This window comes from Dermacentor andersoni, chromosome 8 (assembly GCF_023375885.2).
Source record: "Dermacentor andersoni chromosome 8, qqDerAnde1_hic_scaffold, whole genome shotgun sequence".
NCBI classification, from domain to species: domain Eukaryota; kingdom Metazoa; phylum Arthropoda; class Arachnida; order Ixodida; family Ixodidae; genus Dermacentor; species Dermacentor andersoni.
In genome coordinates, this window is record NC_092821.1 from 95,394,372 (window position 1) to 95,466,460 (window position 72,089).

Consider the following 72,089-nt stretch of genomic DNA (forward strand, 5'->3'; position numbering starts at 1 on the left):
AATATTCTTCGCTGGAAGAGCGGAGCAAAATGTATGGGTGAGTTGGTGGTCATGTGACATGCGATGGCTACGGTTGTACAAGGCAACAGAAGATGATGAAATTTCAAGCTCGTGGATATCGAGCGTATACGCTGCAATTCTTCACCGTCCACGTTGAAAGCTGTTTTTGCATCAGCGATGCAGTTTTAATTCCTTCGATGCAACTCAACGTTCATTAAGTACTTGATGTGCTAAACTTATGTTGAAAGCTCAGCTGCGTAAGATAACTGCATAGTCTCTTGAGGTGAGTAATTCATCTACCCAGAGCTTAGATTCTAATAAAGAATAGAGCTCTATCATCCTTTATAGCATTTTCTCACAACCTCATCATGATGGTGTTCGACCTAAAGACTGAAGGACTGCAGTCCTCATGCTAGTACATAATGCGGCAGATAAACAGAATGCATTGAACTATCCGCCCCTATCTCTCCCATCATTACCGTGCAAAGTAATGGAACATCTAATATTTAATATGTTGTTAATTTTGTAGAGGATAAAACGTTCTGCTCTTTAACTTACCATGACTTCCGAAAGTTCTCCCGTTGTGCTATTGAACTACTTTCCTCCACTAACGACTTGCACTTCTATATGGACGGCGTTTCCTCAGCTGACTGCATATTTCTTGACATTGCTAAAACGTTCGGTAAAGTTAACCACTCATTGCTTTCTTATAAAATAAATGTTCTGAATATTCAATCTATATTTATTAAGTGGATTCATGCATTTCTTTCTTCCCCTGTTCAGTTCGTCAGTACTTATGACGCTAATTCCTCTACTGCACCAGTTGGCTATGGGGTTCCTCAAGGATCTGTACTTGTTGCCCTACTATTCTTAAATTATATAAATGACTTACTTACTGCTACTACTTCTAGAATTCGTTTATTTGCTGATGCCTATGTGATTTACCGTAAAAACACTAATGATTCCCATACCCACTCTTTCCAGGTCGATCTCTATAGCATACTTGATTGGTGCCATAATTGGAAAATTGAACTAAACATAAAAAGTGGACGTCTGTGAAGGTTACTCGTTCGACTACAACCACAACAGTCATCTCCTTCGGAGCCTAACATCCTACCGGTATCTCGGCGTCCATGTAACTAACACTATGTCCTCGAAATTACATACACAACCTATAGCAGCGAAAGCAAGCAAAACACTGCGTTACCGCCAAGGAAATTTTTTTATTGCTCAATCACCAGTAAAATCATCATTATACACCCCCAATGTGCGACTACAAATAGAACATGCTTCATCGGTATGGGTCTCTGGACAGGTCACACCAGCACTCATGTTGGAAAGCACGCAGAATCGTGCAACTCAATTTATGTTAGCTAACATCGTTCAGCTGGTGTCGCCCAAATGAAAACATCTTTAAACTCATCCCACTAGCTACCCGCCGTAAGCACATCTGCATTTGTATTCATAACATTTTCAGCCATAATTTTAATCTTCACTCCCAATGGATTCAACCAGCATGCTTCATTTCTCATTACCGTAATCACCAAGAAAAGTGCAAGTGTGTCCCATTTCATCAGTCACATATACACAATCATATTTTCCAAGAAGTTGCAAAATATGGAATTTCCTAGCCGCATCCCTGATTCTGTTGAATTTAGAAACGTCCATACAACGCTGATTGTCTAATTACTACTTTTGTGTTTCGTGCATTAACTGATTGTAGTACTCTGTTTTGGTTCTCCACCTAATGTTACTGTTTTATAATTGCATAATTAGGTTTTAAGAAAATTGTTAGCATTTTCATTATTTATCCTGTGTCTTTTTTCATCTTGTACAATATGCGGTGTCTGTTATTCATACAGTTGGTGAATTGCCCTTTCCCTCTGAAATGTGCCCTGTAACCTGAGGGCCACCTAAATAAATAAATAAATAAATAAATACACAAACAAACAAACAAACAAATAAATAAATAAATAGATAAATACATAAATAAATGCGAGCGGTCAATGGTCTTTGTACAGGCTGAAGTGACGCCTCTGTAGATAATGGCGAAATTGCTTTGGGACGAGGTAACATACAAAAATCTGTGAACAAAAAACATTGTAGCCCGTCAAATGACCAGGACGTTTCTCGAAAAAACTCCGGGCTTCAGGATTCCAGATTCAGGATTTATTGCGTAACTGCCGAAGAGCTGACTTCAAAGGTGTACCAGAAGCGTTCACCATATCACTTTTGGCTTTATCGTGCTTCGGATGAATTGAGACAGCTGCTTCGGCTGGTTGCGCATTTATGGCCACTAACTCTGCCTGTGCTGCGGTTGCCCAAGTCCTAGATCGTGACGAAAATTTCGTATGAGCCAGTTTGGGTTCCAGTGTTCCAAGCACCACAGCACAGGATGAGGCATAACGCTTGCAGGTATAAAGGTATAATGAACTGAAGAAATGTCCGAATTGTCAATTGCACTCTGGACGAGGTTTCTTTGCAACTGCTTTCACTTTAGTAGGCGAATGTTTGATACTATCTCTGTTCGCGTGAAGGCCAGGAAACTTCAAATGTTGTATGTGAAATTAATTTTTTATCCGCATGGTTAACAAGACCAAGTGCTTCAGATTGGTTGATGTCGAGCCGAATGTTTTACGCATGAGCTTCAGGTCGTGAGCTAGGCACCCGGACGTCGCCATTATAAACGAACACAAGCAGCTGCACATTAACGGCGACGTAAATAATCCTAGCCTCTTAGTCAAGTCCTGCATAACATCCTTCGTATAAGCGGTATGTTTTTCGTTCAGCCCAAACCACCGCACATAAGCGCACTTTTAAGCAAGAGCCATCGTGACAAAATGCGGCCGTTCTTCTGCTCACGGTTGTATGCCGCCAATGAGCAAGCGCAACGTCTATATGGAGCCCTGCAAATTTGGCGCCCACGAAAGCGCATGCAAGCATTCGGAGAGTTTTGCAAAATAAACACTTGAAGAAGCGGTGATGTAGACGCTGTGAGAGAGAAAGGAAGGCGAAAGGTTAATAGACTAAGAAAGAAGTCGTCGCCTCTGAGCGTACCTTGGATTTCTCTGTCCGGTATTGCACTGTCTTCGGGATCGGTGCACGTATGGGGAGTGCTTAAGCCCTGATTCGCCTCCGCCGCGGGTCAGCCCGGTATTGTGCTGTCTTCAGGATCGGTCCACGTATGGGGAGGGATTAGCGCCTTCTTTGCCTCCGCCGCGGGTCAGCCCGGTATTGCACTGTCTTCGGGATCGGTCCATGTAGGGAGAGTGCTCGACGCCTGCTTCGCCTTTGCCGCGTTTCGGCCCGGTATTGCACTGTCTTCGGGATCGGTCCACGTATGGTAGTGATTAACGCCTGCTTCGCCTCCGCGGCTGGTTAGCCCGGTATTGCACTGTGTTCGGCATCCGCCCACGTATTTTTGTGAACACACGGACACGATCCTGGGGGAACTCCCTCTAAAGCTTCGCTGTAAAAACGAAAATAATGTGTGCACATCAATGCAATTTACCACACTACAGCAACAGCCCGCATATGAAATAGCAGGGCAATGCAAGGATGTTGAGCACAGCCTGAATGAACAATGCTTCTCTCCCCCAGTGCTCAACGCCTTCTTCACACCGCCGTGGGTCGGCCCGGTATTGCACAGTCTTCGGTATCGGTCCGCCTATGGGGAGTGCTTAACACCTGCTTCGCCTCCGCCGCAGGTCGCGCTGACATTTGGCCATCTCCGAGATCGGCCCACGTATGGAGAGATTAGTGTCTACACACGGACACGATCTTAGGGGAACTAGTCCCTAACAGCTTCGCTGTAAAATTAGTTATGTCCATTTGTTTTAATAATATTAATAATTATTTAAGTAATTGACTAATTTTTGTTGATGACGACGACGACAAACGCGGGAACAGTGGCGCGGGCACGATAGCGCCAACCAGCGAGCTTTATATGACGATGCTGGAGCCAATCCCTATGATAGTTTTTGTGAACTCGGAGACACGATCCTGGGGGAACTAGCTCTTTTTCTTTTTGCCGAATTTCTTTTGCCGAACGGAGATGTTCAAGCACAGTTACTTTCCACTGGCCATTGAACTCTAGAATTCACTGCCTGGAAGCATCCGCTCTTTACCTATGCAAGAATTTTCGAAAGCAATTACATATACTTGATATTTATATTTTCTTGTGTGCCTGTATCTCGTTTTCTTGCTTTCCTTTTTTTTCACTACCCACTCCTGCAATAGCCTCACCGACGTTGCAGTATATATAAATAAATAAATAAATAAATAAATAAATAAATAAAGCTTCGCTGTAAAAAGGAAAACAATGTGTGAACATCAATGCAATTCAATAGACTAGAGCCACAGCCCGCATGACAAATAGCAGGGCAGTGTAAGGGTGTTGAGCACAGCCTCAACCATGGTTGGCGCCCCCACCAAAGTCGAACTAAGTGCAGTGAAGTTTGGTTTTCTAGTCACACCACAATGAGGGCCGTCGCATCAAAGACCTCGGATCGTTATCTCGCAACCTCAGAAGTTTATGATTAATACTAAGACCTCTTTCATGCAATATCGCTGTTATATATACACTGCTTTTTGTTTCATGCAATATCACCGCTATAAACATAGCCCTAAGAGGGCCAAGTTGCAACAGTTCTTGAAATTGTCTCCGTTTAGTGGAACTTATCTATCCTTCTGTGTGTGACGATCGGCTAGAGGCCCGGAAGTCATCAGGAGAAATTATTATTAACATATACGAAGGATATCTTATGAGTTTCTGAGGACCAAACAATTATGTCAAAATAAAATGCATATTTGAAAAGGTATTCTTTTTCTCTTCTATTCGTAGCGTATGCATAAAACACTTCACTTGCATCTCACGGCGTTCACCCAGACACTGTGACATGTACACGGAGTGTGCTCCGCAGGACAAAGGCTTTTTGATGTCGCTTGGCTCCCAGAAGAGTTCTTCATTTGAAATACGTACATTTTCTTGCAGCACTTTAATTCTTTCTTTTTTTATGTTGGTCGTGGAGAGCTATCGTTTCATTAGCAGCCAGCACTCCGGCAAGTTCCTCATTAGACAACCTAGCTATTAGAAATGGGTCCTTACATTAAGTTTGGGACGTATGTGTGTTCTGTTCCCGAGTTTTTTGCTTATCTGCTATTTTACATGATTTTGGATATAAACAACACTTTCTTTTTAATGAACTAGGAAGCGAGCAAATGACAGGCCGAACATTTGTTGGTCACACCCGTATGGAGTTCGTGGAAGCTCACGCGTTACGTTTGCATCAATCTTAAGATCTGTACGTGTGAACACTGCTTTTTTATTTCTCTATTTCCCGTTGCTGTTTGTATTTTATTTTTAGTCTCTGAACTTGGTACCTAATTCCCCATTCTGTGTTAGAACCTAGAGTGAAAGTACGTAGCACACTTTGTTGTATTGCAAATAAATCATTGGCCTTTGAAAAATACGTTCGTTAAGTCTGCATGAATATGTCTCCATGAATGCACAGCGTGTTTTCAGATTGCGTACACAGATGAAGTGGACATTTTGCTAAAGTATACTTCACGTGTTAGCAAAAGAACTTATGCCTTCACAAACTACGTATATATCGGGCAATCGATATAACGAAGGCACAGGCACTCGGCCAATGTACACGATACCTAAATTCAAATTCATCTGTCCTTCGAGATAATATGCCTGCATTCCATCTTGCCTGCTTGCAACCACTTCCTGGCACACTTTACTTTGCCTGCCATGCCACACAAAAGTGTCGTACCCGCTTACAACAGCGCGTCCAGTTAAATGCAGTCAGCACGTTTGCCTTTTTTTTTCTTTTTTTGGTAATTGAGATAACAGCACTTTGTGCGCAAATACAGGGAAATGCAAGCAATATTCAGCACCAAAAATCGCTTGCAATCTTGATAGCAGAAAGGGCTCATTGCGGTAGGGCAGATCGTACAAATGTAGCATAAAACACAATGGAGAAATCGCGGTCATTCAAGGTTAATTTTGCGTCGTAGCCATGTACTTGGAAGGCTGGGAATGGAGCCGCTGCCAGCTTCGATAAGACGGGAAAATCGCGCCTCGTTATACATTTTCTGACTACTGAATTGTTCTTTTGACGACAGTCGCCGCGGTAAACCGGTGGCTTTACCGCTTTTGCCCCACCTGTCGCAGCCTGGCGGAAGTGCACCAAAGCTTCTGTCATTCTTTGTGTGCGCTTTACATCACCCCTGGTGGTCACATTAATCCGGAGCTCTCCATTAATGCGTGCGTCGTATTCTACAGCAGGGTCGAGATCCCCTTGTTCCACAATATGAATTCCTGAACCATGCCTTGATTTTGTCCTCCCTTCCTTCTTTTGACATGAACGGCACTGGCGGTACGATCACGGTAGCTGGTCGCGAGGTCACATGCGCCTGGCAGGTAAAGAGGTGAAAACAAGCTAGCGTGTGCTAAGCAGTGAAACTTCCGACATTTGCAAAACAGTTACGGTAGGCTCACTATCGAACATGCTGGTGTGCCTTGCTGCTTCAAAATAAACATTGTATAAATAAAAGAACAGAACGGCATAAAAGAAGCGGCTCGAGACATGTTTCTTGTACTCACTAGAGCGATATCTGTCAGTCTTACGGACGCGGCATCCTTGTTGCGGCCAGCGGAAGTGAACAGGAATATTCGTCCGTTCAACAAACGTTCAGACGTGCTGGCAAAATCCCGCCGACTTATTCGACGTCTCAGAATAGTGTAGTCGTATTGCCGGTATAACGTCGAGGCAGCGCAACCTTGCAGCAAGTGCAGTTACCAAGATTTGCAGGTGTGCTTGTTGGTGACGGGTCATATTCGACTAACCCTTGTGAACGAGGACAAAAGTTTCTCATACAAAGTCAAGTTCCCGGTTAAACAACGACTGCAGCGAACAATCCACAGCATAGCGAATAAAGACAAAACATTGAAGAATACCATCCGCCCGGCGTAGCAGTTTGTTTTCGCGCAGCTGCCATGATCGGTTATCTTACCCCTTTTAGCCTTTTCGCCGCACATGAAAGCTGTTGAATGTGGTAGTTGTACACTACTACTTATATAAACAGATCTATACTATCATCAACCGCATAAGCATGGGCAGCAGTTACACTAACTATATGTATACCACTCACCGTTGTCGACGGTGACCAATCCACATAAAACGGCAGCCTCGGAAGCACAAATGAATGAGAAATAGCTGTGTGAGCCCTCCGTGTCCGCGTAGGGATGTGGTCTAGTGGTTAGTGTTTTCGGTAGTCAGGCGAAGTACCTGAGTACGATTAGCAGTGTGTACATGTTTTTGTATTTGTGTTTCCATGTTTGTGTAATGAGTATCACCAATTTTTTATTACCCGGTTATAACTTATATGTATGAAACCGCATGCGAAAGAACACTGGGCGACACCTGTCTATAAAAAAGTTTTCTTTTTCATGAAAAATGCGTATTGGAACGCATAATCTTGAGCCGGATGAGCCTTTTAGTAAGGCGGACAGATATGATCTCAAATACCGCACAATGGTTTCGCATTACGCGTGCCCTTTTCCAAGCCACTCATTTCTGCAACAGATAGGGCCATTTTATGTAGGAAGCATATGCACGAGCCGAATAAAATAGGCTGCATACGCAGTAGGCCGCCTCGAGAGAGCCGTTTACAGGCGAAAAAATTTTGGTCTACTTCACGAGTTATAATGCCTTGTTTTAAAGGTCTGTATTTACTAAAGGCGTACGAAAGAGACACACTCTTGGGATCGAATGACAATCAAAGAAATTGAAGTTTTCCAAAAGCAGTTGCAATTGGTGGTCATGGTAATATCTTATTCGGTCATAAGAATCATTTGATTCGCTTTTGCTAGATGAGATTTCGAAGGAAAAATGTCTTGCTCCGTGAAGACTGGCAGCAAAACCGTGAGTGTTTGGTGCGGTTGTCCATCACGGAGGGTTGCCGCGTTCAGGATACGATTTCCTCCGTGTGGATGCCAATGACGGGCCTTTCTGATAGTATGTGAAGTGTTCCCGACCAAACAGCGCACAACGGGGGAGCGACAATAATCTCCCGCCTCTGTTTGAGTTCATATTTGGCTGTGGTTAACGTCACTGGTGCAATGCGTTGCGGTGAATGACATGGCAGTCCTTGAGCAACCATGAGATATTTGAGGTTGTTGCATGTAGATTGAGTCCACACTGTGATGTGGCCAGCAATAGAAACTCACTAAGTGATGAGGCACAGGACTCTAGGGATAAACTTATGTTTTGAGGAACAACCAAAATTTATTGAAATCAGAAAACTTGAAGTTGCAGGTTTATTTTATTTATTCTGTGAACGAGTCATGCCAAAGAACACTTTGCAGTACGAAGACGAGACAGTCGATCGACTGCTGTAATGTTAGCTTTATTTCTCTGCTTTACTTGAAGGCGCGGTCTTATTAGCAGGTACGTAACAATTGACTCGGCTGGTAGTTGGCATACAGTATCCGTACATGCAATATCCCACTCTGCACTGCTGGGAGTTCAAGCTTCTCTCTGCAAAATCTTCTGCGAGCTGCATATAGAAATTAACAGAATCAACAAGCACTTCGTTAAATAATATATAAAAAAAACTATTTTACTCGCTGTACACATCGTAACGGTTTAAACTACTTGAGATTTCTTCCGTAATTTCTAAAAATGTTCCAATGGTCAGCTTTGCAAGAATAGAATATTTGCACGTCAAGAACTTTCTGAACAATGGATGCGCCATGACAGCTGTATTAAAATCTAGCTCGTGCTAATACAAGTGTAGCGTGTAGATAATCAAAGCAGTCTGTGCTCATTGTAAATATTATTCAAGTCTGTATTCGCATTATACCTGTTTTATTACAGCTTTTTTTCACAGTAGGAAGCTGTATAGTAATAAAGTAAAGTGCCTTTCTTATTGAGATTAGCCTCTGCATAGTTTTTTCCACACTTATCAACTGTCGCAGTGCCATCACGCAGTTCTCTAAATAACATACCTTACAGAATATGTAAATAAATTGTCGTGAACGTCATAATATAGCGTCTCTTATAGAAAGACTTTTCAGGATGTCAACTATAGAGAGCGGAAAGAAAAATGCACCTGGACTCGGGCGGATAAACGACCAATAGTTAATTGTTTATCCTGTGAACCGCCTATCTCGTTACATAAAATGAACGGCCCCTAATTACGGCGTAATCCTGCGGTTCTGAGAACTGGGCATGACGACATGCATGTGCAGTGTTGTCAATGACGAGAAGGACCGATGTGGGGTCTCTATTTATCACACAGAGAACAACAGTTCTTTACAGGAGGTTTCTATTCTGTCGCTGCATTGGCAAGAGTGGGCAATTCAAAAACGACAGACAAAGAGAGCGTTATGCGCATGGTAAATGTAATAGCCGGGCCTGATTAACCGGCAGAGCATTGTAGTCGATGTCAACGAGCACCTTCATTTAGCCAGGCCCGTGTTGTAGACTGATGCCAAGAAAAGCCGTGTAGATTAATACATGAAAGTAACTACATAAAGAAGAAGTCTGGCAATTTCGCAATAACACTATTCAAGAAATGAGAACAGAATTGTGCGTCTTTGTAGAATCGCAACCTAGAATCCCGCAAAGCAGCTTTATTTGAGTAGTCGCAGACAGAATCTAAGTTGCCTGTACATAAATAATCATATTTTGAAACGTTGTCCGTGTATAAATAGTATGTTTGAAATCTTGCTGTTTATTTCTAGACTTCGAGAACAGATCCTTCAGGGTCCCTTTAAGACTTTTTTTTTTTAAAAAGTGTACTGCAGTAATGCGTATTCACTTTGTCGTAGCGTTTGCCTCCATTTCGCCGTTTCTCATCTCAGGGGCATTTGTAGTTCTGCGTGGGCAAAAGTTCCATTCAGCGCCGCTTATAAAACGGCAACGTAAAGCTCCGCTGCGCTTCTATGCGTAATTCATTACAATGGCTGCAATGACCTTACTTACGTTGAACTTTCTCAGCATGTCTTCCATAACTTGACCCTTACATATGGCATACATAGAAAGGTGACTGGCACAGTTCAACTATTGCGCCTAATTAGGGTAGCATTGTGGATCAAACGACTAATAAAAATGAAGGTTAAAAATATCCGTAACATATATTTCAGCCGTAAACGGTAAAAAAGTGCGACGCATCGCAAATAGAACAATTTCCATTTTTGTTAAATTTAATCTTGCTGTAAGCCAGTGTTCCATCAGGTGATTAGGAAACATATATAACAACGGCCACGTGACTTCCTACAACACTCTCTTAAGAATCTTTTTTAAAGCTGTGTGCAATCCCTACACAATGAACTTCGCACACAGTTTTTCAGAGAAGTTGGTCTAATTTTACTAAGCTTGATGACGGCGCTATTTGTAGTTATGCATGGCAAACGGGCTAAATAGAGTGCCGCTCATAACACTGTCTTTTAGGAATAACCGCTTTATTTATAAGCCCAAAAGAAATGTAAATAATAGTTTTTGGGCCGATAGATTAAAGTCTAGTAGCAGGTTCAATATAGATGGTGCATACAGGTTATGCGTAAGGGAGAAAATACGAACAACACTGCAATGCAACATGTCTGCGAATATAAACTTTATGGGCTACTTAAAAACACACTGTGCCGAAATCTAACAACCACCAATTAACACTTGTTGAATTTGAATTTGAATTGTGTGTAAACGAGCAATTCACAACATAAATATAAATTTTAGAAAATCGAAGACAATTAAGTAAAGGAGAGAAAGAAAAAGAACAGACACGCAGCAGTAACACGAAATTTTACCATTCTGCTTTATCACAGAAGTAATACAATTAAAAACTCTGTTTGAAATCTCTAAAAACCTTAATTTCTATTGGTAGCTCATCCTAAACTATGCGTCGGCAAACTGAATAAACCGCTCACTGTACAAGTTGCTGCATTTTGGTAGGTTGAAATTGCAATTAGAAACTCGTCAAGTGATACAGCTCGGGATAAAGAAAGTATTCAATGGCAGTCGAGAATTACTTTGAATAATGCCGCTTATCGTAAAGCAGATGTTATGATTTCACAATGACATAAATCATAAGGTACCAAGCTGTTCAAAAAGGTTTGTACTTGAGTAGCATAACGGTTGGAGCTAATAATGCACAATGCGCGTTTTCGAAGACACAGTAAAGGCGATGACTATGTTATATATGTAAGTCCCTAATACGCAATGCAATAGGTAATGTCAGAGTGATAGTACAAAAGTATAAGTATAAGAATTGAAGTACAGTAGAGGAAACCTACGGTATGGTTTTCATCAGAGTAAAGGACTCAAGAACTAATTTCTTACATAGATCTTTACGTGGTCCATCCGATATAAATCACTGTTGAAAAAAACTATTAATTATTAGACAAAACACTAGCTCAATTAAACTGGCGTCCAGTGAAACAGAAATGAAACTGTAGTCAATTGCCATTTGTATCGAAAACACGGCATATTTTTTTTTGTTACGGTACACGTCAGTGGATTGTAAAACTGGCAGAAAGAGCTGACAACTCGGTTATTATACTGTTCTGCAGAGTTATAACCAATTTATTGTTAAATGTAAGAGCAACGTCATCTTCATACATCAGAATTTCTGTAATGTGCTGAGGAATGTCAATTATGTAAAGTCAAAGTAATAAAGGACCCCGTGCAGACAACTGTGGTACACCGCATGATATATATTCATATTCCCAAAGGAAATCATTAGTCACCACATATTGTATAGGAACTGATAAATAACTCAAAAATTATTTCAGTAAACTATCAGTGAAGCCATAGCCTTTTAATTAGCGCAGTGGTATGGTATGGCTAAATGTGTCGAATGCCTTCTTGATATCTAAAAGCAAGAAAATTAGATTTTCATTTTGGTGCATAGCAGAATTACCACGCTATGAAAATCCTAACACGGCTGTGGATGTTGATTTCTTTGAAGCACGAAAATGTTGTTCGAGAACAATAATAATGTTTTCGTCAACAAATTTGTTTGTTTGTTGGGCAACTAGTTTTTTCAAAAGGTGGGATTTCTCCTAATAATGCAATAGGCTTATAGCTATAGTTGGAACGACAGAAAGCTGAGCTAGTTGGTAAGGATTTGTAACGCAAAGAGGTAAGGCTTAGAGAGACGGACACTAGAGAAGAGAAGCGGGTAGCACGAACGCCGATTATCCACTCAAAGAAGCGCTGAGGCGAAAAAAGAAATGGGACACATAACTCATTCACATATGCTTTAGAAAGGTAGCACCACGTGTCAATTACTCGCTATTTTTCGTTTAATCTAGTTGTGTACCTCACAATCTTCCACTGTTGTCTTGTACCAGCTTTGCTTCGTGAGATAAGCCTAGTGAGCTATTCTTTCCTTCATTTTATCAACATTACAACATATTTATTCGTTTAATACCTAACTGGGCATGAGAGTATTTGTTGCCTTTGTCCTCTTTCCCATTTATTTATGCACCAGTCTTTTCTTTTTCGTATGCTAAGAATCTGTTGTGTCATCCACGGACATATGGATACATCATAATTGCGCTTTGAGTATGTGTGTGTACATTGTGCTAATATATTTTTAACATGCTTTACGAAATTCTGAACATCGGCGTTAACATCAACGTTTTGCAAGGCTGCAAAATCGGTACATTCAAGCAGTGATATCACGCTCGCATAGTCGGCGCAGATAAATAGATTCGGATAGATTCGGTACAGAGGTAACACATAAGCCCGCGGCAATGACATTAAAAATGCACGCTCATAAATTTAAGTCTTGATTGCACAGTATATTTCTAATGAAATCGCAGATTGACTGTTCATTCGAGGCGCAGTCATGACAGCATTTCTGTGGTTGAATGACTGAAGAATAAATACATAATAACTGCAATTATTACCCCATGAAATAATAGTAATATCGCCGGTGATAACAGGATAATTTTGTATTGTGAGCGGCAGCAAGATAGCCTCTATTTCAGCTATATATGAGCTCTTGGATAAACGGCAAATACCAACTATAAGAAGATGAGATTTGAACCTAACAGAAAGTGCGTCGATCGTGTTTGTGCTGTATTGTTGAACATTGCAGCAGCAGAAATCCAGGCCATTTCTGTTGATACAGCCCTTTCTGACTTCCATGGATTTTCCTTAAAGCACTTTCTAGGCTCAGCAAAGGTGCGCATTCATATATGTAGGAGAACTGCCAACAAAACCCAGGGCAGATATATATTATTCTGATAACTGCCACCGCGCGAAAAGCTATACTTAGGCAGTGAGATTACTTGATATCCTGGTATATGGGCGGATTCAGTTTCTTTTAGCCACATTTTCGTGACGCCAATAATGTTGTGAGAATTGTTCTGAGAGAAGTAACAGACAAGGTTATCAAATTTTTTGGACGCTTCTTACATAGAAAGGAAGGATTGAGATATCATAATTGCCATGTTTTGCTTGTTCAATTTGTAATATACTATAAGTTATGAGATTTGACGTAGTAGTTCTGCGGTAACCCGCAATGTGGAGAGAAGTTATGAATAAAGGGAAAATCAGACATCCACCCGTTCGTAGCAATTGCTACAAAGGAAACCCATACGGGTTCCTCGAAAGAAAAGCCTCAGAGTTGAAGAAAAATTCGTCTTGGTCCGGGACTCGAACCCGGGACCACCGCCTTTCCGGGGCAACCGCTCTACCATCTGAGCTAACCAGGCGGCTAGCAGATGGCAGGGCGAAGTGAATTTGAAATTTCCTTTGTAGCAATTGCTACGAACGGGTGGATGTCTGATTTTCCCTTTATTCATTACTTCTCTCCACCTTGCGGGTTTCCGCACAACTACTACGTCAAACACTTGCCTTTGCTTCGTGTTGTCGACAAATTTGACTTCGCCTTGCCAACTGCTAGCCGCCTGGTTAGCTCAGATGGTAGAGCGGCTGCCCCGGATAGGCGGTTGTCCCGGGTTCGAGTCCCGGACCAGGACGAATTTTTCTTCAGCTCTGAGGCTTTTCTTTCGAGGAACCCGTATGGGTTTCCTTTGTAGCAACTGCTACGAACGGGTGGATGGCTGATTTCCCTTTATTCAAGTTATGAGATTGGGCAGTTTTTGTCAGATCCCTTGCGCATGTCCTATGCCACACATTGATTTGGTCAGCCTTTCGCGACAGAAATTTACCGTTTGACAGCCAAGCGAAGCACTAGCTGTTTCCCTTTTTGACTTCCATGGACTTTCCTAGAAGCACTTTCTAGGCTCATCAAAGGTGCGCATTCATATATGTAGGAGAACTGTCATCAATGCCCAGGGCAGATATATTTATTCTGTATTTCTTTGCTGCCTTCAACACTCAGTGTCTCACTTTTAGCGATGCGATCATGACAGCGATGTTTGGCCTCTTCCTGTTTTTCGAGGGCACACGATGGACAACTTCTGTGTCTGAATTCCTGATTTGCGATGTCAACGAAACCAAATGATTTATATTATCGAAAAAGTAATTTTTTCTTTCGCAGAGGGGCGCCGTTTATTTCCGCATTGTACTTTGTATTGTATTGCTCTAGGTGTACTACATTTCTCCTTTGTCCTTTCAAGTCATTTACAAGGCCACTTTTCTTTCTTCTTATCTTCCCAATTTACGGCTCAAGCACAGACAATGTCTTGCCTTAGGGTCCCCATCTCACTCTGGAACTGCTCAAATTTCTTGTTCGAAACATTCATTTATGCCTTTACAGTTTCTAGTTCTCTTTCTCTAAGCCCTTTCAAATCCTTTTTCAGTTCTTCCTGTGCAACTGTAAACTAATCAGCAAGGTCGCTTAACAACTCTGCGGAGCACCTGGATATGTAATTTGTAGAAAAGGCCGCAATTAACCCACAGAACATAAACTGTGCTTTTAAATTACTTATGACGTGTATTTTAGTTTCGCCAATATAAGCAGTGGATTTTACAGTTCAGTATAACGCAGGAAGATGAAAAAAATAAAGGCTCAGCTAATATTTCCAATGTTTCTAATGAAACCAGGATCGCGAAATTTCACCACACACTACGCTTAACATTTCTTTTTCATTTTCACCGAAGTTGAACATGGTGATTTGTGCAATTCTTTGAGGACGCGGGATTCTTTTTCTACATAAGCGTTAAATTGCCAACTAACAAATAGCTCGTATGGTTCCTCAACCAAATAATATATTTTACTTGAACGAAATATAAGCAACGTGCCTTGCATAGCACACTAAGTAGACCGGAACAACCAACCGCACGCCTAGTATACCACGGTAAAATTGGGACAATAATATTCAGTATTTCTTTTTGTTGCGCTTATTTAACCTAGCTATTTGAAACGTTGGGTACAGGTAGTAGTTCGCATATTCTCCCATTATGGAATCTCTCCCGTTTTTGGTCTACCAAGGGAAGCTGGGAAACTTCGCTAGCGTTCAATAAACCACCTTTAATGGGTTACAAACGACGATGTAAGTGTTTATTTAGGCCCTACTTGACAAACACACCTAAAATTTCTCACTATTACCGCCTTAGAGTGCAATTTATTATCTGGTATTTTAAGCGTGCCGGCCAGCGAACAGCGAAGTCGATCGGTCTCACAGGGAACGCCAGAATCGCCCAATATTTCTATATGTATTGTCCCGTGGCTACAACGTGGCCCGCAGCAGCGCGTTGCTTAAAAGTTCACAGCAATCGAGCGCTTTTTTTTTTTCGTTTGATGAAGGCGCAAACGCAACACGCTCTCTTCAGTCCGCCCGAACTTTAGGGTACCGCCTGTCAGGCCAGCCAAGCCAGCACGCGATGCACTATGGTCTAGTTGGTTCAGCGTGAGATGGGACATCCTGTATTGCCGCGCCGTCCACGGCAAAGCGTGGCAAAGGCCGCCGGTCTCACAGGCTGCGCCAGAGCGAAAACTGTATGTGCCTGCATTTGCCGGTGTACTGAATGTCCAGCACACATGGTGTTCATGTGCGCGTCCGCTGGAGCGTGCTGTGGACTTCAGGTTTCGCACAATTCGTCTGAATCAAAAATGCGCGAGTAGTCGTTCTTGCTCAGAAAAAAAAAAAACGGGAAAACAGGCGTATAGCGTTTCCAGTACCGACTAGTTGCACAAGCTGCGAAGCTGTAGAAAAGGAAACAGCAGTGTGCGCAAATGGTGGTGTTCTACATGTGTGTGACAGTCGTTCCCGCACATGGGCCACGCTTTGAAAATTGCAGTAAATTTCCGCGTGAGTTGCGTAAGTGCGTTTCTTCCTGGAATTTAGAAATAACAAAGCCAGGCTAAAGGTAGCATCCTCCTTGTCCAGTAATATTTTTTGTGTGCTACTATTATGTGCCCTTTTTTCTAGGTGTTCTAATCGTTTTTGGAGAAAAACCTTGCCCAGCTTAGGGGACACCAGCGACAATTCTGCATGTAACCTCAGTTCGTACACTGTGGGTTCAGCCTGTCAATATACAGGGTGCTTGCATGTAACTTGTGCCAAGGATTTAAAAATAGTGGTTAGCCGCAGCTGAATGAAACGAATGGCATATGGTTCGTCGTAACGTGACGCTCCTTAGAGTATTTGTTTTATTCCGGTGAATTAGTTAATTAACTAAGATGAATTGTGCAAAAAATTTTAACATTCACTTTTGGGCCATGTGCGTTTCGCTCTGTTGTAGAGGGGGTTCAGAAAAGACCGATCCAATTTTTTGTGGCAATGTAGAAGTTGCGTGGTGATTCTTTTTCAGCGTTTATAAAGAAAGTCCTCGAAATATAAAATAAAACCACGCGACTGCGCTCTTGCGTTTTTTTAAATATTTCGCACAAGTTACGTCAAACACCCTTTATTTATTATCATACTCATCATAATCATCATCCGCCTGGCTACGCCCACTGCAAGGCAAAGGCCTCTCCCATATTTCTCCAACAACCCTGATCATGTGCTAATTATTGCCATGTTGTCCCTGCAAACTTCTATTTATGAGACACACCACCTCTAGCCCTCCTTCTTTCGTTCAGATTAAGACGTTCCTCACCCTCAAATGGGGGGAAGTCTTTAAGTGTCGTTATAATAGGCATGCCCATTAAGTTTGCTGCTGAAGTGCAGCTAGGCTGGGCTGCCCCATTTTATTGCATACTTGCCCTAGTTCAGACAACTTGGAGTTGAAATGGCCGTGTCCATTAGGCGGACAAGAACAGTACAGCCCCCTGGTGTGACCGCAATGCCTGGCACCGTCGTCTGCTTGCATTCCTTGAGTGGTTGTCTACTAAGCCCACTGTTACAGGCTCGCAAAACGAGGTTGCTTTCAGACCTCACATTGCAAATAATTTGCAATTGTTTCAATGTCTCGAGCATCAAGAGTTGAAAACTAATTGATCTCAGAGAATACGAATTCTGAAGCAAGTGACCTATGTGAATACTTTGGTGAAATTGTATTTAAATAACAACTTAATGACAACCAGAATTTTCTGACATAATATATTCTAAAAGGAAGCTCGGTGCCGCATCTCAATTAGCTTCATATTAGCTGGAACTTCCGCTTAAGGTATAAGGCTTAAGTTTTCGGGAATAACCTTAAGATGTTACCAATAATTCAACAATAAAAGATATCATACACGAATAAATGCCTATGTAAAGGTATTCTTCAAATATTATTTGTAATATCGGCAGACTATACCTCTTTTTAGCATGCGCGAATAATAGGCTGATGCATCAAATTTTGGCTATCCCAACAACCGCAATATTTATGAAGGTTCTGAAGATGTGAAAAGCAGATATTTAAAGAAAAAGTTGAAATGCTTTATGACTGCTCTCCCTTCAATCTGTTTTTAATATTAAGTGACTGTTCATTAAAAAGTAGATCTTTTATTAGGAAATAAGTCAAATAATAAGATATACGTGAGATGAGAAAAATAATATTATTAATGAACAGAAAAATTAATGATCGACAAAATTCACTCAGTCCACAAGTCTGTTGTAACTTAAAATTTGTTCCCCCCCCAATAGGCCCTCCAAATATTGAGTTCATTACTTCTTTTCACTCTATCGATGTTTTTTCTAATGTTAAAATATATTACAATATATTTAAAAAGTATTCAGAATTAAATTTCAATATTACAAAATTCGCAGGGTTTTTCATTTTATCCCTAAGAAGACTTGAAGGCGAAAGCCGAAGTGCCGATGCACGATGTGCCGATGACCAAAAGGCGAGGGCTCGTACCCTTTTTGTACCTTTTGTGTGGTCGATGCGTTTTCGCTCTTGGACTCTAACGGTCGACTGACTGATGTTACGTATCAGGCTTTTGTGTTAAACAAAAGAGAACATGAAATTATGCGAGAGCATAATTTATGCAATTATATGCACAGATGCGGATTTTGATTATTACGCAACATGTGTGTAGTAGTGAATTCACACCACGTGCTGCCTATACCACCACTCTTTGAAAATAAGTCAATAAATACATTTTAATATACAGTGATGTGCACATAGCTATCACGCGAGGCAACTTCTATTTCGTGCCACGCGTTTCTCTCTATTTCGCAATCAAGTTATCAAGTTGAGTAATCAATGGGAGATGATTACAAAGAAATTGTGATGTCTTGTTTGCTGCAGATTGATTTAGCTCTAGTTTCTCTGTTTAGCCTCGTTCGCAAGCCCTTCACGTTGACATTCAAACCAGTGTTTGGTGTACCCGCCGTGGTTGCTCAGTGGCTATGGTGTTAGGCTGCTGAGCACGAGGTCGCGGGATCGAATCCCGGCCACGGCGGCCACATTTCGATGGGGGCGAAATGCGAAAACACCCGCGTACTTAGATTTAGGTGCACGTTAAAGAACCCCAGGTGGTCGAAATTTCCGGAGTCCTCCACTACGGCGTGCCTCATAATCAGAAAGTGGTTTTGGCACGTAAAACCCCATACTTTTTTTTAGTGTTTGGTGCTGAGTGTATTATTTACCTTCAAGCACTTTGTCATGAACGGAAGTTGCCGCGTCACAAGCCGAGTTCTAGGACGTCCTTTAAGGCAAAGTTTCCTGCAGCTTGTGGGGTACTGTAATATTAGAAATATATATTCGCTTTGTATTACAAGGCAAATTGAGAGTAAGTCTACGTGATAATAAAATGGGACTACATTCCCTATTTTATTCTTGATGCCATGCTTCAAAGTTCTTACCATATGACGTCCAGATTTCAACCCCTTGTACAAGCAGCCGCCCTTTCGGTATAACGCTGAAAAGTAGAGAGAGAGAGATGAACGTATTTCAGAAACAGCTTTTTGCCCAAGTCTTTTTCACAAATTACACAACATATACTTCAGGAGCATGGAAAACTCTACGGACGTGCTCTACAAGAAGCTGGCACTACCATCGGCTTCCACATCACTTAGTTTGGAAGCTTGGGTTTTTTGGTGATTTATTGCAAAAGGACACAGCGCGAGAAAGAGAAGGACACGACAGAGCGACACGCACACAGCGCTGACTCACAACACTTTATTAATGAATCAAAGAAGCTATAAATATATAGGTGCTAACGTTCGGGTCATATGTGACTGATCGGCAAAAAACATGGAATATAATTTGCAATGCTCAAAATGATAGCCACGTACCTACAGAGCACGCAAAATGCGCGTGGTAGCACCGTATATATTTATTCCTTTATTGCTGCATGAATGAGCTCTTGTAAGTCAGTGCTGTGTGCGTGTCGCTCTCTAGTGTCCTTCGTCTTCTTTGCGCTGTGTCCTTTTCCAATTATACATCACGTTACTTAAAAGGAGGTACGCTACAAAAAGGGTTGTGCAAGTATGGGCCTAAAATACACAACAAATATTAAATGGTGCCCTACTCTGTGAATATGAGCAGTGGCTAGTTCGACATGCTCAAGCCAGAAGTGATGATCGTCGATGCGTGACAATTTGTAAGAAGAGCTGGGTATCCTCTGTGTGCCTCAATTCACTATAACCGCCCTGAAATGATGGGCTGTCGAACAAGAGATGTCGCTTTAAGCCAATATTTCGACAAGGGCAATTGTCTTCGTCAGGACACTAACTACTTTCCTTAGCAGCACTCTTTATTTACGCGTACCTCACTCTCCTTCACCCTGAATGGGGAGCAGGACGAGTGTAGGCCTGGGTGCGGTGGGGTGGAATCATTTTTATGAGAAGCAGTGTGCGGGGAGTCTACCAAGGTAATGAAACGACCGTCAGAGCACCAAGACGTAGGCGGTTGTTTTATGACCTACATGACACGGATGTCAATACATTCATGTGATGACATTTATGCTCGTCATACACTGTTGTCATACTATGCCAATTTTGCTATATACCAAGACATAGGCGGCTGTTTCTTGAGCTACATGTAACACATGTCACGATATTGATGTGATAACCGGTCATGTATGTTCTTCATACACTCTTGTCATACGACGCCAACTTTGGTACCTGCCAATTTAACGAAACCACCTGGACAGCACCAAGACGTACGCGGCTGTTTCCAGAACTACACGACACACATGTCATGATATTCATGACATCACCGATAATATATGTTCGCCATACACTCTTGTCATACTATGCCTATTTTGGTACATACCAAGTTTACGAATCCACCGTCAGAGCACCAAGACATAGGCGGCTAGATTGATACAGTTCTACATATGTTGATATCTTCTACAAGAAATAAAAAGAAAAAACAGGAAGTAGAAAGACCGGAAATGACAGAGAAGGAAAAATGGAAGTATGAAGTTGTGAGAGTAAAGGTGAAGAAAGGGAATATTGCTATTGGCTTCTTCTGAGTAGTGTAGATATCAGTCGGATCCAGAGTATAGTTTACGGACCTAGGCAGGCGCAGCAAATTTAGTGTACGGCTTTACGGTGAAATAAGAAAACATTCAAATAGCTTCTCTGAAGTTCGAAAGAGGTGGGAAAAGGGGAACAATGCCTACGTTCGGTGAGGGTCCTTCAATGGCTTCAAATGAAGAAACAAATTAGACGGATCTGGTTCCTTTAAAAAGTACAAATGAAAACTGAAAGAACATGCATACGAATACGCATACCCTGTCGCAGGTGATGACTAGTGTAATTTAAATATTATTGACTATCCGCAGGCTTTCTTCAAAGCGTAACTTTTTATTTTCCCTGTTCAGGTGAAACTTTCGCATTAAGGAAGTTTTTTGAGTAGTAAATTGGTGCATGCTGCGTGCATTAGAACTGTTTAGGTGTGAAAAACGGCTACTAAAGGAGTTTAGTGCACTTCTTGGGGCGTTTTCGTATAATTTGAAAATGCTTCATTGAGAAAAATGGCGTCAGACACTCTGATGTAAATTTTTCAATCACCCGTACAGAGATTTGTGATCCAAATTCAGCGTAAGTTATGGCACTATTCCTCTGAAGTACCGTAGAAAATATGGTTTACTGTGCTTGATATAAGACAGCTGAAGTATTCAAACACAACAAACTGCAAAATTCGCCTCATGAAGGGTAAATATTATAGTGATTTGACACTATTACATAATAATGCGAATGCTTAAGGTTGTTCAGTTATATATGACTGGAAATTGTTTAACTTACCGTAATCCTTAGGTGGGGCTGCAGGATAAAACCAGAAATTAAATGTAATATTAATTCTGAATGTCAAGTGTTCTTACATATTTACGAGTAAGCAGTGTTTTGCTTTCTTAATATTGTGACCTAATGTTGTCATTCTGTGTCGTGTAGTAAACGTTTTACAGCAGTATAATTATTTTGTAAAATTAGCTTAGCTCTTAAAAGCAGCACCAGAATACTAGTACGCGCCTGACTTGCTAAATTTAGCAGAATTCTATGAAAAAAAGCGTAACATTGTAAGCTTCGACAAAAGGAATGGAAATGTATCATGGCAGCAGTACCTCTGGATCACCTGTTTGTTTTTGTACATCCTTATGATATACTTTTAGCATTATGGAATTTTTAGCGTTAGAATCCGTACACTATTCGGTGGCTCCAATATCAGTGTAAACAGGCGACTAAGGTGACAGGCTCCATATTGTAGCAAATTCTTCCATAATAATGGACCACAACGTGAAACAGCAACAGTGGGATGAAAACTTCAAGAGCAATCATCGTATTTTGCTTACTATTACTATAACATTACTTGAACACGCCCTTCTTCAACCACTTCATTTCTTGACTTTCAACAGGTAATTTAGAAATGATAGAAATAAACATATATATTTGAAATGGCGGAGAAGAAACAGCTTTCCGGACGTATGCAAATGCATGAAGAAAAATAAATCACGAATCATTGTGTCTAAAGTAGATACAATGTTTGGGTGAATTGCACACAATGTTCTGAAACTTATGAATTGAATGTGTTGTCAAACTGTGCCGAATTTCACATTGAGCGGACCTACGTAAAGGTTTCATTCAGGAGCAATCATACCCGGAGAATGAATTGCTAGCTTGATGAATGCGCTAGAACACAATAATGGCAAGGACCATTCTATGCGCATGAATAAAAGAAAGACACATACAGGAGTGAAACACTGCGATTCACATACGAAGCGATGGAGTGAATGTTTAATATAATCAAGAAGATACCCATGTAAGCTGAAAGAAATCAAATATTTAGACTGTTTGGAACCGTTTAAATAGGTAGATCATTATGTAGACCAAATACTACTACTAATTTCTCAGTGCTTTTATGTCATGCAAAAAGAACACCTTATTTTTCACTCCAAATTGACGTCTATTTCATATGTGAGCGTCAACCATTCGTAATTTCTTTCAGATCATAACTCACCCGAGCGCCGTTTGATTCTTTTCGTTGGTACGTATAGAAAGAAAATGCATGCTGTTTTGGTTAGTGTGCGATTTCGCTAGCACGAGTCTTGCCGGGAAAAACACAGTGTAGTTTTTCTCCCCTTCCAGATTTCTTTGATCATTTCATAGCAAAAGTTCCATAGCAAAAGTGCTGAATCCAGAAAGCGCATGTGTGCGCGGAAAATAGTCATACTTGTCATGCTTAGTATTTGTACCTTGAAGTGATTTGGTACATAACGTTTAAAATAGAATGCCGTAAATGGTGAATGCATGACTCCGTATATATAGCGAATCTTTACAGTGCCCCAAGAACAGGAACACAAGTGAATGAACAAGCGTGAACTTTTCATACTCCTTTGCGCCTTTGTGCAAGCTAGAAGGGTTTGTGTGTTGTGTCTTGATATACGTTACTTGTTTAACTGCATTTTGGAAAATGTTTTTTACTGGCTACACAATTTTGAGAGATGTTTGCAGGCATCAGAAGAAAATTTCGAGCATATAGAAGTGGATAAGTTTCCCCCAGTTTTTTTTTCTTACCAAGAAAATTCAAAATGCTTTTGGCTTCACTATTCATAAATAGCGAACAATGTTTGGGAATGTTTTCTATCTATAAAAATGAACAGAAATTCTGAGCATTGTCTATTTATGCGTAAGCCTTCTTTTGCTAGGCTGGTACTTGAGTTTTGATTAGTTATTTAGCTAGCTTATCCATACCCACCCATCGCTACCAATCATCTGTTATCACACCATTATAACTATTGCATGTGTTAACTGTACTAATTAGGCATTTATTGGCCAGATGTATGGTATGAACTGAGCCGAAACAACGTCCCAACCGGTCTTTTTGTTTTACTGCACAACAGCTTCTAATATTACCATTTTATTTTCTTACGACCTTGGCTTGGTGACGGCGACGTCACCATTTCTGCCAAGGCTACAAATCATCTATTATTACACAGTTATCACACCTACAAATCAGCTTTTCAATCATGTTTTGTATTCCACAATTTCAAAGCAGTCGATTTGCCACGCACGCTAGCAATGGGGGAAAATAAGCTCATCTACCAATCACATGGAGCAATCAGCTTTTCTTCATTTTTGTATTCCGCGATCTAAAAGCAGTCGATTTTACACGTACACCGGTAATGGGGAAAATAAGTTCATCTACCAATCAGCTTTTCTATCATTTTGTGCATTCCGCAATCTCAAAGCAGTCGATTTTCCAAGGACACCAGTAATGGGGGTAAATAGGCTCATCTAACAATCACATCTACCAATCAGTGTTCCTATCACTTTTTTGGTATTCCACAATCTCAAAGCAGCCGATTTTCCACGCGCACCAATTGTGGGGCAAAATAAGTGCATCTTCCAATCGCATCTACCAATCAGCGTTTCTATCATTTTTACACCTAAGCTGTATACCTCTACGGTCCAAGGTAATTTTCGTGTCGTAAGTAAAAAACTCTCCATACGTAGGCCGATCCTGGATATAGCGCAATACCGGCCTGTCCCGCGGCGAAGGTGAAGCAGGCATTAAGCACTCCCCATACCTGGGCAGATACCGGAGATAGCCAAATCTCGGGGCGACCAGCGGCGGAGGTGAAGCAGGCGTTAAGTATCCCCCATACGTCGGCCGATACCGAGGTTGGTGCAACACCTGCCCGACCCGCGGTGGACGTGAAGCAGGCGTTAAGCCGTACGCTTACGTGGGCCGATCGCGAAGATAGTGCAATACCGGGCCGCCCCGCAGTGGAGGTGAAACAGGCGTTAAGAATCTCCACACGTGTGCCGATCCCGAAGATAGTGCAATGCCGTGTCGACCAGCGGCGAAGGTGAACCAGGCGTTAAGGAATATTCATACGTGGACCCATCCCGAAGATAGTGCAATGCGGGGCCGACCCGCGGCTTAGGCGAAACAGTAGTTAAGCACTCCCTATGCGTAGGTAGATCCCGAACATAGTGCAATGCCAGCCCGTCCCGCGGCCGGGGTGCAGCAGGAGGCGTTAAGAACGCCGCATACGTGGGCCTATCGGAAGACAGTGCAATGCCGGCCGATCCGCAGCGGAGGTGAAGCAGGCTTAAGCACTCCCCATGCGGGCGCAGATGCCGAAGATAGTGCAATACCGGGCCGACCCGCGGCTGGGCTGCAGGAGGAGTCGTTAAGCACTCCCCATACGTGAGCCGATCCCGAATATAGTGTAATCCCGGGCCGACTCGCGGCTGGGGAGCAGGAGGAGGCGTTAAGCTCTCCCTATACGTGGGCCGATCCCGAATATAGTGTAATCCCGGGCCGACTCGTGGCTGGGGTGCAGGAGGAGGCGTTAAGCTCTCCCCATACGTGGGCCGATCCCGAAGACACTGCAACGCCGAGCCGACCCGCGGGGAAGGTGAAGCAGGCGTTAAGCATGCCCCATACGTGAGCCGTTCCCTAAAATAGTGCAATACCTGCTCGACCCGCGGCGGAGGTGAAGCAGGTGTTAAGAACTCCTCATACGTGGGCCTGTCCCGGAAATACTGCAATACCGGCCCGACCCGCGAAGGAGGTGAAGCAGGCGTTAAGCACTCCCCATACGTGAGCCGAGCCGAAATTAGTTCAATGCAAGGCTGACTGGCGGTGGAGGTGCAGTTCGCCAGTAAGGGGCCCACATACACAGCTTCGCTGGTCATCCTTCTTTACAGAGTCGAGGGGCACTGAGTTTTTTGATATTCAGCAATCTGCAAGCAGTCGATTTTCCACGCACGCCAGTATTGGGGGAAAATATGTTCGTGAACGAATCACATCTACCAATGAGTTTTCGTATGATTTCTTGTATTCCGCAATCCCAAAGCGGTGGACTTTCCACGGAGAACTCAATGGGCGGAAATAAGCTTATCTACCAATCAGCTTTTCTATCATTTTTTATTCCGCAATCTCAAAGCAGTCACTTTTCCACGCACACCAGTAATAGGGGAAAATAAGCTCGTCTACCAATCACATCTACCAATAAGATGTTCTATCATTTTTTGTATTCCGCAATATCAAAGGAAACTGACCTGCCAATAGAAACTGATCTTGTCAACATTTAACGCCCGAACTCTGTCAAATGAAGCTAACTTAGCAGGACTCTTCGAGGAACTACCAGACATTGTTTGGAATAACATTAGTCTTAACGAGGTTAGAAGAACTTGTGAGGCTTATACAGCACTGACTAAGCGCCATGACTTCTATTATGGGGGTCTCGCAGATAAGAAGCAATACGGGGTAGGATTCCTACTCCATAAGGACATAGTGGGCAAGATTGACGAATTCTACAGCAATAATGAGACTGTAGCAGTAGTCATAATCTAACTTAATATGAGGTATAGAACATAGTTCAAGCCTACGCTCCAACACCCAGTCACGATGATTATGATGAAGTAGATCAGTTTTGTGAAGTTGTTGAAGTAGCGATGAGAAAAGTGAAAACTTAGTATACTGTACTAATGGGTGTCATCAATGCAAAAGCGGGGATAAAGTAGGCTGGTGAACAAGCAAATGGTATCTAAAGCGTCGATTCTAGAAATGGTTGAGGAGAGATGTTGATAAAATTTGCAGAAAGAAATAAGCTTCGAATAATGAATGCCCTTTTCAGGAAGCATAGCAACCAAAAGTGGACCTGGAAAAGCCCTAATGGTGAAACAAGAAATGATATTGATTTCATACTTTCTGCCGATCCCATAATAGTGCAGGATGTAGAAGTGTTAGGTAGGGTAAGGTGCCGTGATCATAGATTAGTAAGGGCTAGGATTCATCTGAATACGAAGAGAGAAAGAGGTAAATTTCTCAAGAACAAACAGGCCAACCTAAAGGCAGTAAGCGTAAAAGCAGACGAAATCAGTGTGGTACTTGCCAACAAATATGCAGCTTTAGAACAGAGCGATGAACATGACATAGAGGTAATGAATGAAACCCTAACTAGACTGGTTTCAGGGGCGGCAATTGAAGTGGGAGGCAAGGCACCAAGAGAACCAGTAGGCAAGCTCTCCCAAGTAACAAAGAACCTTGTTAAGAAATGGCAAAGAATGAAAGTGTCCAACTCAAGAGATAAGATAGAATACGCGGAACTGGCAAAAACTGATCAATAAGGAGAAAATAAGTGATATTCGAAACTATAAGGTGAGAAAGACTGAACAAGCAGTAAAAAATGGTCGCAGGCTGAAATCGGCGAGAAGGAAACTTCGCATAGCATATAGAAAGATGTATGCACTGAAAGGAAAGCAGGGCAATATCATCAGTAATATCGAACATATAGTAAACGCAGCCGAAGAATTCTATACTGACCTGTCCAATACTCAGAGGAGCCACGATACCTCCATTCGAAGCAGTAATGAACAGGTTGCAGAGATTCCTATAACTAGCGATGAGGTCGCAAGGGCGTTGCAAGGCATGAAACGGGGAAAATCGGCAGAAGATGGAATAAGAGTAGCTTTAATCAAAGATGCAAGAGACATAAAGCTTGGAAAACTGGCAGATCTATATACGAAGTGTCTATCGACTCCAAGGGTCCCAGAAAACTGGAAGAATGCAAACGTTATACGAAGACACAAAAAGGGAGATGTTAAGGAATTGAAAAACTATAAGCCCATTAGCTTACTCCAAACGTTATACAAAATTTTCACCAAAATTAGCTCAAATAAGGGCGATACTGTACTTTATTCAACCAAGGGAACAGGCTGTCTTCAGGAAGGGATACTGTACAATGGATACCATCCCCGCCATTAATCAGGTAATCGAGAAATCCGCAGAGCACAATAAAACTCTCTACATTGCTTTCATAGATTACGAAAAGGAATTTGATTTAGTAGAGATACCACCAGTCATAGAGACATTGCGTAATTAAGGAGGGCAGACCACTTACATAAATATCTTGGAAAATATCAGCAGAGAATACACAGCTACTTTAATTTTACACAATAAATGTGGGGAGCTACCTATAAGGAAAGGAGTCAGACAAGCAGACACAATCTCTCCAATGCAATTCACTGCGTGCTTGGAACAAGTATTCATCTAATAATCTGGGAAGGCTTACGAGTATGTATCCACGGTGAATATCTCAGCAACCTTTGATTTACCGATTATTTTGTTTTATTCAGCAACACTGCAGACGAGTTGCAACAAATGATGGAGGACCTTAATAGAGAGAGCGTAATAGTGGGGTTGAAGATTTATATGCTGAAGACAAAGATAATGATGAATATCCCGGCAAAGAAGAAGAATTCGGGATCGCCTGTCAGCCGCTAGAGTTGGCGAAGGAGCACGCTTGCCTAGGTCAAGTAATCACCTGAAAACCTGATCATTAGGAGCAAATCGCAGAAGAATAAGAAATGGTTGAATCGCATACGGCAGACATTGTCAGCTCCAGACTGGAAGCTTGCCATTACCATTGAAAAGGAAGGCGTACAATCAATGCATTTTACCGGTGCTGACATATGAGGCAGAGACTTGGCGACTGACAAAGAAGCTTTAGAACGAGTTAAGAACCGCGCAAAGGGCGATGGAACGAAGAATGCTAGGCATACCATTATATACAGAAGGAGAGCGGTTTGGATCCGAGAGCAAACGGGTATAGCCGATATTCTAATTGACAGATGAAAAAAATGGAGCTGGGCAGGTCATGTAATACGCAGGTTAGATAACCGTTGAACACTTAGGGTTACAGAAAGAATACCAAGAGAAGGGAAACGCAGTTGACGACGCCAGAAGACTAGGCATAACGATGGAATTAGGAAATTTGCGGGTGCTTTTGGAATAGGTTGGCATAAGACAAGGCTAATGGATATCGCAGGGAGACATAAAATAAATGGATATCGTCCTGCAGTGGACATAAAATAGGCTGTTGATGATGATGAATCCCAAAGGAGTCGATTTTCCACGGACACCCTAATGGAGAAAATAAGATAATCAACCAATCACATCTGCCAGTCAGCTTTTCTATCATTTTCTGCACTCCGCAATATCAAAGCAGTCAATTTCCCACGCAGGCCAGTAATGTGGGAAAATAAGCTTATCTACCAATCACATCTACCAATCAGCTGTTCTGTCATTTTTTTTTTTATTCCGTAATCTCAAAGCAGTCGATTTTTACGCACGCCTAATGCGAAAAAATAATCGAATTTACCAATCACATCTACCAATCAGCTTTTATATTATATTTTGTATTCCGTAAACTCAAAGCCGTCGATTTTCCACGCACGCCAGTAATAGGGGAAAATAAGCTCATCTACCAATCATATCTGTCAATCAGCTTTTCTGTTATTTGTAGTATTTCGCATTCTCAAAGCCGCCGATTTTTACGCACGCCTAATGTGGAAAAATAATCGAATTTACCAATCACATCTACCAATCGGCTTTTGTACCATTTTTTGTATTCCGCAATCTCAAAGCAGTCGATTTTTCACACACGCCAGTATTGGGGGAAAATAACCTCGTATACCAATCACATCTACCAATCAGCTTTTTTATCATTTTTTGTATTATGCAATCTTTAAGCAGTCGATTTTGCTCACGCGCCAGTAATGGGGGAAAATAAGCTCGTCTACTAATCACATCTACCAATGAGCTTTGCTATCATTTTTGATTCCGTAATTTGAAAGCACTCGATTTTCCACGCACGCCAGTAACGGCGGAAATAGGGTCATCTATCAATCTCTTGTGCCAATCAGCTTTCCTGTCATTTTTTGTATTCGGTAATGTCAAAGCAGTCGTTTTTTTCACACATGCCAGTATTGGGGGAAAATAACCTCATCTACCAATCACATCTACCAATCAGCTTTTCTATCCTTTTTTGTATTATGCAATCTTAAAGCAGTTGATTTTCCATGCACGCCAGTAATGGGGCGGAAATAAGCTCATCTAGAAATCACAGCTAGCGATCAGATTTTCAGTCATTTTTTTGTATTCCGCAATCTCAAAGCAGTCGATTTTCCGCGCACAACAGTTATCGGGGAAAATAGCTTTCAAGCTAAGTAAGCTTTCAAGGGGCATGAAGAGAACGTCTATCTTTTTATGACGCTGTCTTGATTGCGCTCAGCACTAGGTAGATTTTAAGTTAATATTTTTTTCAACCAAGTGTTTCATATATGCCGGGACCCAATTTTGCGTGAAAGATGTTTACTCAAAGGCGGTACATACACGTCACTCTTGCAAGCTTTCAAGCAATATTCATTTTATTTGAATTTCAGGTCAATATGACCTATCGTGTTTACAGGAGCATAAATACATTTGAAATGATAATAAATGTAATCCAAATGAACACAGTATACTTGACATCCGCCATAGTGGAGACTTCCGAATTTGTGTGAACCACAAGTGTTCTTTAATGTCTACCTGATGTGCGATACACCTACGCCTAACATATTATGTTACCCTACGTTTGCGTCTACACCCGACTGGTGGAAATATCGCAAGGAGAGCAAAAAGTCACACATTGCGCATCCAGCTTTAAGACAGAAAACCACAGACACGTACTTACTACGAGGCGTAGCACAATATGAAACGGAAGGACCAACATACTCATTATGAAATAAACAAGCTCTTACTTGTAGTTGTCGTAGGTACTGGTGTGCTCGTTGTTGCTGATTGAAGATGACGTGAAGTGTAGTAAACAATCGATAAAACAACACAAAATCATTCATCAGTAGTAAAGTGGCTGACGTCTTTATGACACAATGTGATAAAAGTTGTCAATCAATATGAACTCAGGTGCACAAATAAGATCGGTATTTATTGCTTATTGTTCATTTGTGCTAACACTTTTAAGCTTTACAACCGGTATTTTCGCAGATCCCTGCAATCGTATTGCTTCACAGAACAAGCACTGACCGTCTGTACGAGCCAAGAAACTATTGATGAACTCACGTACAGGTTAGTAACTGTTTCTATTAACTACGCGTATTAATAATGTGGTCCTCATCTCTTTATAAACACAATTTATATCCTGTAAATGCAATAAATTTTACACCGCTTTATATTTTCTAAAACCAACATAAAACTAGGTTTTTACTTTATGAACTTAGAAACCAGCAAAAACGATGCCTGCATATCAGACATGATATATATGAGCTGGCTACTTCAATAAATAAAGGTTATTCACAAAAACACATTCGTTTTTGCCAGGTGTGTACGTCAGAACAAATGAATGTCAAAATCACCACATTCATCAGAGTTTATTGTTTAAGTCCATAATACTGACGCACACGCATGCGTCTTCCATAAGAAGTAGGTATTTAAAAAGAAAGAAATCTCTACCGATGCATGCATATCAGTGTGCCTCTTCCGCACAGTGAAGGTGTAAGAGGCAGTTGCCACACCATTTACAATTCTGAGCAATCCTCTTCGCCACAGTCTGCCAAAATTGACCAAAGGCTTTGCTAATTCTTCCCTGTATCCAGCTCAATTGTTTCAATGTACTAGTCTGCTTTCTGGTACTTCATTATGTTTGATACATGTTCTTGTATACCATGGTTCCTATACCGGCGACCGGCAGCGCATTTCGACGACCTAGTTACCGCTCGCACAACGGCTCCCATGCCGGCCACATTTCTGCCTGTTCACTGACTGACATTTAATACTGACCAAGCCATCGCACATTGGCAATAACAATAAGCGTTGTGAAGCCCCTGTGTGCAGATTTAGTGTGAAAAAGTTGTGTTGGTCTCTAGTTATTAGAAGGTATTCATTAAAAATTGCGGCAAATTATGATATACAGGTTAGGAGCATGTTCACTCTGCTGCAATGAGAACGTGTAGCTGTATTCTGCATGTGTAGGAGAGAATTTGCGTAAACAGTAATTTTTATGTTTCTTGAAGAAGGCTAATACAGCAAACATATACAGTAACATATGCAGAAATAGCTGCTCACCTTCAGTGCTGGGATCTCCGCAGCCTTCGAGAGCTGTGGAAATATGTAAACAACCGATGGGATAATATGAAGAGAAATTATATATTTGTTCAACAAGACGCATGGAGAGCTGATAAAACTGAAGGGAAATGGCAAAAGTAAATGTACTTTTAATACTGCTGATGGCGTAAACATTGTGTTCTACATTAAATAGTTTTTCTATAGGAACGGGCTGTTTAATTTGAGGGAAACACGAGTTTTCCAGGTTTTAAGTGACAAGCGGCTCAGCATTTTTGTTTCATGTCACCTATCATAAAATATTTCAAGCATATTTCATGTGTAAAAACATGTCTCCACAACAAGCTCCACGATCCCGTTGCACAGGCCGATGAAACATCAATCTTTTTGCTCCATTCAGCTGCACAGCTAAGGCAGCTAAGGGGGACACAGACTGCAATGAAGGCGACATTCCAGAGTGTCAATTCAACAAATAAAATTTATCCTAAGCACAATAAACCCAAATCTCTAATGCACTACATTCGCCTATAAAGTGGACATAAAGAGTACTTCAGGAAGCTCTAACCGTGACCGCTCCAAAAAGCAGCCAGGGCAATGTCCTACTGCACATCTTGTGTGGTGCATGTTTGACTTAGGTTAATTGCAGCTGCCTAACACAATTACACTCTAAATTATGACGATGATGATAATATGGAAATAGTCTTGACGACCATGGGAAACTCTTTTACATAAAGTTACAGAATCATAAGAAAAATTATACAAGACTGTGAAAAAAGACAATTTGTGTTCAAGAAAGCGTTTTTATATCTTCTCATGTGCTACATTAGACACCCCGTGTCGCCCTGGGTGGACATTATTTTTCTGTTTGAACTACAAGCAAGTGAAAGCATATCGTTTTATAAAAGGTATATCGAACTCCCAGCAATTCATTTACGAGCGGTATATCAAAAATAGTACTGCTGAGCATTTTTGGGGACCCGCGAGGTTAAGCTTTTATTTTCGAAAGCGTTTCTCACTTGGGGCTCGTTCCAAAAATACTTCATCAATAGGGTATTTGATGACTAAGATTAGGGTGCTCTCTTTAGGAAGATATCCAAAACCAAATAATACTTCATAAACATCCGCAAGCCGGTTCAACATCATTACGGTACACTAAATGGACAATCTATATCACAATCTCACATGGACTGCGCGTTATAATTTACACAAAATATAGGGCAAGTTATTAGTGATAGTTGAAATTTTGTAAGAATAGGGCTTGTTGAGTGATTAATTTTCAAATTTTTAACAGCGCCGCACGGTATCAGCATGAGAGGAGGGGACATGTAGAGCGATAACTGCAGAGAATTGAATAAAAGACGCGCATGCATATAAACTGGAGTAAAAATAAACCCGAAAAAAACTCATAATGATGTTTTTATCCCCTGTGGTGTCACTTCCACCTATCAAACTCATTTATCACAATTATTTACAGAAGAGTTCCACTGATGTCAAGCACGGTAGACACTGCAATCACTTGACTACAGTGTTCTCCTCGCAACAAGTAGAGATTATTCACTTGAAAACATCATGCGTAAGCATGACATCCCTGTGTAACCACTCATCAACAGCGTGACTGACAGAACAAGAGCGCATATCGGTTTAACAGTTCTCGAGCTGTGTGCACATTCTTCTTTTGAGGTTTTCCTATATTGAGCTGCGCTAAATATTGATCTCGAATTGTCTCATAAGTACCAAATAGACATATTATCAATGTATGGTTTCACATTTCTCTTAAAACGAATTTATTGTTGTATTGTAGGAATGCAAGGAACTAAATGCCAGCAAGGAAATCTCACTCAAATTTGACTCACGAACAACCACTCTTAAAGCTGTTATGCTAAGCACAACCCCGCGTTAGGATATATCTTTTGTGGCGTAGAAATACTATATCGAAAGAAATGAAAATACTATAGACGTACTCAGTGATCGCAAGCAATGTAGCAAAACGCCACCGCAATCGAGTTACTGGGACAAGTGCAGAATATTTGCTACTGGTCATTAGTGTTTCATTGTACATACAATACTCCTGCACACATTAGAACCCAATAATGCCTAAATCAATCTTCTACCTAAAATTCAAGTTTAGCCAGCGTCAGTTGTGATGTGATTAGCATTTTGACTCACTGCAGACTCTCTGAATCTACCTGCCGGTCTATTTAGCCTCTTGCTACATGGTCTGTACACCGACATTGTTGCTACGTAGCCTGGGCCACAAAGAATGTGCTTGTTCTCCTGATGCAATAGTTATTATTCCACCGTAATCATTGCAGCGTCATGATCATATTCTCGTGATACTTTCGTTGTCGTCACATTGTCTTCATGCTGTTGTCGTCTGGCTGTCGCAACACAGTCAATTATTAGTCAAGGGCTGTCACCCTTTATATTACATAATTGCAAATTAAAATCCAATGAACTCACCCAGATTTGTATTTGTAGATTTGTCTAATTATAAGAGACAAAATAACAACCATGGTTACTATAATGCAACATAATTGAAATAGATAAAGTGGAAATCACAGTGTTGTACAACCTCCATATGGGTGGGAAGTAACATGAGATGGTAGGAAAGGGGGACACTGCGTTCTATGTGAAAGGCCATACACGCTGAAGGACGGATGAGACTTGATTTTGGCACATACCCTGTTTAACTTTGAATGCCAAGTCCGATAATATTTAGCGAAACAAGCGCAAGAACGATTCCGCAGAATGTACAAAAAGATAAAAATACAAGGCCACAGAGTATTATTACTTGTGTACCCGAGGCATCTTCGTAGAGGTCTGTGTATTTTTGATATTTGAACTCACCGCGGCGGCTTAACGGCTATGTTGTGGCTCTGCTAAGCACCAGGTCGCGGCATCAAATCCCGGCCACTGCGGGCGTATTTAGATAGGGGCGAAATGCAAAAACGCTAGTGTCCCGTGCATTGGGGGCTCGGTAAATATCCTCTGGTGGCCAAAATTAACTTGGAATCCCCCACTAAGTTGTGCCTCATAATCAAATCGTAGTTTGGACATGTCAAGTGCCATGATGTCATTAAATTCAATTAGATATAATAGGGAGTTCCTTCAATTTCTCAACTCAGCCGTTCTCAGAACGAACATTTAGATACCCTTATTATTCCCAGGACAGAATGTCCCACTTGCCTTCGCCTTCTGGTGTTATAAAAAATCACATCGATACATCTACGCTTCCTTTGAGCGGTGATATCGCGTGTGTTAAAATCCACTTTTGTGACAAAAGAGTGGATTTCTTCGCATAAAACCCGGTATCTAACCCTTTTATGGGTGCAAACAAAAAACGGATTGGTTTGTGCTCTATGTAGTGATATTGTGCATCGCATAGTGTTAAATAAAAGTCAATTATGAGAAATAAATTCGTTTCGCATATGAGAGAAAAGCCTGACATCTGTGCCATTCGTCCATGTCTATGAAAAAGTGAATACATTTCTCGTTGCGACCTTCTAATTCATTGTGGCAATATTTGTTATACCCAAAAAAAGCTTTTCAAGAAGAACGTTTTCGTTAGTTGATTGGGCAGTCTTCGTGGCACTGCTGCTTGACAAGGCTGCACACTGAAGCCAGTGTTCTCCATAGCCAATGTACGTCTCATGCAACTCACTATAAAGCGTAGTTTCTGGCACACATCGCTAGGCTAAATATTGGTTATACGATAAGTCCTAGAAGGCACATGGTCAACTGCGATGTCTAACGCTAATAGAAGCATACAAAGAGATCGATGTCACGAATTCAAGTGCAGGACATACATATTGCACAAGATAGATAAAATTTATCTTTGTTGCTGTTAGAAAATATGGTTAAAGAAAGCCTTGGAGCAACTCAAGAGGAAGCCAACGGCTTGTGCAATCGTTACACCTGATGAGTCAATCTGAAAGTAGTGAAAATGATGTCTTAACGTGGTCAACAAGCATAAGTCTACAGTTGCTTTTTTTTAAACTGCTATAACACGGTGTAGTTTCCCAGAAAAGCGTGAATGATGTACCATACTCGCTCGCACAGGTACCAAATTAGGCCTACTATACACATAATTGTTCCAGCCACGCATTTTTGGGCGATTACTTAGTGCATCGCTGGAGCCTCCTCGTATAGCTCACATCGCACATTAGATTTAGAACCCTTCAGTTCTGACACGCTACTTTTTTTAAGGGTTTCGGTGAAGCATTACGAAGTTGGAACCTTTGTTAGACGTCTAATTTTTTCTGAGGTCTTCAACCAAATATATGGTATTCAAATTGTTTTGCTTCGTTGCAATTATATAATTTTTCGAAAGAAAGCCTGCTGTTTACATTTGGGCTGAGATTTTTTCCTATTGTAGAACGTCCGTATTTTCAAAGGTTTATCATTCTCACAAAGGTCGCATTATGACAGAAATAAGCAGAAACGTTTGGTCACGCATCGCCGCTAAAAGAAAGAGCAGATTTTTGGTACGATGCAGTACCACAATTTGATGTCCAGTGATTCTGTACCTTTCGAGCAGTTAGAATAGGAATTTTAGTCGGCTGTAGCTTAACTACTAACATTAAAACGTTATCCGCCTAAGACTAGCCCGTTTATCACATTGCCCGCATATAACGCATTCAAGCATTTGGTAGTTAATACTCTACCACGAGTTTGTCATCCAAACACGCTTTCGTTAGCTGTAACATTGAACATAACTGGTTCCCCATTTTCTCTACAGTTGATATCGGTGGCCTTCCTATATCTCCCATTGCGGCATGCTTAATTCTGCGTTGCTAAGCAAGGTATTTATACACAATTTATTGCCAATACCACGATTGCTCCCCACAGTTTCAAATTCGACTTCACATTACCGATAACATTTCATTCATTTATAACAAACAGAAAAGAAAGGTGTCTCGTTTATTTCACCGAGCACGCCGGGATAACCTACTACAAGCATCGTACAACACCGGATGAAGAATGAGGTTTAAATAAATATTTTCGAGTCTTCTGGTTTCTCCTGAAATAAGAAAGTTGTTTTCCTTTTTCTTTATTCCAAATATGGAGAATGGTCTCAATTTCTGTTCTTTTGGATGCTTAGTACTTTTTTGAAACCTGAAATATTGCCTTTCTTTACATACGTAATCCAATCTTGCCAAAATGCCGCTTATGTATCCCTCTAGTGGCGATCGGATGGCAGAAATATATCACCTCGTGAATGAGCAAAATACTGCAATGAAGTGATAGTAGATAACATCTTCACCTACCTTCACAAACTGCGTCCCGCACTCCGCAGAGTACTGTGAAACAAAATATTTCCAAATGAATTTCTGGCCGACCTTCTCTTCTACATTACACACGAACGTATAGGTAGTTAGAAATCCTTCAGCAAATACAGTTAATATGTGTGTTTGGGAGGGTAAAGGTGCCTAAAGCTGCAGTACACCGGAAAGCCTTAGATTGTCTTTCTAGCGTCTGAAAGAAAACGGTGAGGGTTATGGCAGCTAAAAGCGCTTCAAAATATATTCGTGAGTAAACAATTTCACTAAGATGCCGCAGAAGATTCTCAAGTCAACCGCAAAGGTTATCTGTTATGGCCAGTGCAATATGGCGGCGTAGGCAGGTACCCAATGTATGCACCGAATACCTGTTGTCGGCTAACTTGCATACCATTCATAGGCTTCATGAGGAAACCAGCTCATTGATATTGAAATATCCTGCACTTATTGACATCTCAACTAAGCTATGATTTATGTTAACCACATTTTTTTTCGACGTACATACTTATGTGTTCGCAGCAATCGAGCCGCTGCTTGCCACAATACATGCTTCAGGTTCATGGCTTAGTGATTTAGTTTACTTGAGGAAGCGATATGAATACTTGTATGCGGTACAAAATGTTAACATAGTGCAATAAAAAGCGAACACGACGTTCACAATGACAAACAAGAAAAATATGCACCTTGAGGCACTTCAAACGACTTTCTGAAGCCCCTCTGGTGAAGGTGGTAGAGCGGGTATGATAAGCAAGCAGTAGCTTGCTTAGAGGTTGCCACCAGCACACAGCGTGCATATTTGCTACCTAACATAACGTTCTAAATATCCATTGCAGTTATAAGTATGGGTTCACCCTACATGCGCTTGGTACGTGCGCTTGTTTTTTTTTTCTGTAAGTTGTGGCACGTTTCGACAAATTTCCAAAGCATTGATCATTGAGCATTGAGGAGCGTATGAGGCAGCAATTTTTAATGGAAAAGTTGAAATTCGCATCTGTAGTTTCCTTCACATACGGCAGGAAGAATGACGATATTTTCTTCATATTCGTCTTACCGAATACTCTTGGATAGGTTTAATGTATCTAATCATCAAGTGCTGAGGAAGGAATTTAATCTGCCTTCACACGATAAGCAAACGCCGCATGGTGAAAGCAACTGAAGCATACAGTTCCCAAAGTTTGAACCGACTTAGATACCGCACAGAGTGCAAGAACCTCAGAAATGGGAAGTTTCATTAAAGTGAATCAGTTACTATGCGTTTTGTCACGTGTGTGCTGTTCCTGTATGGCGTCTGAAACCCGCGGAAATATCCGGACCATGCCAATAATTTTGATAAGCGTTCAACACAACAAAAAAGCTAAAGTACAATGGCTGTGATTGCTCATTTTCTGCATGTTGAAGGTTTTCTCGAAGCCCTACAGACGGTTTTTATTTACAGTGTTGTTTCTTTCGACCTACCTTATCCCTCTACCGCCTACTGCAGAAGGGAGCGCAGGAAGGAAGGAAGGAAAAAGTGGAGAAGGAAATGAAGGGAGGTTAACCAGTTTAGCTTAACCGGTTTGCTACCCTACACATGGGAGCGGGGTGGGGGGATGAAAGATGGGGAAGAGAGAGAGCACATAGCACAGCACACACATCGTCCGTTAGAGAGGGAGCGCAGATTTATATACAATATAGGAAAAACGTTTCTTAGCGTGTGTCAGAAAGAAGTGGCTACAATAACAAACGAAACGTGCTCTTATTCATAGATTGGTTCTGTGGATTTTTATGCCATATATGTCCGTTTATAAGAGTAAGAAAAATAAATGCTCGTTATCTTTACCACTTTGTTATGATGTACAGTCACTAATTGCATTTATCATCTGTATGATAGAAAGAATATTCCCTAACTTATATTTGACATAGGTTACTTACATAGGTCTAAATAACTTGGGGCTGTCAGTATTGATTGATGGTAAGTTTTGATCAGTCGGTTTTTTATCAAGAAAGTAATACATTAGCTCGTGATAAACATTTCTTGTTGTACTCCTGAAGAATTTTATGTTGCTACGGAGTCAAAGCTACAGTCGGAAGACGCGAGCGACTATCGTGTCATGTTTAAATCAATAACTTAGGGCACTAAAATTTGAAATCACGAAAAGTGTTCTATTTTAGGCACTTGATTAAAGTATACACTATTATATTTGGGGCTCGGTAACAGAAGAGCGTCGTTATTCCAACATGAATGCAAACCTCTTTGAAACTCATATTTCGGCATACACCCTGATTCGAGCTCAGATCAACCATGAGAACCCTGTTTGCAGGAAGAAAAAGGTGACAGACAGCGATGTCAACCTTGTGCGGAATAATTTTGCAGTAATACAAGTTCGCAGCTACAACATGATGATCATTTACTTCATAGCCAGAAATAATTGTTTGTAAGTGTAATTCAAATCTATTGAGAAGGAGAAATCTGTGAGTGAAACATATATGAACGGCTTGCCTGTTAGGAAAACCAACGAGAGAAACCTGGCAGCAACCATGGCTCAGCTGATGCACTCCTTACTTCGTGTACGTTAGGTTTGAAAGCATACGAGGAAAGCTCACAGTAGGATGGTATATAAAGTTAACGTCATTTTTAGCTCGCAAAGTACAGCAGTGAGCAAGTGGTAATGGTTTGTTCTTGCTAAGTGACTACAAGACGTCAGCACTCAACTTTGAATATATGTCAAACGTTGTGTACGGTTCCGGGTAGTGCGAAAAACCCTTTGCCTCGAACTCCAGATGTCAAAGAACGTTAAGCAGTCCCTGTTTTATGACATTGACGTGTGAACAACGAAGATCCACCACGACAGAAATGTATTTCGAAAGTAATGCCTCAGGGTTTTGGAATGTCATGGTAGGAACTTTGGCCTCTCGCGGCGGCGGACTAAAAAATAAACGCTTTGCTCTGAAGTCTATTTGGTCATGCCACATTGATTTTTGAAAAGCACAGCGTGTACGAATGCGTTAAATCTAAACCCTAAAGATAAGCAACAACGGCAACTTTTGCGCATAAATTTTACCATCTGACAAAGTGCAACAACAGAAGAGAAATGAGCCCTGCGTGAAATCTAAACCATTGCTTTTTTTCTGATATGCAGCGCCCTGTATCATAGCGACGCTTGAGCACATAATGCCGAGACGCTAGCAGTGTCTTAAGGGCAACAAGCGCGTGCTCTTCCCTGTACTTCCGTTGTTTTCACCAGCTCACCCAACAAAAGGTGAGCTCTTTTCTTCATTTTTTCATCCCCGCCTTGGTTCTTGCCTTGTCCTTGTTCAAACAATATGTTCTTTAACGCTGCATGGAGACCTCAAGTAGGTTATCAACTAGGACTGGGGAAAGGGACATTCCTCACACTTTCGTTGACCGCTACACTGCAACTTATTTTTATATTTCTGTATGATAAGTGGCTCCCTATATTATCCTCCGTGGGTGAAAGCACAACTCGGTGTAGGCGAAAGGAGGAGGCAATATTTTGTAAAGCAGCATTTTAGAACTCTACCCTATAGTTTTTGATTAAATTTCCTACCCTTTATTTAAGATATTATTCAACATATATCCACCACTGTTGAATATTTGCATAGGCAGCAATGCATTGCCTCAGCACCTTACTTGTCATGGTCGCTGATATTTAAGGAACCATCATACAGACATTATTGTTCCCTGATAATAAAGGAAAACGCTTAAGTGGCTCGTTCCAGTGACTCATACCTCCTTAAGGCGGCGACTTGTCGAGTGCCACAAATTTTATCATCATCAGCAATGGCTGATACCCCCGTAAGCAGGCAGATATAGACTGGCTCATGTATTCATTGAAATCACCCGTACAAACACAAAACATCATACGTTCCAATAAAGAACAAGATCAAAACAAGCATCCGAACCATAAATAAAGCGCTACTTACCGCCTTCTGAAGTACGCTGCGGCCGAGGACGCTCGCGAAGTGAGAAATAAGGTCCGTCGCACGAAGCACAGGGAGCAAGGCGTCAGACCGCGACTCCTGCTTTCCCCTGCTCAGAGGAGCAACGCAAATCCGAAGCTTAACGTCGCAGGCGCGGGCTTGACCAGGCTGTACTAGCGCGCGAATTCACCGGTAAGTGGCGAAAAATGAGACGAACAAGCCGAACTGCGGAAGCAGCAACGAGAGGATGCGAGACTACAAAGCAGAGAGGAGGCGGAAGCGCGCAGTTAGCGGCTTGCCACACGTTTACTTTACTTTGCGCTTTGTTACTTGTTCAAAGACTTATTGCATTGCCATGTGTGCAGCAGCCTTTCGCCTTCACCTGTTACGTGCTGCCGAACTTTCTATTGCAAACATGTCAAAAATTCGCACACGAAAATCAGGCCCACCACCATTTATTATTGTGTTGGGTGTTCATAAACGCAATGATATGACCGTCTTTTGGGCGATGTAGTTAGCATTGTTCGGCTTTGACGTTAATAAAACTAAGTAAAGATGAGAAACAGACTCCAGACAAATACATTTAATTTCACAATTTGCGTGCGGTTCACCCAGGAGGGGCCTCCGTACTATAACTATGGCAATAATTAATGTACGGTAGAGGGGGAAAGGATGTGATATCCACAGTACATTACTCAAATCTCTCATCCCTGTTTTCTCAAACATAGCACAGCTGTGTCGCAGAACAGCTTTTCAGCGTAGGCGCTGACGTCTTTAAAATTAAAACGCAGGATATCTCAGAAATCTTTTTTAAAGGCAGCTCTATCCGAGTGGGGCCAAGTGCATATTTTAATTCGACATTTCGCTTAGGTTCACAAGATATAGTGCTAGAATTTTGAACCTTGTTTCCTGCGTGCTATTCCTTCCATTATAAAAATATCCTAAAGTAACGAAAATATTTTCTCAGTGATTTGTAATATGTTTAGCTATGTTAGGAATTTGAGCACTTTGATTTTGTACTGAGCAAATATTTCGCCTACTAATTGGTATGTTTTCGTAGGTAATTCCTATAAGGATCTTGTACAGGTTTGCCTAGTATGGCTTGAGGCGGAGAACATGTACAATTCCAGCACGTAGAATAGCAGATGGAGATGAAGAGAGCAATGGAGTGATTCCCAAAGTGACATCGGTCATAGACAATGCGGTGCGATGTACGGGAAGGGCAGCTTTCTTGAATAGCCGGCGCGTCGTGCTGGAGACTAAAGCAAAACAAGCAAACCAAAAGACAAAATAGGAGACACTATAGTGGAATCTGTAAAGGATTGCGGGTACATCTGCAACTCGCAAACCCATCTACATTATCCCCACTCCAGTAGCTGGCGGAGACGTTCATTGCCACCCTATATGTAAGTATTGATTCAGCCGTTCCGTGAAGCTATGTGTCAGTGCATGTTAGGCCGTAGTAAATTGGTGTTGCGCCGAGCAAGACTTTATGATTTCGCCGATCACTTTCAAAACGAGCCCACTACCCCGGTCTGTAAGTAGTTTGTGACAAGACACGTGTTGAAGTATGAAGTTTTTCAGTAATAAGTTCTCAACGACGGCTGCGAAGCTAGTGGGAAGTGCACGAGTACCGGCGAACCCTATCGCACATTCTGTGACAGCGGCGACCAGCTGGTTGCTATTTGGCCGATAGAAGAACCGGCCAAGAAGCTCTAATGTGACGCTTACAAATATTTTTTTGGCAACGTCGAGAGGTTCCACATGACTAACAGGTGGGAGCTTCAGCTTTTTTTGTGCTGATAAAAGTCACACAGTCGTACGTGTTTTCCAGTCATGCGTGATTATCTCTATTTCATGTGGTGCATGCAAAAGGATGATGCCAATTATACTCCCCCAAATAATCGTTCAAACATAATTACTTGTGCGATTGTGAAATCTTAGTGCGTCACAATTTCTACGTAGCGTAACAACTACGAGGAAAGTACGGGGAAATATTGGCCGGTCTGGGAGATAGCCTAGGCTGACACGACGTCTTAAAGCATGAACTGTCACAGCAAAAGTAGAGTAGGAACTGGCACATGGCGCACGTCTCTGTGCTCGCGGACAAGTTTTCTTAACAATGAAGGGAATGCTACTGGGGCGGTGCTTTTGCACATGCCCTCCTACGCGAAGTAGTCCGGTTTCGCGCGTGTTTCGATTTTAGTAAAGATATACCCGCGTGAGGTTTCACGCGGACCTATAAAATGAAGAGATGAGGACAAACGCTAACTTTCAACTGCCCTTTTCTACAAAAAAGGATTAACATATAACCTCGCGCGCATGAACGCAAGCACAGATGAATGTGCAAAATAACAAGACCATCACAAATCAATGATGATCACGTGCGCGAGGGTATACATTCATGTTTCTTTCTAATAAACGCCAAATGGAAGTCGGCACTTGTCCTTGTCGCTCTCTCGCGCTGTTTTATTGCGATAGCGAGCATACGGACACTCCAGGGGCATATCTGCCGTCGGTGTTGGCGTCGGCGTGAGTTTCCGGTTCAGCGAAAGCGTGTGAGGGTGAGCAGGCGAACGTGGTTCAATATCACGTGGCGAATGAGGAACGCGGCCAGGATGCGTGCCCTCTCCGGTGGCACATGAGGCGAGGGGTGTCAGGGAAACGAGGAGGGGCGTCCTTCTTCGGTGATTGCTAGGCTGCCCCGATGTCCTGGTCGCCCGCCACTCCGTACAGAAGGGAGACAACTGCGGCGTCTACAACGGCGTTGGCCATACGAATCACAGACGCCGTAGTAAACGCCTTTGGTGGATGCGGTGCGTTAGCGGCGCTGGTGTGTCTTAAAAGCGGTCTAGGACGTGGCCAATGTGCGCGCCCGTGCGGGCCTCATTTTCGAAGCGGTCAGCGATGTAGACAGAGTGCGCGTAGTGCGGGTACCTGCGTATGCGTTGTGCTTTTGCCGATTAGTTCGTGTTGAAGCGCAGATGCATGGAGGTCAATTGGCTAGCGGCCTGCTGCAGCGATTCCTAACTCCAGAATTTTCGCAGTTTCGAGCTCATCGGGGGATACGTATTAATATTTACGCCGTGCAGATTAAGTTAATTCAAACACGTTGGTGGGCTACTTGGTTTGAATCCATGATAGAATGTGTGAGCACGACTGAACAAGGACGTAGAAAGAAGCAGACATACAAAGACAGCCTTGTCTTTGTTGTTGCATCGTAAATATAGTTAGTAAGCGAGTGTTTAGAAGTTGATACGGCTGATAAAGCGACTATCCTTATTTGGTACAGCTATCTACTAAATTGCAATCGCAATCGGTGCTTCACCTTACGGGCGGAACTACAAACTCTTTTATCATCATGGAATACCAACTAGCCCGGTCTCACAACTTGCTTCACTTTTAGTTTTTCGGTTTGTGAACTTTCTATAGCTCCTCTGCATGCTTGAAGGCAGCCCGATTATTCACCAAGGACTTCTAACAGCAAACGGACGATGATAAACTTTTCAGTAGTTTGTACCTCAGGTATATTACCTTTTGATGTACATTAGAACACAAGAAATAACCTGTCGTAGAGATCCTAAGGACTATGTGGTGCGTGCCACAGCTTTATATTTCACTTTGTTTTTTCAGAGATGCAGCTGAAATACTCAGGCTATTGAAATAGGCCGCAATACTCTGCGAAATGCGATGCGGTTGAGAATGAATAATTTACGCTAATCCTCAGAGTGATTTTTATATCCTTCCGCCTGATAGCGTGTGCATGAACGTTGTTGAGTGTATTATTTCCTTTCTTTGAATTCTCACCTAATACCGTTTGTGAACCGCTTTGAGGAAATGCGTAAAATATTACACTTTCTGGTTGAAGACCTGGAAACCGTCCAGGAGTATCATTTTTCGGAAACAAGGGAAACACCTATTACACCCCCAAATGCTGTTAGTAGAATATTTGAATAAATAACCGTCGTATGATGACTAGGATTTTGGGCGTCTTCAGTCCATAATGCGAGCTAAAGCTTCCTCTTAGAATAAATTTTAAGCTTGGAGCTCTTACCTAAATAAGCTATAGCGAAGAAATAGTTTTTCTTCGCAATCACTGAACCACCTTTTGTGAGTTTTTTCTGTGGATTTGAAGGCCTAAATTAGGATCTACGAGCTTTAACCAATAATATTTCTGCCTAAGTCCTTAGTCTTTGTAGAAAGATGTTTTAAAATTTTAACATTTGCTACAACTGAAGTATAAAGTTTACAACTCATACTCAACGATAAAACAATGTGGCTGATACAATCGAAGATGATTGTCATAAGCGCGACAGCTGTCTTACCTGACCTGTTGTATACTTCCATGCTGTATGCGACCAACAGAACTTTATGGGCACATCAACAGACCCAAATCTTGCTGCCAACGACATGCTGAATAAAACCAAGGCAACATATACCTGGTAGCAATCACTGCACTTAATTCAAATTTCGTAGAAACTCAAACTTTACGTAAGCTGCGTTCAGCTCCGTAGCAACAGCACTCTGCGGCAGCGTTCCAGACAACCGCTTTGCATCCCATTGACCCATTTACTCTACGCAATTTTCCAAGAAGGTGTACTTACCAATATCACATATGTAATTCCAACGCCATGTTTTCAGGAATGTGCCAATGTTACATACCCAGTGACGAAGGTTGTATACTTCCCCAGACAGCAATCAGCTGTCTCTTAGAGCATCTTCTTAGGAAAAGATGTCTCACGCCGCTACACCGCAGCCATTACATACGTAGTAGCTCAAGCCAACAGACAACTTGGGTCAGTGTATGTGTGCTTATCTGTATTGGGTGGCGACGTCGCACACTATTTAGACTGCGCAAAGTGGCTAGAGAAGAATATGGCTTTGAAACAATCGACGGTGAAAGGCTTCGGATCCCGAAAATATCTAAAAGGGCGTTTTTATGAGTTAACACCTAAATGCACCTATCTGGCACTGATACAGAGCGATAACGCCGTATAGTAGGGCCATGGACGAAAAATTGAAAAAAAAAAGGAATAAAACATTACAACTAAAAAGGTGGATACATGGTGATTTTAATATCTCCACCCACTATGACACCTTTTAAGCACCCTATATTTCGCGTATTTGTGTAGACATTCTAACAAGGATGTTTTCACACAGATTACAAAGTTCACTTGTGTAGCAATATCATTTGTAGCTACAAGGCTGTTAAATTCTGCATTGAAGCATAGACACACTTTACAGGGTACAAACTCTAACGTGAAATCTGACGCGAGCTTTCTGATAAAATAATGAAGATGAATGAAAAAACAGTTTCTTTTGGCGAAAAAAATGTTTCCATGATAAATAACGATTATGTTATGAAAATGTGGATGTCAGTTCACCTAATACTTTGAAGAAATATTTTGCATCGCCGCTATGAGCTTGCAGGCGGCTTTACTGCTCTGACTCATAACCTAATGTCATCACTAATGATGAGAATAATGACTGGCCCCTTGACGTGTTTACTCTAAGTGTATTTTATATGCAGACGACATCACCAGCTTTGATCACATCCCTGACTTTATTATTCTGATTTCCAATTTACAAGCTCATTTATATTCTTTTGTGCAGTGGTGTGCAGCAAACCTGCTGCCAATTACTCCTGTAAACTGTAATTTATGGTTTTCCATTCACGAAGCAGGAAAAATATATTTCCTTGTCTTTTCATCAGCAACCAGGCTCTTACTTCGTCTGATCCTGTTACTTGTCTTGGAATGATTGTTGACTTTCATCTTCGGTTTATTAAACATATTTCGTCAGTCGTCAACTTTTGGTATAGGTGCCCTTCTTAAAACCAGATTCTACTCCCGCCTCCATGCCTTCCCAACAATACAATACGCATTTATATAAAGCCATATAAGCTACTGCGTCTCACGACGGGGCCATATGTATTCCTTTTCCCTCTCGCTGTTGATTTAACTCTAAAAACATGCATTTCGCATTAATAAATTCGCCCCACGGTTTTGATCTTCCTTACCATTTTTTATTGACCTTCCTATTTTGGTTCATGTAGCCCTGATTTTTAAAATGGGGGCATTTCTTTTTTTATTTATGACCATGACCTCACTTTAGTCATTCCCCGTATCATGTGCTCTATAATCCTAATTCAACTGGCTTTGCTATCTATCGTAATGTGCCCTTGCCTCGTATCCGTACTATTTACGGTAGATTCACTTTGCTTTTTTCTACAGTTACGTTTCGGAATACTTTACACACTTATGTAAAATGTGTTCCTCCTTGAAGGAGTGTAAGAAAGATGAGAAAGAATTTCTCCTTTTAGAACTATAAATAATGTCATCTACTGTACAACTTTAATGATGCACTTATATACGCAGTTCCGAAGCGGTCGGACCATCGTATTCTCAGCCATAGCTTCCGATGGAACCACCAGTACGCCACCTACACCTGCGGCGCCAACCACAGCGTACGTCATGGTTCCTAGTCTCCGCGATCCTGGGACATTCTGAGCCCAAAATGACGTTGACATCGACGACTGGCTAACCATGTATGAGAGTGTTAGCCAAACCCACCCCTAGGGCCCTACCCTCATGCTTGCTAATGTGATCTTTTATCTGGACGGGACACCGCGTGTCTGGTTTCGCACCCATGAAATGAAGCTCTCCAGCTGGCACATTTACAAAGAGCGGCTTCCCGACCTATTTAGCAACCCGTCAGGTTGCCAGCAGGCGGCTCGAATCCGACCCGTGACAAGTGGTCGTCTGAATCCTATGTCTCCTACGCACAAGAAGTGCTCGCGCTTTGCCGGAAAGTCGACGAGCACATGACCAAGGTTGACAAAGTGGGCCATATCCTGAAAGGCATCGCGGACGGTGCCTTCCATTTGCTCGTCTATAACGACGTTTCTACCGTCAATGCAATCGTCAAAGAATGCCGCCGCTTCGAGGTAGCCAAAAGCCGCCATGTCGTCCCACAGATGTCCCGGCTCCCAAGCACCCCTGCCACGTGCTCTTGCTACGCTCTTACCGCCACACGACAAATTCAAGAGAACGCCACAGGCATCGTTCGCCACAACATTGAACCGGTGAGTCCGGCCCCTTTCACCCATGACCCCCGGACGGTACCTTTGACCAAGTGGGCCCCACTATTTCTGTTATTCCAGCAGTTGTGCGGCGAGAAATTGCAAACCTTGGCATCCCTGCCGCCTGCTCTGTCTCCCCACCTGATTCGGCAGCCACTCCCATGTCTACAACCTGTAATGACCAGTATTTCGATCCGAGACCACGCAATCCTGCTGAATGCCGGCGAACCCCGGACGACCAACCGATATGCTTCCGCTGCCACCACGTTGGTCATGTATACCGCCACTGCCGCACTACCTGGATGCCGCCGTGCTGGAGCTCGCTCCCTGCTCTTTACCCATACGCCGACGCCAGCCGTTATTCACCTCGCCGTCTGTACTCTACTTCTGATGCCCCTCACTGCCGCTACTCCGTGTGATCGCCGTCGCCTCAGTGCCGTCGCTCCCCGTCACCCCAACCTCGCCGATTTTCCTCGCCAAACCGACGGACCAAAAACTAGGCCATGGAGCTCTTGGAGGTAGCGCTGCATCACGTTCGTCCTGTCCAAATCCTCCGTTGACGCTCCTCACAAACACAAACCTAATTGAAGTAGGCGGCGATGGTGTTGCGTTGACGGCAATAATTGATACTGGAGCCCAAGTATCCATAATGAGTGCTAACCTATGTCGTCGCCTCAAAAAATTCTTATGCCTGCCATCACTCGAGACGTACGCGTCGCCAATGGCGCCACTGTTGCCGTGAGCGGTATGCGCACTGCTCGCATAGGAATTGCTGGCTGCCAAGTTCCAGTCGTGTTCATCGCGCTGACCAGTTGCCCTCGTGACCTAAGCTTCGGGCTCGACTTTCTGGCTACGCATTCTGCCCTCGTCGACTGTTCCACCGGTACCCTGTGCCTCGAGCTTCCTCTTCTTTCAGACGTTCGCCTCGAACAACCGGACACCCTCTGCACTACAGCGCTTGTTCGCTTACCTCCAAAAGCTCTAACTTTCGTCGAATTGGCCTCAACGGCAACGGTGCGTTATGGCGACTATGTCGTCACACCTATTCGTCGCACTCCTGGCGCGCGACATATCTGTGCCACAGTCCGTCGTAACCCTTGCGCTAATCAGATGCGTCTCCCCGTTTTAAATTTTGGCTTGTATGCTCTCTTTCGTTTCCTTTGCTCTTTACGTCATAGTTCTGCTTATTTTACTTGCACAGGAGGTTGCGCCAACGATGCCCAAACCTTGGCACCTCCTTCTGTATTGAGGCAGCTATGTATTTCTCATTAATGTAATAAATTTGACTTGATTTGAATTGAAGAACAATTGAGGATGCGCAATCATATGGGTCCAGGTCGTGCTTCTGTTCACTTGCGACCAACTCTAGCATCATCAAAACTTATTTATAAGAAATACTGCATTTAAATTTTGAAAGGAACTTTTTAAGACCTACCAGATAATATATGTTTCTTTTATAGCAAGTAAGGGAACGAAAATCTGCGTTTGTAGCCGAGAAAAATAATTGAATGTAATTAGATAGAAACCGTTAGGCTTAAGCTTCCTCTCAATCACAGCTTCTAGTACTACTATAGCCTCAATAAAACTAGCGAAGGCTGCCAAAAGACAGTATGGCTGTCCGATGGATATTCCGGCATGCTGAAATTTGGCTTCGCTGCTAAACAAGATAACTCGTTTGGCCCATTGGACCTTCCTATCCAATACGGTTAGAAACATTTGCTAGCTTATTGTGAATATATAACTCTACCACATAGAAACTGCGATAGGAATTTATTCGGTGTAACATCCGCACAAATCGACCGAAACAATGTTTCCGGAATTTTCTGAAAGCGCGTGCATTCAGGAGACAAGTAAGAAGATCTAGAATATATTCAAAGCCTGTCAGTGGGCATTGATGCAGACCAAATTGTCCGGGCGCAATTTTGGGTGCTTCTTACGAAGCAGCCCGTAGATCAGTGCCCGCCTAGATGGTGGCGAGGTCCGACTACACTTTGGCGCGCAAACGAAAAAGCTCAGTGGCAGGCGACAACCACCGCCACCCTCCTGGAAGCGGTAACGACCACGAATACCAGTCACATTACCGCCGCAAGGAACCAGTGTCGACGACATTCGTAGAAAGGGCGTGAACCCCTGGCTCCAGATTTCCTCGTCCTTGCATTGAAGGTCGGACATCAGAGGCGCAGTCCACCAACGTGGTGCAACCATGAGTGCATGTCTGTGAGCAGTGCGACTCCTCTGGTTAGCCGCCACAAGGTGATCGAATTACCTTGTGCATCCAACTAGGGAAAAAAACACTCTTGAAAACGGGCCTCTGGTATGCTCACATGTGCGTGCTCAGATATGTAGTGATCAGACATGTCATGTGTTCAGACATGGAATGTGTACGCATATCTCGAGCCACTTGTGTAAATATGTAAAATATACCGATTTATCGTTCTCCTTACCAACATCTGCTCACCTACAAGCAACTCTCGGTGATAGATGTGGACGACTGCGTGTGTCCGCTTAGCCAGCTTAGTTCGACGTGCCTACAAAGTAGCAGGCCAGCTACTATGTTTTAGGCGATCCCGTGGTCTACTCAAGCAACGCCGAGCCTCAGCCAATGGTTACACCATAAACACGACATCATATTCAATTTCTCTGCCAAGAAACGAAGAATAAAGGCTGATCGATTATTATTTCATCCGGAAGTATGTGCATGATATGCTTAACATTCGTGCAAGTAAAATTTCCGCGCGACTGGCTGCTCCAGGCACTATGCGCATATTCGCGGACTTCTTTCACGCTTGGAAAAACTTTAATGTAGCACGTGTTGAGTAATAGACAGTTATATCGGGAGTTCCTCAACTTGCTCTGTAATTTTCTCATTGACACTTTCGCACTAATTATATTAATTGAGGAGTTGATTATTTAATTATGACCGAATGTATAATTAGGAGCCATGAAAGAAATTTGCTGAGTGTATGCAAACGATTGTGAAGTATATTACGTTGGTTATATGCAGCTACGTAGGATTTGCTTATTTGTAAAGTTTCTCTCTAATAATGTGAAACATCCGGTGCGTGTTACCAAACACCATGAATACCGGAATTATTCCACGGTGATGTTTTGAAGATAAAGTTTGGCTCGACCACTTCGAACCTCCAATTAGTTCGTGACTTCAACGACTGGCACAATGTCCGGAAGCTGCGAAATGCCTACTTTTGCCCTCAAAGAATCTTTACGTACTTGGTACGAGAACCTTGCGGGCTCTTTCACGACCCCGGAGCAATTTTGCTGCTGGCTCCATGATATGTACCGCAATGCGGAAAGAAATAAAAGAGTCAAACAAGCCATGTCATCGACGAATTAGCTGTCAAACAAAAGTGTTTATATGTTTACTGAAGACAGTGTTCGTGTTTTCCACCGAACTGATCCCGTAATGCCAGAGGGAAAAATGGTACGCCATTCATGCGTATTGTAAAAGAACCACTAGAGGCCGGACTCTTGCAATATCCCCTAACAAACTTGGACACTTTCCAAAGCGAAGCGACCATAATGGAACATTCTCTTCGGCAGAGCTCGATGCAGTATGAGCGTCACGAAATCACGGCTTCAGCATTCTCCATTGGACCAGACACTAAAAAAAGCAGTGCCTGATCCCATAGCTAGCGTTGTGTGCCCCAACCTACCCCGAGTTGTGAGGGTAGAAACCCAGAACATGGAACGTTGTTCACGGACATCACTGATGATGAAATTCGACAGGCAGTGCAACCGCTCGTACCATTAAAACCGAAGTCCTCGTCGTCACGTGTGCAGCGACGTATCGTGTTCGTGCGCTAGCTATAGGTCACTAAGCGGTCATCGCTCACACCTCCGCATACAGGGCTAATGAAGACGTTCGTTTCGGGTGGTGTTCATGTACTTCATCCACAAAAATCCATAGAAACTGTGAACGTGAATGTCGCCTATAGCGTAGCCCTGAATGTTGTTGCGGATCTTTAGGGTACAAGGCATTTCAACGTTGTTGCAGTTACCGTACAGTGAAAACTACAGGGAACTGGAGTTGCAGCCACTATACATATTAGCAAAAAACACCACCTTCTCCAATGTTCTCGGCTCTTACCCTTCCGCCTATACCGAGCATCTCGTAAGCTCCAGACAGGCACTCTGAATTTTTTTTATTCTGTTAAAAGTGGGCGGCGTATGGATTACCGTAAGAGACATGTTGATCTCTATTTTTTACTTATTAAACCAAAGCTTTCCTTGCCGCTTAAGCAGTCGGCTGTCCGTTGCTATACTACATCGGCCTCGAAACTGCCCACTGACATGGAAATTGTGCCACACGATATGTAGTCTTATGGCGCATTATATGCTGCCAAATTCGCATAACAGTCCCTGCACGCTTTCTAAACATTTTATTCTCATGAATATCTAATGAGCCCCGGTCGACTCTGAAGTTTCAAGGAAGGTTGCGCGCTACATTTGCTTTTAGGTCCCGTAACGTATATATGACGCATGTGCATAGTATCAAGCGATTTAAACACGCGAAAATTGTAAGCACGGATCTATCACCAGTATCAAGAACAGTTTACATTAATAAATTCATGTTAGTATTGCACGACCCTATACCTGCCTCAAAATTCGACGGGTATGTTGATGAGGTACTCAGCAGCGAAATCCTCAACATGAATTCATTATGTATGCTTGTTACTTTAACGTGCAAAGACCAACTTTACTAGAAATCACGCAAAGATCCGTTTCAAAGGACATGTCGCAATTCCTAAATAAAATGACTCCCATATTCTACTAACCATAGTTGTATTTCAATTATTCGTCTTCAAAAGTATTAAACATTGACTTTCACGGACAGATATTATGGATGTGTTCCGCAAGATGTTTTGTAATATGCTATCGGAAGAGCAAGTCCGAAGTATTTCACGTGTGACGTAAGCGCGACGGCGCCATAATGGAATATATTCGAAAACGAAGTGCAACTTTTGCCGAACATTTGCCTGACATGCAGGTCTAAGGCATGTGCTTTTAACTTATTTGTAGGTACAAACGAATTGCGCACTTACACCTACAAGGAAATTCACTGAACTGCAGGTACTTGCGCTTCTGCATACATGAGAACAAAATTATTGAGAGGGCGAAGAGGAATGGCTATGTGGCAGTTATAGGACCACTAAAACATCTTACACATACACGCAGAGAATTCGGCAATCTAGTTTAGGATTAAAAAAATCATGGGGTTTTACGTGCCAAAACCACTTTCTGATTATGAGACATGCCGTAGTGGGGCACTCCGCAAATTTCGTCCACTTGGGGTTCTTTAACGTGCGCCTAAATCTAAGTACACGGGTGTATTCGCATTTCGCCCCCATCGAAATGCGGCCGCCATGGCCGGGATTCGATCCCACGACCTCGTGCTCAGCAGCCTAACACCATAGCCACTGAGCAACCACGGCGGGTCTAGTTTAGGGTTGCCTTAGTTATTTCTCTGTTAGTTGTAATAAACAGTGGATATTCTTGCAGTGTAGTTTCAAACACATTTTTGCACCCAACACTGACGTTACATTTTGGATGATATGGCACTTACCTGCGCTTCTTCAGCACTCGAAATTGGAGGCAGTGAGAACGTGACCAAGCTGTGTGGGCGTCCCCTCACCAGACCATTCAAAGGACCGCACTATAAACAGATCAGTGCAGTTTCTCTTTAACCACGGACTACAGTCAACGCACACGCAGATATTCTTCCCTTCGAAGAAAAAGAATAAGTAGGTAATAAATACAGCTGCAGCAACCACGCGGCTGAAATTTCAGCTCATTTCCGTAGGACTGAAAGGACGAGGGTAACATTCTCTGTGAGCGTTCTCAGTTAGAGCGGCCCTCTTAATTATAATTTTCGCAAGTAGTAGCGTACGTCTACAACAGAACGAGTGCAGTAATTTCAGTGTAATGCATATACGCTGCAGTTGTTCGAGTCCAGCTAGCAGAACTTATCTTGCCTTGGAAGAACGTTCCATAGCACTCGATAGCGAGCACAGGAATGTATCACTCTGATGAATGGGAACAAAGAAACCAACGTGGTGAAATTGCTACTAACTGTATGCTTTCGGCAGTGAATTTTTTTCTTCCCTATGGTCGTCGAGGCACCCATTGCCTCGTTGAGGTATGCTCGATACTTAGCATAACTAATTGAGCTCCGGCGTCCTAAACGAAGTGGTGCGGAGTTTGTTTGCCGGTCACAAATAAAGTATTTGTCTGCGATTCCTCATGGAGGAACATATTTGGTTCTGCTTTCATTTCCATGCTACTTTTTTGTTAGAGAGAGAGCAGGCAGCAAAAAAGCGGCTACAAGAGTAGGCTGTTAGCATAATTGTGCAATGTTGAATTTCAAATCTTAAAAGTTGCATGCAATATAATTCAACAATGGTACCAATACCATTGGTACCATGGTACCAATACCACTACCTAATGAGCTCGAATAGGCTACCCCAAGCACGGGATAATTTTTGACTTCCTCGGATTTCTTCGTAAAAAATCCCCACAAGCCTACTATTTCATACTAACCTAACGCCTACTCAAAGTGACGTTTTAAATAAAATATTATTGATAGTCATTTAGAAAATATTTCACATTAAATTGTAAATTAAAATAAAATTAAGTTAAAAGCCGTCGAGCAAAGCGTTCGCCGATCGCTTCCAAAGTGATCCTCGCTTGTACATATACCGCTGTCCTGTCCTTTCAAAACACTCATAAGAAAGAACATCAAATGACAGGCTCCTGCCTACACTTAGTGAGCTGTAAGTAGTGATCTTTTGGGAACTAATACAAATCAAACTGCGACGTTATAGCAAGTCTCATCCATGTGTATACATAAACATGGTTCTAGAATTTGCTCGTAAGTTGGCTTTTTGATCTTGTTGCATATTTTCTATGCATTCGGTGAGTGTCCACTGCAGGGAGATGCTTTCGTACTGCAGTGGATATAAAAATGGGCAGAAGATAGTGATGACGTTGATGATAAAGTGTTGTCATAAATGTTATTTCCTAAGGTTACCTAATGTTTTTAGTCTACTTTGACGCTACTCTCGTTCCTTCGAATCACGCCATGCGAACCATTGTTCCTAGGCAAAACACTATGACTTTATTTATGATCCTCGATGCGCTTTTTCTACGCATGGTAATAATTTTAGTGCACTGGCATTGGTACACAACGCCATATTTGCCCTCAGTTTCTAAATTATTCATGGAATTTCTCAATTGCTCAAATGGTAACAGTGCATTACGAGTAAGCGGTATCCTGAAGTGCATGCCATTATCGTTGTCGCATAAATATTATTTTGCATTCTGCACACGAACTTCTTTGATTAAAACTACCTTAGTTCCTTTCTGAAGCTGCTTATGTTTCATCACGTTATCATGGCAACATATGTGGCCAGTTTCTCATGCCATGAGAAAAATTAAAGCACCACAAAGAAGAGTGATTTTCACATTAGATATATAATGCTTAATTTTCCTAGGTTCAGATACCGGGAGTTTCACAAGGCATCAACCAGGTGAAGAAAAAACGCGTCCTGTTGACTACATGTATTGGCTGTCTTGCTATGTGTAATTTGTATCGCGATAATTAAAACAGTCGTCCCACTCCAACGCCCTTATCAATATTTCAATACATGTCCAGCTACTGGTATAGGAAAACTATGACAATCAGGCTGTGGAGGCATGTGCCGGAAGGCTGCCTACCCGTTTCATTGGGGCAAATCAATAAAGGACTGGCGAACTCGTCCCAACGCTATTAAAGACTCGGCCACCTTTGCTGTGCACTCGCGACACCGAGTGAGGTGCGATCTTTGCTAGCTACTGGCAAAAGTGTGGATGCCAGCAAGTCATAGAAAATAATGGCATACCGCTAAATTAGGCAGCTTCATTTCCACCGAGCAGTGCACACGAAAGCAATTGTTCTTGTTGGGAGGACCGCACCTGCCTAGCATAAGGCGCGAATGCATCAGACGAGTAATTACGCACAACCTAACCGATAATTCAACGCAAACGCATGCAATCATCCTTCGTGTAGGAGAGAGAAGGATAGAAAGAAAAAGAACTTTATTTTTGTGGGGCATGGATATGGGTGGATCCCTGTTCTCGGTGAACGTGTCGGTCCAGGGCTCCAGCGGCTGTTGGCGCACTTGCGGCTCAGGCGTAGCTTTCGTTGATACTCCAGTGCTGAGCTGGTCAGCACTATTTTCCACTGCTCGAGAGTTGCGTTTCAGTTTATGGAGATATCAGAGATTTTTCGGCAGGCCCATGTTGTATGCCACAGGGTAACTCGCTCTGTACAGGAAGGACGAATGGGTTGATGAAATGTGGGGTACATCGTGCGGATGAATGTTAGATGGGGACAGGTGTTGGTCTCGAGTAGCCTCCAGGTCGTGACTTCAGCTCTGGTCAGGGATGGGTACGGTGGCGTCATGGTTCTGCTCTAATGACGGTAGTGCTGTATTATTTCATAGTAAATGTGTAGCGCTCGCAGAGTGGGCTCTCCTGCCATCTCTTCCAGTGCCCGGTTGCAGTGGCCTAGGGTTATCGACTTGGCACGGTGGTTTGCGCGGACGATTTCATGTCGCTGCATACTCATTATCGTGGTACACGGTATTTCTATGAGGCGGTTGTATATATCGTATGATGTTTTATGCAGATGGCCGTTCGCGTCGGCTGACATGCTCATTGACCACCTTCAACAATCAATTCTAGATGAGGCAAACTGGCTTATATAGCAATGCGTTAAGAGCCGCAGTAATAATGCCAGCGAGCACGTTGTATTCATTGCCATCAAGGAATAAATGCGAACACTCTAAATACATATATGTGGTCGACTCTTAGATATCTGAAGAGCTCAGACTTGCTGACATAGTACGGTATATTATTCAATGGTGAGAATATTGAAATATAAATACTAAGTTGTTCCAACACCACAAATATTTCAGGAGTTAAATAAGAACTCCCTAAAGTAGTGAAGAATATCCATGAGAGTGCTTACCCACTTAGAGCATGTGTAATAAATTACGATGAATTGCATTTTCTTGGCGTGACTGAGACCATCTGATTCCTGCACATAACGACTGAAAGACAGGCCTGTCGAAACCCGAGAGCAAGTCTTATTTATTTTATATATTGCCACCTACAGGCGATTATAAACGAAAAGAAAATAGCTGCTGTATAGTGGGTACTGACGCATGGACCTTTGGGCACATTCTAGCGTAGTGACACCTGTGCTTGCAAAAGGCTCATTTAGGGTAACATAATCTATTGTATGGTGCATCATGATGGAGTTTGCTTTCTCTGTGCACATTCCTTGTTCCTCGCAAAATATGGTAGTGAGCCAGTAGGAATGGTTTCTTGTTGCTAAGTGACTACAAGACGTCAGCACTCAACTTTAAATTTATGTCAAAGGTTGTGTACGGTTCCGGAAAGTGCTACAAACCCTTTTGCTTCGCACTCCTAGTGTCAATGAACGTTCAGTAGCTATGTTTTATCCCATTGACGTCTGAAGAACGAAGATCCACCTCGACAGAAACGTATTTGGAAAGTAATGTCTTCCAGTCTTAGTATCTGATAGTAGGAACTTTGGCTTGTCTAGGCGGCGAAATAAAAAAAAAACACTTTGCTCTGAAGTCTATTTCGTCATATCACATCGATTTTGGAAAAGAACTGCGTTTACCAATGCGGTAAATCTAAACGTTAAAAAATACCCACTTCGCAACTTTTGCGCATCAGTTTTAACTTCTGGCAAAGTGCAACAACATAAGAGAAACGAGCTCTGTGTGAAATATAAACCATTTCATTTTTCTTATATTCAGCGCGCTCTATGATAGCGGCGCTTGAGCACACAATGCTGACATGCTAGTAATGTTTTTCAAGGTAACAAGCGCGTACTATTATCTTTACTTACTTTGTTTTCACCAGCTCACCCAAGAAAAGGTGAGTTGTTTTCTTCTGTTGATCACCTCCGCCTTGGTTCTTGCCTTGTACTTGTTCAAACAATATGTTTTTTGACGTTGCATGGAGACCTCAAGCAGGGAATCAACTAGGACGGCGGACCGGGATATTTCTCACGTTTTTATTGTCCGCTACACTGCAACTTATTTCTATATTTCTATAGGATGACTGGCTCCCTAGAGTATCCTCCGGGGCGAAAGCAGAACTCGGTGCAGGCGAGCAGAGGAGGCATAATTTCGTGTATCAGTAATTTAGAACGATACCCTATAGTTCGTGATTATATTTTCTACTTTTATTTAGGATATTATTGAACATATATCCAACGCAGTTGACTCTTTGCGGAGGCAGGAATGTATTGCCTCGGCACTTTACTTATCAAGGCCGCTGATATTTTGGGAACCATCACACATTATCACACATTTAGTAACCATCACTGACATTATCGTTCCATGATATTTTAAAGCAAAAGCCTTAAGTGCATTGTTGCAATGACTCACGCCCCCTTAAGGCGGTATCTTGTCGAGTGGTAAAATAGTTATCATTATCAGCAATGGCGCATACCCCGTAAGCAGGCTCAGCAGGCGAATTGCTCATGCATTCACTGAAATCACCCATAGAAACACAAAACAGCATACGTTTCTAAAAAGAACAAGATCAAAACAAGCATCCGTACCGTAAATAAAGTACTGCATACAGCCTTCTGAAGTACCCTACGGCCGAGGACTCTCGCCTAGCGAGAAACAAGTTGCGTCGTACGAAGCAGTGGGAGCAAGGCGTTCGACCACGACTCCTCCTTTTTCCTGCTGAGAGGATGCAATGTAAAGTCTATGCGAAACGTCGTTGGCGCGAGTCTGACCACGCTATACAAGCGCGAAAAGTGAATGGTAAGCGCCGAAAAATGAGACGAACAAGCCGAACTGTGGAAGCAGCAACGCAAGGATGAGAGACAGCAACGCAGAGCGGAGGCAGAAGAGCGCAGTCAGCGACTTGCCACGCGTTTACTTCACACTGCGCCTTGTTACGTGTTGAAAGAAGCCTGACCCCTCGGATCGCATAACTTATTGCATTCACATGTGGGCAGCAGCCTTTCGCCTTCACGTTCCACATGCTACCGAACTTTCGATTGCGAAATAGTTAGAAATTCGCATACGAAAAGGAGGCCTGCGACCATTTATTTTTGTTTTGGGTGTACGTAACCGCAAAGATATGACCGTGTTTTGGGCAAGGTGGTGAGCATTGTTCGCCATTTGACTTTATCAAAACCAAGTGAGAAGGAGAAAAAGGATACAACACTAAGACTTTTACTTCCACAATTTGCGAGAGGTCCACCCCGGAGGGGCCTGCGCACTATAAATATGGCAATAATTAAAGTACGGCAGGGGGAACGGGATGTGATATCCGTAGTAGATTACTGAAATATTTTCTCCCTGTTTTCGTAAACATCGGGCAGCTGTGTCGCAGAACGGTCTTTCAGCGTAGGTGGTGACGTCATTAAAATGAAAACGCAGGATATCCAAGTAGTCTTTTTAAAAGCAGTTCTATCCGAAAGGGCCCAAGTGCATGTTTTAATTCTACATTTCGCTTAGGTTCACAAAGTATAGTGCTCGAATGTTGAACTTTGTTTCCTCCATGTTATTCCTGGCATTATAAAGATATCCTAAAGTAATGAAATTATTTTCTCAGTGATTTTTAATCTATTCAGTTATGTTAGAATTTGAGCACTTTGTTTTTGTACTGAGGGAATATTTAGCCTTGTAATTGGCACATTTTCTTAGGTAATTTCTTAGAGGAGCTTGTGCAGGTTTGCCTGGTCCGTTACTGCGTGGTATGTGTACCATGCCAGCTCGGGGATTAGCAGATGAAGAGGAAGATAGCAATCTACTGATTCCATGAGCGATATCGGTCATAGACATTGCGGGCCGATGAAGGGAAGGGCAGCTTTCCGAAATAGCTGACGCGTCGTGCTGGCGACCACAGCAAAACAAGCGAACCAATGGACAAAATAAGCGGCTCTTTGGTGGCTTCTGTAAGGGAGTGCTGGTAGATATGCGACTTGTAAAATCATCTACATTATTCCCACTCAAATCTTTCATGCCTGTTTTCTCAAACATAGTGCAGCTGTGCCGCAGAATGGCCTTTCAGCGTAGGTGGCGACGTCATTAAAATGAGAACGCAGGATATCCAAGTAGTCTTTTTTAAAAGCAGCTCTCTCCGAAAGGGGCCAAGTGCATGTTTTAATTCTACATTTCGCTTAGGTTCACAAAGTATAGTGCTCGAATGTTGAACTTTGTTTCCACCCTGGTATTCCTGGCATTATAAAGATATCCTAAAGTAATGAAATTATTTTCTCAGTGATTTTTAATCTATTCAGTTATGTTAGAATTTGAGCACTTTGTTTTTGCACTGAGGGAATATTTAGCCTTGTAATTGGCATGTTTTCTTAGGTAATTTCTTAGAGGAGCTTGTGCAGGTTTGCCTGGTCCGTTACTGCGTGGTATGTGTACCATGCCAGCTCGGGGATTAGCAGATGAAGAGGAAGATAGCAATCTACTGATTCCATGAGTGATATCGGTCATAGACAATGCGGGCCGATGAAGGGAAGGGCAGCTTTCCGAAATAGCTGACGCGTCGTGCTGGCGACCACAGCAAAACAAGCGAACCAATGGACAAAATAAGCGGCTCTTTGGTGGCTTCTGTAAAGGAGTGCTGGTAGATATGCGACTTGTAAAATCATCTACATCATCCCCACTCAAATCTTTCATGCCTGTTTTCTCAAACATAGGGCAGCTGTGCCGCAGAATGGCCTTTCAGCGTAGGTGGCGACGTCATTAAAATGAGAACGCAGGATATCCAAGTAGTCTTTTTTAAAAGCAGCTCTCTCCGAAAGGGGCCAAGTGCATGTTTTAATTCTACATTTCGCTTAGGTTCACAAAGTATAGTGCTCGAATGTTGAACTTTGTTTCCACCGTGGTATTCCTGGCATTATAAAGATATCCTAAAGTAATGAAATTATTTTCTCAGTGATTTTTAATCTATTGAGTTATGTTAGAATTTGAGCATATTGTTTTTGTACTGAGCGAATACTTAGCCTAGTAATTGGCATTTTTATTAGGTAACTTCTAAAAGGAGCTTGTGCAGGTTTGCCTGCTACATTACTGCCTGGTACGTGTACAATGTCAGCTCGCGGGTTAGCAGATGGAGAGGAAGATAGCAATCTACTGATTTCATGAGTGATATCGGTCGTAGACAATGCGGGCTGATGTATGGGAAGGGCAGCTTTCTGAAATAGCTGACGCGTCGTGCTGGCGACTGCAGCAAAACAAGTGAACCAATGGAGAAAATAAGGGGCTCTTTGGTGGCTTCTGTAACGGATTGCTGGTAGAACTGCAACTCGCAAAATCATCGACATCGCCACTAGTGAAATCTTTCATCCCTGTTTTCTCAAACAAAGGGCAGCTGTGTCGGAAAACGGCCTTTCAGCATAGGTGGTGACGTCATTAAAATGAAAACGGAAGATATCCAAGAAGCATTTTTTTAAAAGCAGCTCTATCCGAAAGGGGCCAAGTGCATGTTTTAATTTGACATCTCGCTTAGCTTCATAAAGTATAGTGCTCGAATGTTGAACTTTGTTTCCTTCGTGCTATTCCTGACATTATAAAGATATCCGAAACTAACGAAATTCTTTTCTCAGTGATTTGCAATCTATTCAGTTATCTTAGAATTATAGCACTTTTTTATACTGAGCGACCATTTAGCCTTGTATTTGTCATGTTTTCTTAGGTGATTTCTTAGAGGAGCTTGTGCAGGTTCGCTTAGTACGGCTTCAGGCGGACAACGTGTACAATGCGAGCTCGTGGATTAGTAGATGGAGTGGAAAATAACAATCGACTGATTCCATGAGTGATATCGGTGATAGACAATGCAGGCGGATGCAGGGGAAGCGCAGCTTTCCGGCATAGCTGACGCGTCGTGGTGGCGACTTCACCAAAGCAAGCGAACCAATGGACGAAATAAGGGGCCCTTTAGTGCCCTCTGTAACGGATAGCTGGCCGATCTGCAAATGTGCGTGCAACTTTTGTTGGATTGCCGGTAGATCCGCAACATGTTGTGTGTCTAGTGTCCGTACGCTTGTATGATGACAGAACCACGATGAAGACGTGATCGATCACGATCGTATGGCTACCCCGCAGGGGCGTCTGCGTCAGCAGGTGTTTCGTGTGTTGCGACACAACGTAGCCGAGCACACGAGGTTTGGACCCTCCCGCGTGTAGCCGTGCGCGGCTTAGCCGTGTCTGGGGAAAGGGGGATTCTGGAAGTTGAGCCGATGCTGGGTGTTTGGACCTTTAAGGCCCCCCGGCGGAGGCAACACACCTCTTCGGCCTCGGCTTCACATAGACGGCACCTCCAGACTGACCCATCTGGAGGAAATCGGCAGTCGCCTTTTCCTGTGCTCCTCTCCAATCTTCGTCTTTCTGTCTCGCCTTTTTTCATCTTTCCTGTCTTCTCATCACTTCTCCTCACTTCCTAGTTTCCCGGCGGCAAGGGTTAACCTTGTGTGGCTAGCCTGCCTTGGTTATGCTGTATTTGGTTATAGCAGCGATGTACGGCTGGCGTTGGCAGGGTTTCTCTAGCAGGAACTTCTGTCACGTCCCCCTGTTGGGCTCCATGGTGGGTGGTCGACATCGCGGCCGAAAATCCAACTGTACCTATGGAAAACGCTTTTCCTAAACTCCCTGATCGCCATCAGAAACGAGGGCGCAGCGAAGAGGTCTTTCAGTTTTTCGGACGCCAAGTCCAACAATTTTCCTCGTTTTCACGTGATCCACGCAGAAAAATCAGCTAGAAAAGTGCGAACAATCTCACCGTTCTTTGTATCGAAGACTCTTACCGAAGTTCGTGGTCCAGGATATAAGGTGTCGTGGAATGGCTAGCGGTGACCTCCTCTTGGAGCTCCGCGATCAGAAGCAATTTGAGAAACAGCCTAAACTAGTATGATTTGGGGAGACCCAAGTAGTAGTAACCCCGCACCGCAGGATGAATACCTCCCGCGGCGTTGTCTCGGACGATGATTTGCTGGAGCTCACTGAGGCTGAGCTCTTGGAGGGCTTCAGTGAACAGAATGTCATAAATGTCAAAAGATTTAAGATGTGGTGAGATGGAAAAAGAAATCCAAACCAAACACTTGATAATCACCTTCGCTTCGAGTGTCCTGCCCGAGTCAATCGAGGACGGGTACATCAAGCTCCGTTTTAGGCCGTACGTGCCAAATCCCCTCCGATGTTTCAAGTGCCAGCGTTTTGGCCACAGTTCGCAGAGCTGCCGAGGCCGCCAAACTTGTGCGAAATGCAGCGCGCATGAACACACCTCTGAAGCTTGTGAGAATTCTCTCCAGTGTGTAAACTGTGATGGGGAGCACGCCGCGTACTCGCGGTCGTGTCCATCCTGGAAGCAAGAAAAAAAAATCGCAACGATCAAAGTAAAAGAGAATGTCTTATTCATGGAGGCACGCAGGCGGGTTTCATACCTGCCCAAGAAAGGTTTTGCCGATGTGACGCGTCAGGGGGCAGCGCACACCAGCCCCATCGGCCTCCGGGCTGGTGTGCGCAGGGGTCTTGCCCTCGAAGGCGGGACCCTCGCTGGTAACGTCTCGCTCGCAAGAGCACGTGTCCGGCGCCTCACTAGAGGCAATGACACTACACCTATCCTCAAGGCGCACCAAGCGCCTAAGGAACGGCGAGGCTCCCACGAACGCTCCAGAAAGGGCAAAACCCCGATTACAGGCCCTCGAAAGAGCTCTGTAATCATAGCCATAACTTCTGGTCCGTACACACAGCACTAATTTACGTTAAATATGGATACACAAATATTACAATGGAACGTCAGGGGACTCCTACATAACCTCGATGATGTCAAGAAACTCCTGCGTAAATATAATCCAAAGGTGCTGTGTGTCCAAGAGACCCATTTAAAACCTACACAGACAGGCTTCCTACCACAATTGAACATTTTTCGCAAAGACCGAGATGATACTCTCGCTTCGTCCGGTGGTGTCGCTATTATAGTGGATAAGCGTGTAGCATGTCAGGCCTTGGAACTCCGAACGCCTCTTGAGGCAGTTGCGGTCCGAGCCTTACTGTTAGGAAAACTCGTTACAATCTCCTCTTTGTACATACCACCTCACTATCGACTCCAAAGAACAGAATTCCTTAGCCTAATCGATGAGCTGCCTGAGCCCTACGTACTCGTTGGGGATTTCAACGCGCACCATTCTCTCTGGGGAGACTCTCGTTGCGATGTAAAAGGCTGCCTAATAGAAAATTTTCTTGTTTCTTCAGGTACATGCTTATTAAATAAAAAGGAGCCGACATCCTATAGCATAGCACATGGCACGTACTCTTCGATAGATTTAGCTACCTGCTCGGCTACACTTGTACCATGCCTAGAAGGGGAGGTGGTTAAAAACCCATATGGGAGTGATCATTTTCCCATCTGCCTCAAAACTTTAGAACAAAATGAATTCCTGCCACACCCCCCTCAATGGAAAGTTGCATCCGCAGATTGGAAAAAAATTGAGCAAATCACTTTTAAATTTAAGGAAAACACTTTTAAAGATTTTAGTGTGAACGATGCTATTGCTTATTTTACCGCTATTATAATTGACGCTGCAATAGAGTGCATTTCACAAACGAACGGGACTACAAAAAAGAGGCGCGTGCCATGGTGGAATGAGCAATGCAAGAATGCGCGTGAGGAGCAAAACAAAGCCTGGCGTTTACTACGTCAATCTCCAACGGCAGAAAACCTCATCAACTTTAAGCACGTGAAATCCGAAGGCAGGCGAACGCGTCGTATCGCTAAAAGAGAAAGCTGGGAAAAATACGTCACACGCATAAATTCCTATACACAAGAAGCAAAAGCCTGGAACAGGCTAAGAAAATTAATTACTCGACAAACCTACAACATGCCTTTGGTTGATGATGAAGGCCACAGCCTTCAAGACCAGGCGAACACTCTGGGAGAACACTTCAAGCGAGTTTCTAGCTCTGCGAACTACTCGCAATCATTCCAGCAACATAAACAGATAGCTGAAAGTAAGGCACTGAACCATAAGGCTAGCGGAAGTGAACCGTACAATCATCCTTTTAGCATTGCTGAGTTCAGAGCTTCCTTGAACGGCTGCACGAAATCGGCATCAGGAGGCGACAGAGTCATGTACATAATGATAAAACATCTTCACCCTGACACGCAGATGGCTCTATTGTCTATTTTCAACACTATCTGGGAAACAGGAGACATTCCCTTTGCATGGAAAGAGGCGATTGTAGTCCCTGTCTTGAAACAAGGTAAAGATCCGTCCTCTGTGGCAAGCTACCGGCCCATAGTGCTCACAAGTTGTCTATGTAAGCTCTTTGGGAAAATGATAAATCGCAGGCTCTTGCACTTCCTTGAATCATGCAAGCTCTTTGACCCATATCAGTGTGGTTTTAGGGAAGGCCGATTGATGACAGACCACCTCGTTCGCATTGAAGCATATATTCGCGACGCTTTCATATATAAACAGTTCTTTCTTTTTGTATACTTAGATATTGAAAAGGCTTACGATACCACGTGGCGGTATGGAATTCTACGTCACTTATCGGAAATGGGCATCCGCGGGAAATTGCTTTATGTAATAGAAAGCTATTTATCAAATCGCAGGTTCCGTGTTAAAATTGGTAATATCCTCTTGAGGCTATTTTTACAGAAAACGGGGGTACCGCAGGGTTGCGTGCTTAGCTGCACACTCGTCATCATAAAAATGAATTCTTTGCGCTCATCAATACCGGGTAATATATTTTGTTCGGTATATGTTGATGACGTTCAGATTGGATTTAAGTCATGTAATCTTGCTATCTGTGAGCGACAAGTACAGCTTTGTTTAAAGAAGGTGTCTAAGTGGGCCGATGAGAATGGCTTTACGTTCAATGTCAGCAAGAGTACCTGTCTTCTTTTCACACAAAAAAGAGGTCTTATTGCAAATCCTGAAGTTGGACTTCAGGGGCAGCACATACCTGTCAGCGCAGAACACAAATTTTTAGGCGTAATTTTAGACACGAAATTAACCTTTATTTCACACCTTAAATGCCTCAGAAACAAATGCCTAAAAACCAATGAACATTCTTAAAATTTTGTCACACACAACGTGGGGTAGTGATAGGAGATGCATAATGGACCTTTACAAGAGCCTCATTCGAACACGCTTAGATTATGGGGCAATAGTTTGTCAATCGGCTAGCCGGAGTGCATTGAAGATGCTAGAACATCACCAAGGTATCCGCCTGACGACCGGTGCCTTCAGGACAAGTCCTGTGGAGAGTCTATGCGTTGAAGCTAATGAGTGGTCGCTTCATCTTGAGAGGTCGTATTCAAGTTTTATGTATTTTCTGAAGGTAAATGCAAAGCGTGAACATCCCTCTTACTCAAGTGTAAACAACAGGACATCTGCAACTCTATTTAATAATTGACCGGCAGTTAGAAAACCGTTCTCACTGCGTGTACGGAAACTCAGTCAAGAAATGGATGTTCCACTTTTTTGAAACCCTCTAATGGCTCCTGTCACGCTATGTGCGTGTGCCGTGGCAATGGCAGCTCGTCGAGTGTGATACTTTGTTCGTTGAAATAACGAACAACGCTCCCCAGGTACACATTGTAATGCACTTTCTTCAACTTCAATCGCAGTACTCTTGCCAGGAATTTCACACAGATGCCTCAAAGTCGCACGCTGGCGTTTCGTATGCGCCGTCGGTCCATCATTTTCAGACTCTAACGTCCTGCACCCAGAAACAAGCATATTCACAGCTGAGGCATACGCTGTACTGACAGCTGTTAAACATATTAAGAAAATTAAATCGCAATAGGCCATAATATTCACAGACTCCCGTAGTGTCGTAAAATCTCTAATGTCTCTCCAGAAACGCAACAATCCTGTACTCAATGAGCTGTATTCTTTCCTGTCCACAGCATATACATCTAATCAGCACGTCATAGTATGTTGGGTACCTGGGCACAGAGGCATTAAGGGCAACATGCTTGCAGATGAAATTGCCACATCCATTGCAACGAAAGCTGGCAGCTGTTCCGTAGGTATCCCTGCCTCAGACTTATAGCCATTTTTGCGCAAAAAACTTCGAAGGCATTGGCAACACAAGTGGGACACCTAAACCTCGAATAAACTCCATCTGATCGAGCCACAATTAGGAAACTTGCCACCGATAACGAAAATAAGGCGAATCGAGGTCATTTTCTGCCGCCTTCGGATAGGTCATACGTATGGCACGCCCTCTTATCTCTTGACCGGTAACGAATCTCCCATATGCTGTAGATGTGGTGAGACACTAACCGTCCTCCATGTCTTGCTGGAGTGTAGAGAAATGGAAACTGAAAGGAAAAAAACACTTCCCTCTAGCCTACCAACAGAACATTCCTTTTCATCCTGCAATGTCACTTGGTGCTGACCCATTTTTTTCACAGAAAGTCAGTTTTTAACTTTATGCAAGATGTTAATTCATTGCAAGTTATAGGCCGAAGAGATTCGTAGCACAGCATCTTACCAGGCGCTGCTGCTGTGATAGTAGCATTTTGTAGAGCACGTGCCTAAATGCCTTTGCATTTAAGGGCCTCTTGAGGCAATAGTGCTATTGGCATTTACATATTTTATTCCCTCCTTCCATCAGAACATATCTTTTAAATTCATAGTACATCTGAAAAGTCATTGTGACAATTTTAATAGATATATAGTTATATTACGATTGTTTTTAGGCCCCTATACAGCCAGGTTCCACTGTTATAGCCAACCACGACGCCATTGATGTTTCTTTGCATCACTGACTCTATTAAAACATTGCTTGGCGCTCTTTGGCCATGAGTGGCCCTTGCGCCATAAAACCCCACATATCATCATTATCATCACGATCGTATGACAAAAAAATGCATGCTTTCTATGTCGGCGGTCCCAAGGGCGCTTAGTATATGAGACTTGCTAGGTTATACATGGGTAGTGTACGAGCGTAAACGGGAGAAATACAAATTGTGATTTCGTCAAAAGTGACGTCATTTATAATCATATGTGGTTATTCGCATTTCATGTTGTACATGCTAAAATGACGATGTCGTTTGTACTCCAGCGAAGGAACGTTCAAGCATAGATAACTTGCGCGATTATGAATTTTTCCATGCCTCATAGTTCCTCCGTAGGGTAAGAAACGACAGAAAGGTACGGGAAAACGTTCGCCGGTCAAGGAGATAACGCAGTCAAACACAGCGTCTCAAGCACAAGCTGTCACAGCGAAAGAAGACGAGAAATTCGAACATGGGCGCACATGCCTAAACTCGCGGACTACTATTAACAACGAAGGGAATGCTGCTGGGGTGGTGCTTCTGCACATGTAGTACAACGCGAAGTAGACCGGCTCGGAGCGTGTTTCGATTTTAGTGATGATATAAACACGGCGAAACTTGACAACGATCACAAAAAAGTAAGTGACAAGGACAATCACTGACTTTAATCTGGCGTTTATTAGAGAAAAGGATGAATACATATCCTCGCGCACTTGATCCCTACCACATCTAAATGTGCAAGTAGGCAAGACCACCACAAATCATTCATAATCACGTGCGCGAGGTTATATATTCATGCTTATTTCTAATAAACGCCAAATGGAAGTTGGCACTCATCCTTATCACTTCTTTTTGTGCTCCGTGTCAACTCTCGCGCTTGTTTTATCATCATGGAATGCCAACTAGCCCGGTCTCACAACTTGCTTCCATTTTAGTTTCGGTTTTTCAACCTTCCATAGCTCCTGTTAATGTTTTAAGGCAGTCAGATATTATTCAGCAAGGATTTTTAACAGTGAATACACGATATTCGACTTTTCAGTAATTGAGACCCCAGGGAAATAAATAAACTTGGGAGGAATATTTGAGCGCAAGAAATTGTCATGTTGTAGTGATCTTCAGGATTATGTGGCACGTGCAACAGCTTTACATTTAGCTTTGTATCAGAAATTCTATGTCAGTTTGGTAAGAGATCTATCTGATATGCTCACGTTCTTGAAATAAGCTACAATTCTCGGCCAAATCTCATGCAGATGACAATAGAGAATTTCGGCTAATCATCACGGTAATGTTTATATCCTTCTGAGTGATCATGTACACAGGAGTGTTGGTGAGTGTTTTATTTCTTTTCTTTCAAAAAACTTGTTAATTCTTAATTATTACAATTAGGGAGCTGTTTTGAGGAAATGCACAAAACATTACAATTTCTTATTCAAGAACCCTTGAAGAGTATCATTTGTCGGAAACAAGAAAAACACCTTTTTAACCCCGAAATTCTGTTATTAGATTATTTTAATGAATAACTTGCGTATGAATAGCGGACATATTCAGACTATTCTATGAGCTAGATCTTCCTCTTAGAATAAATTTTGTGCTTGGAGCTCCTACCTAAATACACGAGAACGAATAAACAGTTTTTCTCGGCAACCACTGGACCACCTTTTATGAGTTTCCTTCTGGAATTCAAATGCCTAAATTAAGGTCTACGACGTATACCCAACAATATTTCCGCCAATGTACTTAATGCTTGTAGAAAGATATTTGGAAATTTTAACACTTCCTACTACCGCCTTTCCTACAACAGCTACTGCAAGGCAAGTGAAGCTGCCTTGCGCTCCGTAGCAGCACCAATCTGGGGCAGCGCTCCCGACAACCAGTTTGTATCCCATAGACCCATTTATTCTTCAGAATTTGCCAAGAATATGTACTTGCCACTATCACATGCATAATGCCAAAGCTGTCTTCTTGGGAATATGCCAACGGTACATACCCAGTGACGAAGCTTCTCTACTTGGCCCGACACGGCCCAATTATCCGTTAGGGCACAGACTCAGGAGAACATGTTGTCTACTCCGCAAAATGGCAGGCAGTACGCACCTTGTAGCCCAAGCTAACGAACGACTTAGGTCAGTGGATTTGTGCCTATCTGTATTGTGCCTATCCGGACAGGCCGCCATTAGAATCTCAACCAGGCAACGTTTAACGCTAGAACGCTATCTAATGATGTGAGTCTAGTAGTGCTATTGGAGGTATTAGAGGGCAGTAAGTGGGATATGATACGGCTCAGTAAGGTTACGAGGACAAAGGAAGCACATACAGTTCTAAAAAGTGGGCACCTCCTGTGCTACCGGGGATTAGCGGAGAGACGAGAACTAGTAGTCGGATTCCTGATTAATAAGAATAATGCTGGTAACATACAGGAATTATATAGCATTAATGAGAGGGTGGCGGATCTTGTTGTGAAACTTACTAAGAGGTACAAATTGAAGGCCGTACAGGTCTACGCCCCTACATCCAGTCATGATGACCAGGAAGTTGAAAGCTTCTATGAACGCGTGGAATCGACGATGGGTAAAGTCAAAACAAAATACACTATATTGATGGGTGACTTCAATGCCAGGGTAAGCAAGAAGCAGGCTGGGGACAAGTCATTGCGGGAATACGGCATAGGCTCTAGGAATAGACTAGCAGGGGGAGTTATTAGTAGAGTTTGCAGGACAGAATATTATGCGGAAAATGAATGCCTTCTTGCGCAAGCGGGATAGCCGAAAGTGGACGTGGGACGGCAAAGACTTGCGAAATTATAGATCGATCAGCTTACTCTCCGTTGTCTACAAAGTATTTACTAAGGTAATCGCAGATAAAATCAGGAACACCTTAGACTTCTGTCAACCAAAGGACGAGGCAAGATTGCGTAATGGCTACTCAACAATAGACCATATTCACACTATCACTCAGGTGATAGAGAAATGTGCGGAATCTAACCAACCTTCAGATATAGCGTTCATTGTTTACGAGAAAGTGTTTAATTCATTCGAAACCTCAGCAGTCATGGAGGCATTACGGAATCAGAGTGTAGATGAGCCGGATGTAAAAATACTGAAATATATATATAGTGGCTCCACAGCCACTGCAGTCCTGCATAAAGAAAGTAACAAAATCCCAATAAATAAAGGCGTTAGGAAGAAAGATACGATCTCTCCAATGCTATTCACAGCGTATTTACAGTAGGTATTCAGAGACCTGGATTGGGAAGAATTGGGGATAAGAGTTAATGGAGAATATCTTAGTAACTTGCGATTCGCGGATGATATTGTCTTGCTTAGTAACTCAGGGGACAAATTGCAATGCATGCTCCCTGACCTGGAGGGGCAACGCAGAAGGGTTAGTCTAAAAATTAACCTACAGAAAACTAAAGTAATGTTTAACAGTCTCGGAAGAGAACAGCAGTTTAAGATAGGTAGCGACGCACTGGGAGTGGTAAGGGCAGCTACTTAGAGCAGGTAGTGACGGCGGATCCGGATCATGAGACGGAAATAATCAGAAGAATAAGTCTACTCAGAAGTCAGAAGTCAGAAGAATACGTCTACTTAGGGCACCACGGATCCGGATTATGACACTGAAATAATAATAAGAAGAAGAATAGGCTGGGGTGCGTTTGGCAGGCATTCTCAGATCATGAACAGCAGGTTGCCATTATCCATCAAGAGAAAAGTGTATAATAGCTGTGTCTTACCAGTACTCACCTACGGGGCAGAAACCTGGAGGCTTACGAAAAGCGTTCTACTCAAACTCAGACGACGCAACGAGCTATGGAAAGAAGAATGATAGGTGTAACGTTAAGGGACAAGAAAAGAGCAGATTGGGTGAGAGAACAAACGCGAGTTAATGACATCTTAGTTGAAATCAAGAAAAACAAATGGACATGGGCAGGACATGTGATGAAGAGGGAAGATGACCAATGGCCATTAAGGATTAGAGACTGAATTCCGAGGGAAGGGAAGCGTAGCAGGGGGCGGCAGAAAGTTAGATGGGCGGATAAGATTAAGAAAGTTGCAGGGACAATATGGCCACAATTAGTACATGACCGGGGTAGTTGGAGAAGTATGGGAGAGGTCTTTGCGCTGCAGTGGGTGTAGCCAGTATGATGATGATGATGATGATGTATTGTGTGAGATCCAATTGATATTTAAGCTGGGCAAAGTGGCTAGAGAAGAATATTGCTTTGAAACCACATGCTGTGAAAGGCTTTGGATCCCAAATAATCTAAAAGGCTTTTTTTGGTGTTTA

General features: G+C 42.7%; 1 protein-coding gene across 2 annotated transcripts; it reads right to left on the bottom strand.

Moving 5' to 3' along the window:
* Positions 1-8,315: 8,315 nt before the first annotated feature.
* LOC129384264 (uncharacterized) lies at positions 8,316-39,577 on the bottom strand. Of its 2 annotated transcripts, XM_055069481.2 has the most exons (9): positions 39,420-39,577; positions 36,929-36,961; positions 34,122-34,145; positions 31,665-31,697; positions 30,344-30,379; positions 21,557-21,574; positions 19,166-19,221; positions 18,950-19,042; positions 8,316-8,568 (listed from the first exon to the last, which is right to left on the bottom strand). In XM_055069481.2, exons 1-9 carry the CDS (start codon positions 39,457-39,459, stop codon positions 8,419-8,421), a joined length of 483 nt encoding a protein of 160 aa, XP_054925456.1. In that variant the 5' UTR covers positions 39,460-39,577; the 3' UTR covers positions 8,316-8,418. The 2 variants fall into 2 exon arrangements, with proteins under 2 accessions (XP_054925456.1, XP_054925457.1); XM_055069482.2 differs by lacking the exon at positions 34,122-34,145.
* Between the last annotated feature and the right edge of the window lie 32,512 nt (positions 39,578-72,089).

What these genes read in the sequence shown, in the direction of transcription:
- LOC129384264 (XM_055069481.2), bottom strand. Translation starts at nt 39,459, where the DNA reads ATGGTTGCTGCCAGGTTTCTCTCGTTGGTTTTCCTAACAG. An exon ending in CGGAGATCCCAGCACTGAAG is followed by an intron (nt 30,380 to 31,664) that starts GTGAGCAGCTAT and finishes ATCTTCAATCAG; the next exon opens with CAACAACGAGCACACCAGTA. An exon ending in TCATGACAAAGTGCTTGAAG is followed by an intron (nt 8,569 to 18,949) that starts GTAAATAATACA and finishes TTCTATATGCAG; the next exon opens with CTCGCAGAAGATTTTGCAGA.